Source organism: Prionailurus bengalensis, chromosome A3 (assembly GCF_016509475.1).
Source record: "Prionailurus bengalensis isolate Pbe53 chromosome A3, Fcat_Pben_1.1_paternal_pri, whole genome shotgun sequence".
Taxonomy (NCBI): domain Eukaryota; kingdom Metazoa; phylum Chordata; class Mammalia; order Carnivora; family Felidae; genus Prionailurus; species Prionailurus bengalensis.
Genome location: NC_057354.1, coordinates 8,779,523 through 8,850,980, shown reverse-complemented (window position 1 = coordinate 8,850,980; position 71,458 = coordinate 8,779,523). Strand labels below are relative to the sequence as shown.

The 71,458-nt window shown below is 47.2% G+C and overlaps 1 protein-coding gene across 3 annotated transcripts; it reads right to left on the bottom strand.

Annotated features, from left to right (window-relative positions):
* Nucleotides 1-26,160: 26,160 nt before the first annotated feature.
* On the bottom strand, nucleotides 26,161-54,607 carry ZNF217 (zinc finger protein 217). Of its 3 annotated transcripts, none has more exons than XM_043553646.1 (6): nucleotides 54,237-54,607; nucleotides 38,110-39,878; nucleotides 34,606-34,722; nucleotides 32,559-33,995; nucleotides 30,303-30,435; nucleotides 26,161-28,328 (listed from the first exon to the last, which is right to left on the bottom strand). In XM_043553646.1, exons 2-5 carry the CDS (start codon nucleotides 39,500-39,502, stop codon nucleotides 30,308-30,310), a joined length of 3,075 nt encoding a protein of 1,024 aa, XP_043409581.1. In that variant the 5' UTR covers nucleotides 39,503-39,878; nucleotides 54,237-54,607; the 3' UTR covers nucleotides 26,161-28,328; nucleotides 30,303-30,307. The 3 variants fall into 3 exon arrangements, with proteins under 3 accessions (XP_043409581.1, XP_043409579.1, XP_043409578.1); XM_043553644.1 differs by lacking the exon at nucleotides 54,237-54,607 and adding an exon at nucleotides 50,723-50,923; XM_043553643.1 differs by lacking the exon at nucleotides 54,237-54,607 and adding an exon at nucleotides 50,368-50,459.
* Nucleotides 54,608-71,458: the final 16,851 nt, after the last annotated feature.

Here is a 71,458-nt window from a genome sequence, read left to right as displayed (position 1 = left end):
GGCTCCCCACTGTCGGCACAGAGCCCAATGCGGGGCTCGAACCCTCGAACCGCGAGATCGTGACCCAAGCCGAAGTCGGACGCTTCACCGACAGAGCGCCCCAGGCGCCCCAAGATTTCGGGCTTTTCTAAAAAAAACTCCGGAGACTTGGCAACTTTGGGGTCGCATCCCCACCTGGCACCCGTTGGCTGTAGGTAAGTAGCCACTGTTCTCTTTAAATGTGTCGAGGGCCCCAGGCCCCCCTCCCGGGTTCACAGGTACACACATCCTCTCGCGCTCCTGAGCCACCCTGGGGCCCCCCGGCCCTGGCAACACTGGAGCTTGCCGTCCCCTCATCTCCCCAGACGCAGCTGATGCCAGATGGGTTGTGTGGCATTGCCGGGGCCACCCAGCTTGCCGCAGTGGAACTGGAGCCCCGGCCTCCTGGCTGCCAGCTTCCTTGTTGCCCCTGAGACATTTGTAAATGTGGGATGACCCCGCTCGACGCTGTCGGATGACAGAAATGGAAGAGAATGTGGCAGCCTTCTCTTCCGGTCTCACGTTCAGGCTGGCTGTTTCCAAATGATGGAAGTTGGTCCAAAGGAGGGGTTCTGGAATTGTTTGTGTGTGGCAGAGACCCCCCGGGGCAGTCTGGTGAATCCCGCAAAACCCTGCTCGGAAGAACGTCGAAAGCCACATAAAATAAAATCCATAGGATTACAAGCAAAGTCAATTGCTTTTAAAATGAAATCACTGAAACGTCTATAAAAAACAAATTTGAGATGCCGGAACACAGGTGCTTCTGGATGAACGCACTGAGTAACAAGAGTGAGAGCGGAGTTTAATACCTGCCGTAATCCCAACATCAATGACGAGTGAATAATATTTCCGGATATCCACAACTGCCGGGATGTGATAGCAAAGTATCTGTGGCTTCCACGGCTGGCAAAACTTTGGGTATTGCTACTACTATGCGGTAATCAAGAAATTGCTACATTAGAAGTAAATTTGGGGGTTGCCCGGGTGGCTCAGTCGGTGAAGCGTCCGACTTCGGCTCAGGTCATGATCTCACGGTTCGTCGGTTCGAGCCCCGCGTCGGGCTCTGTGCGGACAGCTCGGAGCCTGGAGCCCGCTTCGGATTCTGTGTCTCCCTCTCTCTCTGCCCCTCCCCGCTCGTGCTCTCTCTCTCTCCCTCTCAAAGCTAAATAATACACATTAAAAAATTTTTTTTAAAAGAAGTCAACTTGGTGAATGTAAATGTGTGAGACTTTTTCCTTTGCAAGTTCTCAGATCTGCTAAATTCTATCCCTGCAACGCCCAGGCTGAGAACCCCTCCCAGAGGATGGGCTGGGAGGTGATGGCACCTGTAACGGAGGGCTGAGGTCCGGCGAGCGAAGCACAGAGGGGCACCGCCCTGTGTTGATAGCATGTCTGCAGACTTGTGATGCTCCCTCATCAAGGGGCAGAAGCTGACCTCAGATGACAGGAGGAGAGAAGCAATGCACCTTCCCCCCCAAACCCCCAGACAGGACACACGGTGCATCTTGTACAATGCAGACGTCGGGGTGCCGACCCCCCGGGCGGTCGAAAATCCGAGTAAGCTAGAGAAGAGAAAATGTTATCAAGAAAATCATAAGGGAGGGACACCCGGGTGGCTCAGTTGGTTAAGCCTCTGCCTCTTGATTGCAGCTCAGGTCATGATGTCACGTACGGCGACACGGAGCCCCGCGTCGGGCTCCGTGCTGACGGCTCAGAGCCCGCTCGGCATTCTCTCTCTCCCTCTCTCTCTCTGCTCCTCCCCTGCTCACTCGCTCTCTCCCTCGCTCTCTCTCTCTCAAAATATATTTTTAAAAAATTGTTAGAAAACCAGAAGAACCTTCTGGAAAAGCAAGAGTCAATCTCTCATGTTTTTCCACCTCCACGAATAACCAAAACAAAATTACCTCAGAAGAGCCTGCCTTAACTGAGTGTTTACCATGTGCCAGGCCCCCTTCAACTGGAATTAATGCACTCATGAAATCCTTCCAACGGTGTGAAATTGGTACCATCGATACCCCATCTCTCCTGGGGGACCACGTCCTAGGTGAGCAAGTACAACTCATCAAGAAGATGGGCAACCGCCTGACTTACTTCCGCGGTCTGGCCGCCTCCAGGCGGGGCTGGGCCAGGATCTCTTTGAAAGGCTCACCCTTGAGCACAGCCAGGAGCCTCTGGAGCCCAGCAGCCTCCCCGGTGCCCCTCTGGCATCCCCCTGGTGCCCGAGTGTCTCCCGCAGCCAGTAGACAGCTTTCCAACCACCCCTTCGCCCTCTCCCGAGCCACGGAACAAACAGAAACAAGAAAGCTTTTTGCAGAAAACAAAAATCTCACAGATGAGGAGACCGTGGCTCAGACCATGTACTCAAAGCACAGGGTTGGAAGTTGAAAGCAGTGCCCACAGTCCCCACACCACAGTGAAACGCTGAGGACAGAGGTCAAGGTAGAGTGGCATAGACTTGGTTGAGCCCTCTTCTAAGACTCCTCTTCTTTGCTCTTTCAACGACCTAATATTTGGGTCTCAGGGCCTAAAGGAGTGAAACCCAATGCTATTCGGATGCCTACAATCCCATCCTGATCATTCCTCTCCTTAGCGTAACATTTCGATCTCTGCCAGCACATTTTGGGGATGCCGTGAATTATCATCGGTGGTTAATACCTCGGTGTAAATGAGTGTTTTGGTAAGGATGCTAACAGTCTTCCAGAGACTCATGTTCTCTCTTTGGAGTGCGGAGATATTGCGAAGTTGAACTGTCTTCTCTTTAAGGAAGGAGAACCGACCCTCTTTAGCACGGAGGGCCCGGCAAGCCCAAACTGATTCAGAGCTCCGCTGTTCGCCGAGCTAACTAGCAGTCCGGTGGCTTCCAGAAGTCCCCTTGCACGTGTTAATGGCGCAAGCCTTTGATTTGGATGAAGGAGGAGATTGCAGCATTTCATCAGTGGGGCTCTGTTTGTGTGTCCGCACGTGGGCGTGTGTTTGATGCATTTGCTTCGGTGGAACATCACCCCTGGGCGTGAGTTGGAGGGAAGAGGCAATCGAGGGTGGCATAGCGGTCATCTTTGGGACCAGCTTCAAGAGAGAAGCCACCAACCAGAGGACCTGATTCATGAGGAGCTTCTATGAGACTCTAAGCGTAAGCATCACTGCTTGGGCAGAGCTGAGGCTGGAAAGAAATGTTAGGCATCCATTTGAGGATGAAATGTAAAAGGTCACCTAAAACCTCAGTAATCAGGGGGAATGATATTCTAATGCATTTTTTTAAATTTTTTTTTAACATTTATTTATTTTTGAGACAGAGCATGAACGGGGGAGGGGCAGAGAGAGAGGGAGACACAGAATCGGAAGCAGGCTCCAGGCTCTGAGCCGTCAGCCCAGAGCCCGACGCAGGGCTTGAACTCACGGACCGCGAGATCGTGACCTGAGCTGAAGTCGGACACTTAACCAACTGAGCCACCCAGGCGTCCCTCTAAGGCATTTTTTAAAAGATCAAAATCAAGGGGGCGCCTGGGTGGCTCGGCCAGTTAAGCATCCAAGTTCAGCGCAGGTCATGGTCTCCCCGTTTGTGAGTCCGAATCCAGCATCAGGCTCTGTGCTGATGGCACAGAGCTTGCTTGGGATTCTCTCTCTCTCTCCCTCTCTCTTTGCACACCCCCCCCCTTGTTTGCATTTGCTTTCAAAAATAAAATAAGACATTTTTAAAAAATCAAAATTAGGGATGGCCTGGGTGACCCAGTCGGTTAAGCATCCTCCTCTTGATTTGGGCTCAGGTCATGATCTCAGGGTCAGGGGATCGAGCCCCATGATGGGCCCTGAACCAAGCATAGAACCTGTTTGAGATTCTCTCTCTCTTCTTCTGTTCCTCTCTTCCACCGGTGCTCCCTCTCTCTCTCTGTCTCTCTCTCTCTCTCTAAATTAAAAATAAAAATAAATAAATCAGACACTTCAGATTTTGAAGAAAAAAAATGTTAAGTAAAACAAAAAAAATTTTTTTTTAATTCATGTCCCGAAATAAAGCCATGGTGAAGATAATGCCAACATTTTGAATTAAGGACAGGATCAGAAGCTGAGACACAACATGGATAAATGAGCTGGGGAGAGAAACCTTCCAGAAGCTTCTTCAGGGAAGCTGCACCGCCCTGGCCCCTCAGGATGGGCAACCACTGGAACTTCGAGAGGCAGAACCTGCCACAGAGAGTGACATCTTCAAGGGCACCGTTGCAGCGGGCAGGCATCAGATGCTACAACCAGCAGGACGTGCCAGCTTTGCTCCTGAGCCCCACTAAGAACCACCCCAGGGGGCTGTGGGAAGCAGGGACATCCCACCCACCCTAATTACCGGCAAGAAGCCACTAGAAGAAACCACACATCACTGGAGCGTCGGCGAGAAAGGAAAGCCTAGAGGTGTTCCTTCATTCTATCAACGAAGATCGGTGCCCAGCGCGTCCGGGCTGCCGGCAGAGAGGCAGGGTGAGAGTGAACCCACATCAAGTGAATTGCCGATCGCGAGGTGTGTCTAGGGTGGAGGAACAGAGAAAGGGTTGAGGTCAAGAGCAGAGGCTTGAAGACAAGTAAGGTCTGGAGACCTAATGTCCACCATGATGGCTACCGTCAACAGTACTGTATTATGTGCCTGAAAGTTGCCAAGAGAGTAGATCTTCACTGTTCTCACCAAAAAGGAAATGGTTTCTAGGTGACACGGTGGAGGCATTAGCCGAGGCTAGGGTGGTAATCAGTTTGCAATACCTAAGTGTGTCAACTCAACACGGTTACACACCCGGAACTGCACACAGTGCTGTGTGTCAGTCATATCTCAATTAAGCCGGAAAAAAATGATAAAGGAGGTTGAAGAGGGGGAAAAGAGACCATGGGCTCAGTTGGCTCTGAGAGTTAAGCAAGCTTGTTAACACCAGGACCCTCCGCGCGTCCTCCCTTCCTGCTCTCTCCTGAACCCTCGCACCCACCCCTACCCCGAGCCAGTGTCTCCACTGCACTCTCAGCCTTGCTCAGCCCCACTGGGAGAACCCGTGACAAAAATGCTTCCGATGGCAACGGGTGGGAAACGAAGACAGAAGACCCAGCACTGTATATTCGGAATGATCTGGGTTGTATTAAAAGGATGCTCATCAAAAAAATACGAATAATGACCATCTGGAAGACAACGGCAGTGATCCATTATGGACTGCATGTGTGTGTATGGCCCCCTAAGACTCTTAGGTTGAAACCCTGCTCCCCAACAGGATTTTCGGAGGGAGGTAACTAGGTCGCGAGAGTGAAGCCTTCATAATGCAACCAGTTCCCTTGTGAGAAGAGACACGAGGGATGCCCGGGCGGCTCGGTCGGTTGAGCATGTGACTTCAGCCCAGGTCACGATCTCGAGGTTTCTGAGTTCAAGCCCCACGTTGGGCTCTCTGCTGTCAGCCCAGAGCCTGCTTCAGCTCCTCTGTCCCCCTCTCTCTGTCCCTCCCCCACTTGTGCTCTCTCAAAAATAAATAAATATTAAAAGACAGAGAGAGAGAGAGAGAGAGAGAGAGACGAGGACTTGTTTCCTCCCTCGGTTCTCTACCCTGCGAGGACACAGCAAGGAAATGGCCATACGCAAGCCAGAAAGCCCGTTCTCAGCAGATGCTCAACCGGCCAGCACCTTGATCTCGGACCTCCAGCCTCTGGAATTGTGAGAAATCCATCTGTGGTTTGAGTTCCTGTCCCCAGTATATTTCTTACAGCAGCCAGAGCTGACTAAATTAATCCCGGTCTTGGAATGGCAGGACCTCGAGGAATATGCCCCCTTCTCTCCACATTCAGATTTTCCCCAAAAGTAAAATGTAATTTTTTTCAAGAGGTCTTGATCAGCCCGGTCCCAGAAATGACCAAATAGAACGAGATACTTTTCTTTTCTTTTCCCATAAGAAAATCTATAGATATTTCCGTATGTATTAGATGAAGTCATATGGCCTTTTATTTTGACATCTTAAAATATATGTCCTGCCTCATTTCACAAAGGACTTAAAACAGAAATTTGAACATATTTTATGGAAAGGACTATTTTAACTGAGACTATGCTTGGTTACCGTAGTATTCCAGGAGTTTCTTCAAGAATTATATTTTCAGGGGAACACACAGACATTCTAAAGAGACGCTAGATTGCGGTGCCTGGGTGACTCAGTCGGTTAAGCATCCGACTCTTGATTTCGGCTCAGGTTAGGATCTCACGGTTTGTGGGTTCGGGCCCCGCGTCGGGCTCTGTGCCGACAGCTCGGAGCCTGGAGCCTGCTTCCGATTCTGTGTCTCTCTCTCTCTCTCTCTCTCTGCCCCTCCCCCGGTCATGCTCTGTCTCTCTCTTTTTCAAAAATAAATAGAGGCGCCTGGGTGGCTCAGTCGGTTAAGCGGCCGACTTCGGCTCAGGTCATGATCTCGAGGTCCGTGAGTTCGAGCCCGGCGTCGGGCCCTGTGCGGACAGCTCAGAGCCTGGAGCCTGTTTCAGATTCTGTGTCTCCCTCTCTCTGACCCTCCCCTGTTCATGCTCTGTCTCTCCCTGTCTCAAAAATAAATAAAACGTTAAAAAAAAATTAAAAAAAAAGAAAAAAGAAATAAACATGAAAAAATAATAATAAAATAAAACGATACTAGATCAGGGATCAGCAAACCTTTTCTGTGAAGGGCCAGACAGCAAATATTTTAGGCTCTGTGGGTTACACCATCCACATCACCAGCAGAAACGCTCTGCTGTTAATACGCAAAAGCAGCTGAGCTACCCCCTATAGAACTACAACTCTGGATTCCGGTGCGGGCTTGAGCCTGGGGTCCAGATACTTCCTTGCCGGCAGCTGGCCTGTGCAATGTGGGGTGCGTAACAGCCCGCCGGCCTCCATCCACTCGCCGGGGACAGCACACCTTCCCCTCACCTGCGACTACCCAAAGTCTCCAGACATTACCAGATGTCTCCTGAGGGGACAAAATTGCCCACATCTGAGAACTGGCGCTCTAGAGTCTAGCAGAATGTGAGCCGCATTTTTTGGCGGAAACAGTAAACGCGATCTTTTAACCGGATTTGAACAAATTTGGTGCTTTGGCCACGGCGTGATACATCTCACAAGTATTGCTGTTTCTGCTGGGCCACTGTGAAATCAAAATGTGCATCCGTTGTGCATATTTTCTGAGGGGTCATTAAATATTCTAGCCTTTGACCCATTAACCCCACCTCTGAAAAATCTAACCATAAAGAAATTTGAAATGTGAGAAACACTAAATGCACAAGGTTAAGATGCCCAACGTAGTATTTTCTAGAAACGACGAACTCTTGGAAACCTAAGGTAAGCGCTGTGGTCTGTGTGTGTGTGTGTGTGTCTGTGTGTGTGTGTGTCTGTGTGTGTTCCCCAAATTCCTGGGTTGAAACCTAATGGCCAGTGTGATGGCGTTAGGAGGTGGGGCCTCTGGGGGGTGATTAGGGGAGGAGGGGGGGACCTTTCTGCATAGGAACCGGCCTCATAAGCCCTCAGCACTCCCCTGCCCGGCCACCACGTGACGTCTGTTGCCCAGGAAAGGGAAGACCACCCTACCTTGCTAACACTGCCTGAGCTCCGCCCTCCAGCTTCCAGAACTGTGAGGAATAACTTTCTTTTGTTTATAAGCCACTGCGTCTGTGGCATTTGGTTACAGACTAAGAAAACGAAGCAGAGGATCACATTGTCAAACTACATGTTTCATTCATCAGTGGAAGATGTTACAACTTTCAAAAATCATGTCTACCGGGCGTCCACCCGGATGGCTCAGTCAGTTGAACATCTCACTTTGACTCAGGTCATGATCGCACCGTTCACGGGTTTGAGCCCCACATGGGGCTCTCTGCTGCTGGCACAGAGCCCGCTTCAGAGCCTCTGTCCCCCTCTCTCTCTGCCCTTCCCCCGCTCATGCACTTTCTCTCTCTTTCTCTCTCTCAGAAATGAAAAAAACCCTTTTTTTTAAGTGATGGCTATGGAGGATATTAGTAGCTGGGAAAATGCTTTATCGCATTCTATTAAGCCAGCTAAGGAAGACGCAAGTTTACTTACAGAGTTCAACCTCAAATCCTCCCCCATGTTGTTGTTCTTTTATAATTTTTTTAATGTTTATTTATTTTTGAGAGAGAGACAGAATGTGAGTGGGGAGGGGCAGAGAGAGGGAGACCCAGAATCCGAAGCAGGCTCCAGGCTCCGAGCTGTCCGCACAGAGCCCGACGCGGGGCTCAAACCCACGAACTGTGCGATCATGACCTGAGCTGAAGTCAGACGCTCAACTGACTGAGCCACCCAGGTGCCCTCCCCCCATTTTTGTTTTTAATAACAGTAAGAACATGCTCACACATTAGCTACCTTGGAACTGAAAGATGATGAGTGATTCTGTTTGTTGACGGCCAGCTGGGGGTGGCTGTGTTTTAATGATAAGAAAACCCACAGCTTTTGTTTCTAAAGCAACTTGAACAACCAAAGAGCAAAGCAGTGTAGCCCGATGGTTGGGGGTGGGGAGTGCCCAGAAGGGTGCGTTGCCAAGGTCTGGATTCAAATCTCAGGGCCAAAGCCTCCCTGGCTGCCTGCAGGTTACATCAACTCTTGCAGGACTGGTTTCCAAATGGGAAGTTTGCAAAGTTCCTATCTCAGAGGGGAGCTCTAAGAATCAAATGAGACAATGGGGGGAAGGAAGGGTGGGAATAGGGCCCATTGAATATGCCCCGGAGAGGTGAGCTCTTCTGTCTGGTGGGAGTGCCCAATGCCTTTAGGGAAATTGTCACGACTTCCTTGTCCTGTGTTTTCTTGAAATTTCTCTCCAACCAAAGGAATTCACACCTCTAGAATAATGCCTCCCAAGGTGGATCTGTGTTTCAGTCTTTTTTTTTTTTTTTAATGTTTATTTAGTTTTCAGAGAGAGAGAGAGAGAGAGAGAACACGCACTGAGGAGGGACAGGGAGAAGAGGGAGACCTAGAATCTGAAGCAGGCTCCGAACCATCAGCACAGAGCCTGATGCTGGGCTCCAACCCACAAACCGTGATATCATGACCCGAGCCGAAGTCAGATGCTTAACCGACTGAGCCACCTGGGCGCCCCATCTTTGTTCCAATCTTCATTTGTTTTTCAAGAGGATTTTTTTTTTTTTTTTGGTCAATTTAAAGGACTGTCCTCCTTTAGATGTTCGGTTCCATTTTTCCAACTGTCTTGCCCATAAAAATGATGGCAATAGGAAATGCCAACCGTATTTTTCTTAATACCCTTAACTGTCAAGATCGAGCCTTGATATCCATCCCTCTGATGACACCAGGGTTTTTTTCACTGTTATTGGTTAATGAATTCCGAAAATCTGAGAACCTCTGCCCCCCACCAAAATTAAAGGTCATCCTGGACACTTGCTTTCATCTGCTTTTGGAATAAGCGTGCCAGGCAATTGCCTGCCCTCTAAGGAAGACTGAGAACGTTCTTCCGCGGCTAAGTGATGCCCTTTCCTGGGGGGTCACCATCCGTCCGTGACAACATAAGCCCAGGGGGAGTCAACCCCGGGTCACCTCCTGAAGACTGTGCCAGGAGATCTTTCCCTCCCCTTAAATAGGTGCGAATCCTTGCCGTGATTTTCTGAGCTGGTGCCTGATCTGTTTTATATTTGTTTACCCAGAGTTCTACAGTTGCTGATTAATTTCCTAAAGTTGGCCTAGAAATGCGGCAGCCAGCTTCTCGGTTGGGGCGGCCGGCCTTTGTTCCCAAAGCACAGTAATTGCTATTCTTAGCTAAGACTGCCCCCGTGTGGGCAGAGGCTGCGTTACCATGGCCTGGGGGAAAACCTTTCCTTGGGCCCACGGTTTAAGGAGGTGACTACAAGGGGCGATTTGAATAAAACTACAGTTGGGTCTCTGCCTGACTCTGGGTTCTGAGGGCTCTAGAGTCTTCCAGAGGGAGAACGTAACCCAATTAAATAGAGACTGCTTTAGGATGGGAGTGTGAATCCAGGCTGTACTTCGGAGAGAACGCTCCCTCAGGCCTGTTTCTTAATCAATAAAATGGAACGGTGGGCCCCACACGTGATTTGTGAAATCAAGAGAGACAGGTTGAAAACAAAATACAGGCTGTGTTCCTTGGCATGAATAAGAGCTCAAAAAGCATTCATTACTATTCAATTTTTTTTTTAATTTTTTTTTTTAACGTTTATTTATCTTTGAGACAGAGAGAGACAGAGCATGAAAAGGGGAGGGTCAGAGAGAGAGAGACACAGAATCCGAAACAGGCTCCAGGCTTCCGAGCTGTCCGCACAGAGCCCGACGCGGGGCTCGAACTCAGACTGCGAGATCATGACCTGAGCGGAAGTCGGACGCTTAACCGACTGAGCCACCCAGGCACCCCTACTATTCAATTCTTATGCAGCCTCAGTTATATGCCCAGAATGTGTTATACCTAGAACAATTTTTCAAATGTGGTCATTAATAATGTACAAATTCATCAACTGACACAAAAGAAGTTTTGGTGGCTTTTGTCACTAAGGGCTACCAATACACTTATTTAGGGACCTGTGTGTCAGTCGGTGTTCCAAGCATTAGAGACTGAATAGTCACAAAGTGCAGTTAGGATCATTTAGATTAAAAATCGGGGAGGAGGGCCTGGGTGGTTCAGCTGATTACGCGTCCAACTCTTGGTTTCGGCTCAGATCATGATCTCAGTTTGTGAGATCAAGTTCCGCACGGGGCTCTGCGCTCACAGTGTGGAGCCTGCTTGGGATTCCCGCTCTTTCTCTCTCTGCTCCCTCCGCCCGCCCCCCAACCTCGCAAAATAAATAAATAAACTAGGAGGGTGGGTGATGGGCATTGAGGAGGGCACCTGTTGGGATGAGCCCTGGGTGTTGTATGGAAACCAATTTGACAATAAATTTTGTATTTAAAAATAAATAAATAGGGGCGCCTGGGTGGTGCAGTCGGTTAAGCGTCCGACTTCAGCCAGGTCACGATCTCGCGGTCAGTGAGTTCCAGCCCCGCATCAGACTCTGGGCTGATGGCTCGGAGCCTGGAGCCTGCTTCCGATTCTGTGTCTCCCTCTCTCTCTGCCCCTCCCCCGTTCATGCTCTGTCTCTCTCTGTCCCAAAACTAAATAAACGTTGAAAAAAAAAAATTTTTTTTAAATAAATAAATAAATAAATAAATGCAGTGTACGATGTAATAGCTTCTAGTGACTTCCTACCTCTATCAAGTTTCGAAACATTTTCATCACCGGAAAAAGGTGCCCATATCCTTTTGGCCCTCTCTCCCCCGTTCTCCCCTCCCTGAAGCCCCTGGCAGCCACAGGGCTGCTTTTTCTTTGTACAGATTGACCTCTTTGGGATGTTTCATAAAAACGGAATCCTCCAATATGTGGCCTCTTGCGTCTGGCTTCTTTTATTTACCATCACATTTTCAGGGTCCATCCATGTCCTGCCATGTATCAATATGGATAGATTTTTTTTTTAGGTTTATTTATTTTGAGAGAGAGAGAGAGACAGCATGAGTGGGGCGAGGGGCAGAAAGAGAGAGAGAGAGAGAGAGAGAGGGAATCTCAAGCAGGCTCCCAGCTGCCGATGCAGCGCCCAACATGGGGCTCAGACCCACGGACCTCAAGATCACGACCTGAGCCAAAACCAAGAGTCAACACTCAATTGACTGAGCCACCCAGGCACCCCGGATGGATATTTTAAAAGCACTTTCAGTGTGTGTGATACAGGGATGCAGAGAACTTGGGCCCTAGAGTCGAACACCCTACTCCCAATGCCAACTCAACAGTGTGCCCACTTTATAACCTTGAACACATTCCTTAGCCTCTCAGAGCCTCAGTTTCTTCATCTGACAAATAGAGGAATCTACGGTTTATCTGTCGTGAGTCAATAGTCAAGATTAAACAAGATAATGGTCGCATCACAACTGACACCGTGCCGGGCTCACAGCTAGGTCTTAAGTTTTAGCAAACACTTTTTTGTTCGTGTTTTGGCCATTGCGTTTTGTTATTAGTAATGTCATTTGGAGTCGTTGCTGCAAAAAAGAAAAACAAAACAAAACACAAAACACAAAACGGGGACTTTGGAGTTAGACCCACATTGAAATCTTGGGTCTGCCGCCCACAGGCTGGATCGCGTGGGCAAAGGTACATAGATTCTGGAATTCTCAGTCTCCCCATTCCCTGAAGACAGGGCCAGGCCTGGCCCTCCTCCTTAAACCCGCAATACTTCGCCTTGAAGCATTTTCTGGCATCCCAGCTTCCCTGGGTTTATTCCATGGCTCGTGACAATCACATGTGTAACAACATAAAAATACACATGTAACCTTGGTCACTTAAAAAGGGTGGTGCCTGCCTGTGAATGTCGTTATACACCCAATAATGATGTGATGGGGCGGCCCTTCACCTCTGTCGTGTGTGTCCCCAAAACCCATAGCCCTAGGCGAAGCAGGAGAAAACAGCACACAAGCCCAGATTGGGGGACATTCCACAATATATTGCCCTGTACTTTTTTTTAAGTTTATTTATTTATTTTGAGAGAGAGAGAGAGAGTGGGTGGGGGAGGACAGAGAAAGAGAGAGTCTCAAGAAGGCTTCATGCCATCAGGGCACAACTCGACGCAGGACTCGATCTCACAAACTGAGATCACGACCGGAGCTGACATCAAGAGTCAGACGTCCAACCGACTGAGCCACCCAGACGTCCCTTGACCACACTTCTTACCACTGTGAGAGTCACCAAAAAAAAATGACAATCAGGAACGGTCACCGACCAGAAGAGACTGGGGAGACGTGGCCAACTAAACGTAAAGTGGTGCCTGGACTGGATCTGGGAACAGAAGGAAGGACGTCAGTAAGAGAACGAGTATGTTCGGAGCAAAGAAATCGGCCGGTGTAACCTCCTAGTGTTGACAGACCAACATGGGTCCATAAGACGTCAGCATCAGGGGACCTGGGTGAAGGGTGTACAGGGGCTGTTTGTACTACCCTTATGACTTTTCTCTAAGCATAAAATGGTTCCCGAATCAAAAATTTATTTAAAAAAGAAAAACACAGTCTGCTCAGGCTGCTGTAACACAAATCCATGGACTGGGTGGTCCTGGAGGCTGGGAGGTCCCACGATCTGGGGGCTGACCATTCTGGTTCCTGGTGAGGATGCTCTTGCGGGCTCACCCATGGCCACCTTCTCGCTGTGTCCTCATGTGGCTGGGAGAGAGAGAGAGAGAGAGAGAGAGCTCATGCCTCTTCTTACAAGGGCACTCATCTATCGTAAGGGCTTGGTTCTTAAGACCTAATAACCTCCCAAAAGCCCCACCTCCTAACACCACCACTTTGGGGTCTAGGGGTTCAACATAGGGATCTGGGAGGCGGGGGGACAAAATTCAGTCCATAACAAACATACGTACGTGTGTGCAGATATGTCTCTGTACATATGCGTGTGTGTGAAAACCCCCTGTGAGCCGTGGGCGCTAGAAGAAGAGGCCTTCCTGATCCTGTCCATACTCCAAGTCCTAGTCTGTCGCCCACCCCTCCCGCTTTCCAAGAAACAAAGCCGAGTTCACTGAGAAAATCAAGTTACCAAATGATCATCTTGCCGAATTTACCAACTGTGTTCTGAACACCTTTAACAGCTCTTTAAAAACAGGAATCTCTCAACAGCTTTAACAGCAAAGTACCATTTTGTGACTGATTATGAAATGTAATTGTCTGAATATTAACTAACCGAAGCTTGAGATGCTCTCCGAGAAGCTGCGGGAAGAATCCTGAAAATGTAATAAAGTTGGTGAAATTGAAATCTACACAAATGACAAGATTTCCTTGGGAAGTATTCATCTTTTCGAACAAAATCCCAGCATTCTCCACATGATAGACCTGCTCGGGAGATCCACGGTCTTTCACGTTCTATTGAACAGTTAGTAGGACTTTTTTTCATGATGCAAAGTGTGGTTCTCGCTTATCGATTTCACCAATAGCCTATCAGCCTTATTTTTCTAAAAATGGACATTTAAAAAAAATGTTTATTTATTTTGAGAGAGAGAGCATGAGCCGGGGAGGGGCAGAGAGAGAGGGAGACACAGAATCGGAAGCAGACTCCAGGCTCCGAGCTGTCAGCACAGAGCCCGACGCGGGGCTCGAACCCACGAACCGCGAGATCGTGACCTGAGCCGAAGTCGGCCGCTTAACCGACTGAGCCACCCAGGCGTCCCCTGACTAACATTTTTTTATTAAAGTTTAATTTACAGATGGATCACAAACTCCATTCTTGCCCCCCTCCCCCAGGAGCTTATGGTTTGCTGGGGGCAGTGAAAGAAGCTGGTGATTTCAGCCCCGCAGGGTAAGAGCCAGGCAGGGAAGGGTGGGCACTCCAGGCAGTGGGTGCTGGAAACAAATGAAAGCGATACAGAAAGTAAGTGGGCCTCCTGGGGGACGTCTCTGAGGCGAAAGGGAACCCAGGCAGGGGGTCAGAGGTCACAGAGGGCCTGGAAAAGCCAAAGTGGCCTGCCCAGCAGCGCTGGCCGCTCAGCCCTCCTCACCCACGTTCTGGGGAGTCCGAATTTCCCCCTGAAGGACAGAGATTTGGTGGGAAGCGTGAGGCCTGGTGAGGCCAGGTTTCTGTGGAGGAAGAAAAGCCTCCCCCTGTAACTTCCTGTTCCATCCCGCTGGGGGCCCACCCCTCCCTTAGCCCCAGAAGGCGCCGTGCCTAGGTCTGTGAGCTCTGGGGGCCCATGACGATGTTTTCATTTTAATTTCTATTAAAATCAGAAAAGAAAGATGAGGGGCCCCTGGGTGGCTCCGTCGGTGGAGCGTCCAACTTCGGCTCAGGTCATGATCTCACGGTCCGTGAGTTCGAGCCCCACATCGGGCTCTGCCTGGAGCCTGCTTTGGATTCTGTGTCTCCCTCTCTCTGCCCTTCCCCTGCGCCTGCTCTCTCTTGTGCGCTCTCTCTCTCTCTCTCTCTCTCAAAATAATAAACATTAAAAAGATATTTTAAAAATAAAAATCAATGTTTTCTTTGGTTCCAAAGGTCTATCCAGTCTGGGACTACAGAGTAGCTGCGTGCGTCTCAAGGAGAGAAAACCCAAAGCCGTGACATGCTCTGACGCCCCAAAATTCCAGCCTAATCCCGACAACGGGTTGCCCAAATTTCTGTTTACCTGACGAGGAGACGCCACCATGTGGCAATGACGTCTCTGCCAACTTGGGCTCCCGCTGCGTGAAATAAGGTTCCTGGGGAAGAAATAATCTTCTGGGGGTCACGCACGTTCGGTACCCACGGCGGAACTCCATTCCCCACGTGTCTAATCCACAATTTTAGAAAATGCATAATTCAAACCTGCGTAAAACAGGACCTCGCCCAGCCAGCCGGGGTCCAGCCAGGCTGAGGCTACTTCTGAAAGTCCTTAAGCTCCTTACCTCCAGGTGTCATTTGTATTGTAGATGAAAGGGGGCCGTCGGGCTGGCTGTGATCTATGGTTATTTGTTTTATATTAAGGATCAACAAAAAGCAGTAAAGGAGTCATTAGAGGATTCCATTTTCCAATTCGCTACACTTGCCTGCTCACCTTCAAAACCGAGTCGATAATAATGAGGGAGAGTTAATACAAGTTCAACCAAAAGTTCAAGTACTGCCGTTGATGCTTTGACATCGCCTTTCCGCTTCTGGTCGATAAAACCATGGATCTTGTTCCGCAGTGTGGCAGCCCCGCGTGGTCCCTCCCATTGGCCACAAGATGACAGGCTCCCAGGGGGGAGGTTCAGAGGGACCAGCAGGTGCAAACAGCTCCTCGTGCGGGTCTCCGATTAGATGGCACTTCTGCCAGGAAGCCCTCCAGACCCTCCCCGTGGGGGTCAGGCTCACCAACAGATAGGGTCTTCCAGAAATGGAAATCAAGTTCGACGTGAGCAGCCTGTCACGTGTCTCTGCGGCACGGACGTCCAACCCCATTCGAAGGTGGGCTCATTGGATCAATGATTCAGTGACCGTGTCCCATCATGGGGAGACCCTGGGCTAGTTGCTGGGGATGCAGCTGCGACTAAGTCACACTAATGTGATTAATCATGTTAATCCTCTGCGCAAGCCCCCTAGTGGCTGGGAGTAAGAGCCAAAATTCTTCCATCCGGTCAGCAAGACTCCCTCTCCTCCCCTCCCCTCCCCTCCCCTATCCTCCCCTCCCCTATCCTCCCCTCCCTTCTCCTCCCCTCCCCTCCCCTCCCCTATCCTCCCCTCCCTTCTCCTCTCTTCCCCTCCCCTCCCCTCTCCTCTCCTCCCCTCCCCTCCCCTCACCTCTCCTCAGCCACTGGGTGAGCCAGCCACCTGCACCTTCTCACTGTCCTTGAGTAATGCAGGGCCTTTGCACCTGCCATTTCCTTTGCCTGCAGTGTTTCTCTCCACATAACCACGTGGCTCACACCCTCACCTCCTTCAGTCTTTGTCCAAATCTCATTTCCTGGGTGAGGACTTTTCTGCTATCCTATTTGAAATTAAATCCCCATCCCCAACCTGAGTTCTGACCCCTCTTTACCCATTAATTTTCTACTAGTTCTTATAAGCTCTGACATACTATATAATATACTTATTGATTACTCCATAACGCCAAAGAGTTTTGTCTTGTCACATGATAGGCCCTCAATAAATAAATGAGTGCATGGCTGAGCCTGACCTGCCCCCATGGACCTCATAGTCTTTTGGTTTTTAATTTTTTTTAATGTTTTATTTATTTTTGAGAGAGAGAGAGTCCAAGCAGGGAGGGGGCAGAGAAAGAGGGAGACACAGAATCGGGAGCAGGCTCCAGGCTCTGAGCTGTCAGCACAGAGCCCGACATGGGGCTCGAACCCACAAGCTATGAGATCATGACCTGGGCCGAAGTCAGGTGCTTAACCGACTGAGCCACCCAGGCACCCCTCCAGATTTCCTTTTCTTTTAGGACTTCACCCCTCGTCAGGCACCTATTCGCCTTACATCCTCCCTGCAAGCCAAAAGCCACAGACGCCTCCTTCCTGCCTGGGCTCTCTCTGAGAAGCCGGCATCTGAGGACACAGTGAGGACGACAATGACAACCAGAGTTTCTTTCTTTAAAAAAATAAAATAAAATAATTAAACTGAATTTTGGACATTACTGGAAATCGAATACCCAAACGGGAATGTTGTTCTGCTTCAGGGTTACAATCACTATGTGTGAGGAATAAACTGGTTAATGAAGGTAAAGGCTAGCTCATGGAATGTTGAACTATAAAAATTATAAATATTTCAATAAAACCACGATAGAGTCTCATATTTCCTGCATTTAATTTTAATTTTTTTTTTTTTTTACTTCAGAGAGAGAGAGAGAGAGAAAGCGAGGAGGGGAGAGAGGCAGAAGGAGAGAGAAAGACAATCCCAAGCAGGCTCCACACTCAGCAGGGTCTGATGTGGGGCTCGATCCCACAACCCTGGGAACATGACCTGAGCTGAAATCGAGAGTTGTCTTAGCTGACTGAGCCACCCAGGTTCCATCCGCCCCCCCACCCTGCAACATTTAAAATAACACAGATAAAATAAAATAAAATAAGATGAAATAAAATAAAATAAGATAAAATAAAATAAAATAAAATAATAAAATATCACAGATATTCTGTCTTTGAAAAATTGTCCCAAATAGTTGAATGTCAAAGCCGGTGGGACCGGGAGAGGAAGTTTGTTTACAACAGCGCCACCTGGTGGTGCAGTTTATTGAACACGTTCCAGCGTGAGCTAAAATGCCTGGGGTCCTCCCTTTAGTTAGTTCTACGGAAAAAATAGTCTTGAATTATTCAAACTTTTCCAGTATCGATCGTCTTTAAGAACGCACTTCTCACCTACAATTTGGCAGGAGGATATTGTGCTCATCACCTTCATCATAATTGGAGACCAGGTTCCAAATGTACCTGGTTCCAAATGTAACCAAATGTAATCCAAATGTAATCAAATCCCAGTGATGGCTTCAGCTAAATTCACAGAAATATCCACCTTTTACAAAACTCATGTGGGGCGCCTGGGTGGCTCAGTCGGCTGAGCATCTGACTCTTAACTTCGGCTCAGGTCATGATCTCCCGGTTTGTGAGTTCAAGCCCCACATTGGACTCTGCTTATGGCACGAAGCCTGCTTGGGATTCTCTCTCCCTCCTCTCTACCCCTCCCCCGCTTTCTCTCTCTCTCTCTCTCTCTCTCTCTCAAAAATAAATAAATACATAAATACATACATACATAAAATAAATAAAATAAAATAAAAATTATTTCAAAACTCATGTATAAACTGTAGCCAGCGACTTATCCATATGTTAAAAGCACAAACATAGCTCAACCCCTTTACCAGCCACAGGCAACTTACTCAACTTCTTTGGGCCTCAGTTTCCTTATCTGTCAAATGGTGAGGATAAACTGGCCACCTAAGATAATTCTCGTGAAGTCCCTTAGTGCTGTCTTTGGCACATAGTAAATGCTCAGTATTTATATATTAAGTTGAGGGGGGAAAGGAACAATATTCAGAAGGCTACAGGGAGGGATCTGGGGGGCTCAGTCGGTTAAGTGTCTGACTCTTGATTTTGGCCTGGATCACGATCTCAGTTTGTGGGATCAAGCCCAGCACCGGGCTCTGTGCTGACAGCACAGAGCCCGCTTGGAATTCTCTCTCTCTCCCTCTCTCTCTCTCTCTCTCTCTATCCCTCTGCCCCTCCCCTCCTCATGCTCTCTCTCTCTCAAAATAAATAAGTGAACTTTAAAAAAAACAAAAAGAAAGCTATAGAATAACCCCATTTCTGATAACAGTAATAAGTAACAGTATGGGCATAGAGGAAAATCAGAAGACACAGATTCTGAATTATTAAAGGTGTTTCCCTTTAGAGGATGGAGTTTCACTCTCTTTACTCTAGATTTACACAAGGCTTGCCTTTTCGTAAAGACGTATTGTGCTTGTAATTTTAAAATCAGGAGGTTTTTTTATATTGTGGTAAGATACGCGTAACATAAAATTTCCCATTTTAACCATTTTTAAGTGTGCAGCTCAGTGGCGTTAAATACATTCACTTTGCTATGCAGCCCCACTATGCACCTCCAGAATGTTTTTATCTTCCCAAACTGAAACTCTGTCCCCATCAAACTCTCCATCCTCCTCCCTACCCCCACCCCCACTCCAGGCAACAGCCATTCCAATTTCTGTCTCTGTAGATTGGACTATTCTGGGAACCTCACATAAGTGCAATCACATGCTACCTGTGCTTTTGTGCAAAATGTGGGAGATTTTTTAATGCGTTTATTTTATAATGTTTACTTTTGAGAGAGACCGAGAGACAGAGCGTGAGCAGGGGAGGGGCAGAGAGAGAGGGGACACAGAATCCGAAGCGGGCTCCATCCAGGCTCTGAGCTGTCAGCACAGAGCCCGACGCGGGGCTCGAACTCACGGACCGTGAGATCATGACCTGAGCCAAAGTCGGATGTTTAACCGACTGAGCCACCTGGGCACCCCCAAAATCTGTTTGTTTGGGTTTTTTTAATGTTTATTTATTTTTGAGAGAGAGCTCACATAAGCAGGGGAGGGGCAGAGAGAGAGGGGAACAGAGGATCTGAAGCAGCGGACTCCGTGCTGACAGCAGGCAGCCCAACGTGGGGCTTGAACTCTTGAACCGGGAGATTATGACCTGAGCCAAAAGTCAGATGCTTAACCGACTGAGCCACCCAGGCACCCAAAATGTGGGTTCTTAATGGAGAAAATAGAGGCGTTAAAGCACTATCTCTGTCCCGTGCAAAGCCCTTGATCACGGTCCTATTCCAGAAGCACCGGGTCCCAAGCCCCTCAGGGGGTCCACAGGGTCAGAAAGACGCATTACGAAGTTACTTGCTTTCCATGGGCCACGTGAAGTGGGACGTCAAGAAAGACAGGATGCGTGGCAAAGATGACCATCCCACTCTTTTACTAAGGCGCTCAAGAGTTAACAAAGAAGCGAAACATTGCCACTCTCTTGGAAAATTTCTTTCGCTTTGGGAATTTTATTTACCATGAGAAAAATATGTTATTCATATTAACATGTAGGGGGTTAATTATTTTTCCTCTTGAATTAATAGATGTCTTAATTGTTTTAAACTCTACTATGGCAAATATCAATAGGCATGATCCATGTAAACAAAAACTTTTGAGGACCCTGAATAATTTGTATCCTTTTACAAATGATTCTGAAGCCAGAAGTTCTAAGAATGGCCACATTGGGGCACCTGGGTGGCTCAGTTAAGCATCTGACTCTTGATTTCAGCTCAGGTCATGATCTCACGGTTCGTGGGATGGAGCCTCGTGTCAGACTCTGCATTGACTGTGCAAGATTCTCTCTCTGCCCCTCTCCTACTCATGCTTGCTCAAGCTCTCTCTCTCAAAATAAACAAACATTTTAAAAACTAAAAAGAGGGGCGCCTGGGTGGCTTAGGAGGTTCAGGGTCCAACTTCGGCTCAGGTCACGATCTCAGGGTCTGTGAGTTCAAACCCTGCACCAGGGCTCTGGGCTGACAGCTCGGAGCCTGGAGCCTGCTTCCGATTCTGTGTCTCCCTCTCTCTCTGCCCCTCCCCCGCTCACACTCTGTCTCTGTCTCTCTCTCAAAAATAAATAAACATTAAAAAAAAAAAAAAGAATGGTCACATGATGTTAACCTTTCTTATGATGAACGGTGCTTGCACTGGCGTGGACCACGGGAAGGTTTTCTCTGTTTAGATTACCTGTCAAAGTCTAAACGTCTCAGATGTGAGGAACACTTGTCTCCGGGCAGTGTCTCCAATGTCCCCTGATGCGATTATCAAATTCTGCCCACCAGCCGTCTTCACCGCTCGCTCTACCCACCCACGCCCTCGAAAAAAGCCTTTCAAATACTCCAGACCAAAACTCTCCTGATCCTAATTACCTTTTAGTCTTCTTAAGTACCTCCCCACCCATGCATAGCCTGTGAAATTCCTTCCACTTGGTACAATGATGTACAAGGGATAAGAAACTAACAAGCCTTGAGTGTGCTTTACGTTTTTGCCCCAGGTAGATGGAAATGCTTACCTGCAGTGACTCAGCGGATAATCTCACAGGTAGGAGGTTATTCGGAGATAATTCTAGGAGACCACCTCTGCCATTAAAGGATTGCTGGGCTGGAATAAATCGTATTCATCCATTCATCATCCATCCATCCCTCCATCCTCCCCGCACATATTGAAGGAGAGAGGAGATTTGTGCTATGCCCAGGGGAAACATCAATACATTCCTTCCCCTGGGGAGCCCACCTTCAAGTGCACACCCTAACGGCAGGTGGTAGTGAGTGCTATGAGGAAAAATAACCAGATACAGACGTAAGGAGGCTCGAAAGGCTTCGGAGCACAATCGGGGGAAGTCAGGGAGCAGGGCAGGCTACCCGAGATAAAAGTGTTGCCAGGCCTCGAAATAGCAAGGATACCACTGCTGAAAGAGGAAGGTGCCCAGAAGTTTCCAGAAGGAGAACCAAGGCCTCTGTGGCTGCCGTAAAAAATGAGGGAAGAAGGCTAAGCGAGGCCAGGGGTCAGGCCAGGGATTTGGGGTTTTATCCTACGACTGAAAAGTCCGTGGAGGGTTTGAACAGGGACCTGGGTAAAATTATCTACATGCTAAAAAAGAGTTCCAACGCCCACGTAGAGATCCGGCCGGGGGAGAGGAGGTTGAACAGGGAGGAAGGGGGACGGGAGGCGATGGCTGCCCTCCGGGGGAAGAGTGGCTTGGCGGAGGGGATAGCAACGGAGGAGACAGGAGGCAATCTGTGTGTGTGTGCCCAGAGGTTTTGCAGGAAAAGAGGCAGCAGGCTTGCTCTCCGCTTGGATGAGGAAATGAGTTCTCCCAGGCGGCTGAAGGGTCTGGAGCCTTCGGTGGAGCCGGGGGAAAGCTGTGGCTGGTGCTTTAATCGTCCGCATGTCGAGTTCAGATGCCAGTGAGGCCCGGGTGGCTGCGTGGACACAGCTGGCCTCAGGGGCAGGGCTGGAGGCGGTCCCGATGCAGACAGATGCACTCAGACCTCTGAACCCCAGGGTCCTGTGTTGTCAGAGGTGAGGACTGGAAAGGATTCATCTGTTCCTAAAATCCCAACCCAGGGCTGCTGGGGGTTAAAGGGAAAATCCCCCGGGGTTGAGGGTGGCAATCAGGCCCTAGACAAACAAAGATGATGCCTGTCAGGCACTTAGCTCGAGGACATTTTGATTATCATTCTAATGAGATTACAGATGCCTGAAAATCTAGGAAGTTTAGGTAACTTCTCACTCTAGAGTAAAGAAGAATCCCTGGTCCGTCAGGACCCGGGGGAGGTCAGGGCTTGGGAATGGGATTCTGAGGGGGAGGCCAGAACAGCCACAGGAATTCGGGAGTCTGATGTGTGGGCCAAAGTGATGATGAAATCTCCCTGGGCGACTAAGGGTAAAAAGGGCAGGAAAAAAGTTTTGACTTTTTTTTTTCTTCTTTGGTAAGACTTTGTACAAACGCAAAGAGTGGACATCTTGTCATCCTGCCTCTCTGGTTTTTTCCAGAGTTATCCTAAAACGTAAATCTGATGCCACCATCTGCCCGGGTACCTTCCAAGGCCTTCCCTGCACGTCCATCATGGCCCCAAATCCTCGAGACTCAATACCTCGGGCTCTTGCCCGAACTCCAAATTCGTCCCAGGAGCTGCGGTGCTCCACTGGGACCACTTGGCACCCCAGGGACATTCTGGATTGCCTGAAGACACTTTGGGTGGTTACAAAACCACAACGGGGAGGGGTGCTACTGGCCCCCCGGTGGGCGGGGGCCAGAGCGATGGCCAAGCACCCTCCGTGGGTGGCACAGAAGAGTCGCAACAAAGAATAAAAGGCCAGCAGCCTTTATCCTTTAGTTATCTGTTCAGGAGCTGGCCTCACCCCTCAGCTCTGTGCTCCACATTCTTCTGTCTCCCGCTGGTTTCCTTCCATTACTGCAACTGGTCCCAGTTGGGTTTACCGGTTTTCAGCCCGTCTTCGGCACCCGCCTGGAGGACGTTAGTTAGCTCTAGGAAGGTAGAAGACCAACTTTGGTTCATGGGACACAGACTCCCCCCGCGCCCAGCACCAGCGCGAAGCACTTGGCAAACAAACACACGCGGAATGAATAGAAACAGGCAGAGGGGCGCCTGGGTGGCTCAGTCGGTGAAGCGTCCGACTTCGGCTCAGGTCATGATCTTGTAGTTCGTGGGTTCAAGCCCCGCGTGGGGCTCTGTGCTGACGGCTCGGAGCCTGGAGCGGCTTCGGATTCTGGGTCTCCCCCTCTCTCTGCCCCTCCCCCACTTGTGCTCTCTCAAAAACAAACATTTAAAAAAATTAAAAACAGGCAGAGAGGCCACCAACGTCCTTCACCTCTCCAGATGTGATTTTCTTTTCCCCTTGGAGCCATTAGGTTTTCAGGAGCAAAGCGTGCTTTCTTAAGAAAAAATTAAAACCACTGAAGTCAGCCTGCACTGCCGTGTATTACATGCTCCTTTTCATCTGAGGGCATCTGAACAGAAATGCACCTCGATCTTTGCAGAAAGAAACAATGGAAGGATAAATCAAAAACTAATTTTATGAAATGGTTGCTTTATAGAAGGTTGGGAGCAGGCTGGAACGGATGAAAAGCTAGTGAGCTTCTCTGGCTATATACCTGGTCTCATGGTTTTAAGAAACTGTGTTACATAACGAAACGGTATTTAAAAGGAAAAAAAGACAAAGTAGGATCTCAAGATGGAAAACACTGAACCCAAGAGCGTATGTTGGCAAGCCCACATAAAGAAGGTTGGGCTCCCTCAACCATGCTTGCGTTTCTCGAGTGGAATTTACGCAGTAGACAGCAGGGACCACGGAAGACTTGACGGCTGGACCCCACCCCCAAAGTTGCTGATTCAGCGGGTGTGTGAGCCTGATGGTTGGCATTTCTGGCAACTTCCCAGCGATGATGATTTTGCTAATCTGGGACCACCAGTTGAGAGAACCCACTTACAAACAAGTGAAATTGAACAAGTTTGAAATCTTCCCTTAGAATGTTGGCAATAATATTGGCATCATGACTTCCTTGCTATATGTAGTAGGGTAAAGCAAGCCACGTGGGTATCGGGAACCCAACTTTTCAGAGAATCCAATATAAAAATCAAAGAAACAAAAGCACTATTTTAATTCTGAGACAGAAACAGCCATATAGAGGCACCTAGTTGGCTATGTTGGTAGAGCATGTGACTCTTCATCTCAAGGTTGTAGTTTGAGTCCCCTCTTTGGCTTAGAAATTGCTTAAAAATAAAATAAAAAAGAAAAGAGAAAGAAAGGGAAAGAGGGAAGGAAAGAAAGAGGGAAGAGGGGAGGGGAGGGGAGGGCAGGGCAGGGCAGAAAACAGCAATATAATTCATTCAAGTGTTGTTTTGTTTTTACTCTTTAAGAGCATATATATCCTTTCTCTGTTATTAAGGCCCTGGGGTTGAAGCAGCCTACCCCCAAATCACCATTTCTAATTACCATTTCCCAGAAAAGGAACCCAGGGTCCTCAGGTAAGTAACTCTCCAGGTCCGGGTCAGGAAATGGTCAAGGAGAGCTCAGAACGCCTGCCTTAAAACTAAGAAGCCTCCAGAGTGTTGTCCAAAACAGAGCCAACTTGAAGGAGAGACCCTGTCGGCCAGAGACCCCGAAGATTCTGAGCGTCAAAACGATGCCTGCAATTTGCTTACAACTTGTCAAATGTACAATGAGTTCTTAACAAAAAATTCGAAAGTTCATTCACCAGTCTTGTCTGGGACCAGACATTATTCTCAAGGCTGGTTAATGAAGGGGGAGAATCAAGTTTTATTTATCCTTTCTTGTTTAAGCTGTATTTCAAGGTCATCAAATAATCACGTGAGGTCTTCTGTCCAATAATAAATGCAGAGGAAATGACAGAACTTAAAAAAAAAAAAAAAATCACCTTTTGCAACATCCCTAATGTTCGTCAGTGGCTGCTAAAACCCAAAGGAGAAAGGTTGATGGGGAACTTTATTACGGCTGGTTAGTCTGACACCTGAACCCACTGATCAAACTTCACTACAGGTTGGAAAACCAAATATTGTACACGTCCAGAGGTGATGCAATTGGGAGCACACAGACCCCTGCTCCCCAAAACTGAGCTCAAATCTACTTTAAACCCCTAGATTTAATTCACCAGTTTATAGGAGATAGACTGGAAAACCAGGTCAGATGAAACCACAAATATGCAATAAACCCTAAGAAGGTGCCAGCTTCTACAGGACGAATGACCCAGCCTCTTCACTAAGTAAAATGTCCTCTAAGGCGTGTGTGGAGGGAGATGTGAATTAAAACAGGCTTTTTTTTTTTTCAACGTTTATTTTTTAATTTTTGGGACAGAGAGAGACAGAGCATGAACGGGGGAGGGGCAGAGAGGGAGACACAGAATGGGAAACAGGCTCCAGTCTCTGAGCCATCAGCCCAGAGCCTGACGCGGGGCTCGAACTCCCGGACCGCGAGATCGTGACCTGGCTGAAGTCGGACGCTTAACCGACTGCGCCACCCAGGCGCCCCAAAACAGGCTTTAAAAAAAAAAAAAAAAAAAAAAACGATCTTCTAGGGGCTCCTGGGTGGCGCAGTCAGTTAAGGGTCCGACTTTAGCTCAGGTCATGATCTCGAGGTCCGTGAGTTCGAGCCCCGCATCAGGCTCTGTGCTGACGGCTCAGAGCCTGGAGCTTGTTTCCGATTCTGTGTCTCCCTCTCTGACCCTCCCCCGTTCACGCTCTCTCTGTCTCAAAAATAAATAAACGTTAAAAAAATTTTTTTTAATAAAATAAAATAAATAAAAATAAATAAATAAATAAAAAACGATCTTCTAAACTAAGTGGATCTTGTTTGGGTCTTGATCACAACTCAACTGACCAAATCTAAGACGACACTTTTGCAAGGCTGCGTGGACATCGTGGTTGGTTACGTGTGACCATGAAAGCCCTTATCCGTTAGGGACTCACAGTGAAGGGTCGTAGGGATGAAACTAAATCGTGTCTGAGACTCGCTTTAAAATACTCGGGGGAGAAAAAAATGCTGCTGGCGAGGGTGAGGATTCATTACACGAACCCCTCCACTAAACTGCAGGCTTAAAGTTGTATTTCTAAAAAGTTAAAAGCAGAAACGAGGGACGCAATAAAGACCCAAACCAAGACTGCAAAACACCAAATCTATATTTACATCCACATATAATAACATAACTTTAAGCTGAAATATATCATAAATAAAACAAGTAATGTCTACTGTTTGACAAGTATCAACAATTAAAATAAATCAAACTGGAATGAAATAAATACATAAACAAAAATCCAACGGATTGTACCTCTATTATATGTACTGTTGTCTCAAAGGAAAAAAAAAACATACAAAACCAGTAGTATCCCAATAGTTAATACTGATGGACAAAAAAAAAAAAAAAAAAATTGGAGGACAAGGGCTGTGGAAAAAAGGACATTTTTATGTATTCAGAAATTGAGAAATGTGGTTAGAAAAGAGAAATCTGAAAGCCCCCCAAATTTCAGCATGACATGAATTGACTTGTTTTCAAATAGATTTGGTGATTTTTTTTTTTTAAATACAGGTTTAAATTTCAGCCCTCTATTATCTCGTATCCCCTTTTAAAGATTTACATTTATAGTCACAGCGAGCTTTCTGTAACACTCATTGGATTAGGCAAAGATCAAGTCAATCATCTTGCAAATGTGTTAAATCTTCAAAAATAGGCTATAAAAGTGCAAAACTATGAAAACAAAAATCTAGATTATGTACATATGGCTCAGCTTGTGAACAGGAAAAATGGTGGATAGTGTACTAGTCTCTCCTGATACAAAGCACTTCACTACAAGGCCAACAGACCAATCAGGTCTCCCTTTCCCACGGGAGTTAAGACTTCTCGGTCAAGTACGCTTCGTGTTGCATAATGAAAACAAAACAAAAAAAAAATCAGGATTCTTGTAGGACTTTACTCTCGCTCTAACGCAGAAGGGCAGGGCAAGAAAACTTAACAGTGCAAATTTATTTTTGAAACAGTTTTCTTAATAAAATATCTTCTGGTTGCTAAACCCACGTACTGCTGAATAAACTCAGCCACGGACAGCATGTGGAAGGGAACAAAAGTCTAAAACACTCTAGTAGTAAGCCAGCTGGTGGCCATCCTCACTTTAAAACCCAAACTACATCTGGTTGCTCAACACAACCAAAAATGGGAAGACAACTGAGGTCAAGAACCAGATCGCACCCTCCCCATTACCAGAAGGCTCGGCAGGCAGTTCCTTATTCAGAATCAACGTGTCTACAATTAACTCGTGTACGTCCACGGTTAACCCAAAGGCCAGGCACACCAGGACTTCCAGATACAAACCTAAAATTTACCCAAACGCTTTCACGTCCTTTAAAACCGCTCCCAATATATGAAATTCACGTGTGTAATTCAGCATTTCAGGTTTTTTACATGCCAATTTATGCGAAGGCCAAAAAAACCCTGAATTTTCCAACAAAAGTGACGAACTTGATAGAAAGTAAGTAACTCCACATAGAATTTGGTATGTTTACTGGATATGGGGCTGTCCTGAAGAGGACAGACGCACTTCTCTGTAGACACGCCCGCTTAAAAACCCTACGGGGCACAGGCTGCTCTCAGAAAAGGGTCGCAGATCAGGACTCTTCCTCAGTTGACAGACTGACACTTGCAATGAAAGGGCACCGAATTCAGAATGGCTGACCTCAGTATATGCAGCACATAGTCACAGAGGGTCGATACTTCCGTTCACAATTTTGTTAAGACGACGCACTGAGGAGGATTAAACATAATACAAATCATCGGGAATTTTTTTTTTTTTAAACATACATTTTCCATGAAAGAACACAAACAGCAGGAGCTGCTCATGGGGATGAGCTACAGGAGAGAGAAAGGGGACGCACAGTATCTGAACGAGCAGGTTTCGAACTTACGTATGTACAGAGTTACCTGAGGTGCAAGCGTTCGTTATAGACTCTCCCCCCCCCGCCCCCCCACCCGGATGGTTTGTGTTCAGCAGCGCTCAAGTATGCAAAAGACTCCTTATTTGGTCAACTCTAAAAAAAATATTATTCAGGGACAAAATAGAGATTTGCAGTCTCCATTTGTGTACAACCCAACTGTTCCAACTATGGTTTTTATTGCTATTTGGTACAAAAGTTAACAGAACAACTTTACAAAACCGTAGTGTTCCTGGTATGTTACATGCACGGCACGGTCACAGCTTATTTCACGAGCTTCCGCCATCTGCCTTCTCAAAGGATGGACTCACTCAATTTCATGGACAGAACACACATCCATCGGGTCCTACGGGGGGGAAAAGGTTCAAGAGAGCGGATCAAGATAAAACTGAAAACAGCTTGGGAAAATCTTTTTTCTTTTAATAAAGAAGTGTAATAAACAGAACCAAAGGGATCTAGAAATGCACGGAGTTCCCCTTAAGCTCAAATGTTGCAACGAAGGGGCGCCTGGCTGGCTCAGTGGGTGGAGCATGTGACTCGATCTCCCGGTTGTGAGTTCGAGCCTCACAATGGGGGTGGAGGTTAACAAATTAAACCTTAAAAAAAAATCGTTGCAATAAAAGTACCAGGACTCTACACAACGCTGCGCCACCCCAGAGGATACTACTACATTCTGAACAGTGATTTAACGAAGAGGATTTCCCCAAGAATCAGCATTTGCATCAGTTACACGAAGCCTGGCGAAGGGCACCACAAGAAACCGAAAGGTGATAACATTATCTGTTCAGCCAACATCTAACGGGTTTGATCAGTGATGGTCCCGGCAGCGGGCGAGGCAGTGAACAAAGCAATCTCCTCTCAAGAGGAGCTAGCAGTGAACCGGGGCACACAGGTAAGAGGGGCAGACGTGGGGGTGAACTGCACAAGCAAGGGGCAGCGGCCAGGGAAGTCCCTGGTTCCCGGCAGACGTCCTGAGGAAATGATGTTCACTGGTCCCGCGTATCAGAGAGAGGTCATCTGGCACCCAGAATGCAGAAGGATGTTCCAGGCAGAGGAAACGCAAGCAGAGATGCTCAGAGGTTACAGAAAGAGGCCGGGGCGGGACCAACAGGACAGTGGCATCCTCTGTGACTGACAGACTGTGCCCCGACAGTGCAAGGAACCTGTTACAAATCAGCTGTGCCTTATAATCCATCAACGATTGATTTGTTTTGATTGACTGTTTTGTTTTCATGGAGAGGGCGCTGAATCCCGCTCCTGCGACAACACTTCCTCTCCTCCTACTTTGACTAAGTGAGGGGAGAAAGGAGCATAGACCTGTATCAGCCCGATGGGCCCCACATGCAAACAAGAGGGAGACGTCCTGCCACGGGACCGGGAGGACATGGTGGGCGTTAGACAAGAAAAGCGTTTCTGGGAGAGAACGCCAACCTGTCCATAAACCCAGCTGTTGTCATTCAATTTATTGGTATGTGAGGTCTAGAGTAACTTGTGCGGACATCAGGCCCTGTGGCCAAACTCGGAATTAACTCAACGGAATTAACACAACTCTGAGGGTCCTGCTGGAGTCTTCTGCGTATCTGCAGTTGGTTACATTCGCCACGTGAACCACATTGTCAAAATGCACCTTCGCCACCTGAACCACATTGTCAAAATGCACCTCTGCGCTCCTGTCCCGCTCCCCTCCCTCAACAGATAAGGATGCACCGAGGTTTTGAACAAGCTCTTAAGCATGAGGGTTGGGGCCCAGGCTTTGGGTCATGCTAGGACAGAACTAAGAAGAGTGGGATGCGACCCAAGTCTCGGTACCCTCATCCGTAAAGGGTGCACGGGACCTCCCAACCCAGCAACCATTTTCTGTAAAGAGCCAGAATGTAAATGTAAATATTCTCAGCTTTGCAGGCCATGCGCTCTCTGTCACAACTACCATTCTGCTGATGTGGCTCAGAAGCCATCAGCTATATGGAAAGGCATGGACACGACTGTGTGCCAGTAAAACTTTGCAGATAAAAGCAGGTGGAGGTTTGCTAATCCCTGGCCTAATGCCCACCCTCCCCCCCCCCCCCCCCCGCATGTGGGAAGGATTAAATGAGGTCATGATTATAAAAACACTTCCAGGCTGAGCATGAAATAAATGCTTAGTAAATTCCAGTCGGTACTATTGTTATTAGTTACCATCATCATGGATATCCGGAGACCCTGCACACTGGAAGTCTTAAGAACACTTTAAAAATCAAAAATAATTTTACTTTATATTCTACTGAATGAACTAGATGGTTTATTTTCAATTAACTAAAATCAATAGATCATATATGCTTACCTTTCCTACCCAAAACAGGAAATCAAGTTTTTTTTATCATTTGGTCGATAATGTGCATTCCCAATAAAATTCTCATAGTTTCTCTTCTGTAGCATGCTGCTAGATAAGTGTTGATATGACACAGGCCTTTTTCCTGATTGGAGAAAAAAAAACACAAAAAACGCATAAAAGCACGTTACAACTGAAATGGTTTTAAGTGCCTCGAGGACATTTGCTAGCACAAAATTTTAAATCACTGAAGCTAAAATTATCTGAGTGCCATGTGGTCATTAGTAAGAATGACATTAGTAACTGTAAGTAAGCTACAATCTCGCGTTTCGGCACCAGAGTGGGGGGGGGGGGGGATTAAAGCCCAAAACAATGGTGGTAGACGTTATCTTAAACCTACATGCATCATGAACCATAACTGTGGGGAAGAGGAGAAAAAATACTGATGTTTGAAAAGAGGCTTTCACTTGCAACACAGAGCCCTACTCTTCAAGTAAAGGCAAAGTTTTGACTCACGTCCGTTTTAACAACCGATAGGGAGAAAAATAGACACTTCTAATCAAAAGGCTGTAAAAATTAGTACTTCATCACAGGATTTAGAAAATTCACTGGAGTGTGTAAAAGCAATTGTTTTACAATTTGCTATCCCTACCATATCAACTGGCATCAAGCTATCCTTGATAAGAGTATTGTCGCCACACAGAACCCTTAATTTGAAATTAATACAAACTGAGAGGTTTGAAAATGGATTTCTCTTTGGGGCTGCACAGACCAGCGGGGCTTATACCGGACAAAGGAAGTGGTTTAATTAAGTCGGCCTCGTGGGACAGCTCCCCGGTACGCTCTGATCGACCTCTTCACCTGCACAGGTAAAGCGCCACAGGCCTCTAAGGGAAAGAGGCCGGAAGGAAGCAGGGGTTTTGAAAACACTTCCATGGGGAGAACTCCAAAGTCCTCTTCGACTTGTAACAATTTACCCACAGGGGAAAAACGGGTTTTGTCCCTTCCTTCTTCCTTATGGATGTCTGATGGAAATATATGATGGGTATGAAACAAATTAACTCTATTGATTCTACCAACACTGTAACTGCTGAAATGGCATTCTAACGTTTGCTTTCTGTGGGGTCAGGCCATATGATGCATAGAGCCTCTTTTATGTGAAACGTTATCTACTGCTTAAACGTTGATGCTGTGTTGATAATATTACATTGACGCATGACCCTGTACATTGTGTGCCTAGTATGTGAAGGGATTACAAGATGTATATAATGGACTTGCTAACCTTGCGGCATTCAGAGTTTCCAAAAGATGAAGAAAGACCAAATCTAAATAAAACACTTCATCATTTAAGAAAAAAATTGTCCATATGGGAAAAGGGTGAGGCTTTTAAAATGCGCTGAATATTTAACAAAAAACGGTCTGATTCTAGAGTCCTAGCATCAAAAGAATGTCCACTGAGGTTCTCATACTTTCTGCTCCTGGTGGAAGACGCATGCTCCTAGGGGGCTCACAGCGCATCTGTCACCGGCTAGTGGGGACACTGCCCACCCACAGACCACTCATACAGGCAAAGGGACAGACTGGGCTGGGCTCCAAAGGGCTTCAGCATGAAGGGTGGGGAGGCAGCACTGCCCAGGGCGCCCCGGACCTCACTAGCACTGTGAGCTGGCTGCGGGCGGGGAGTGTGGCCTTCAGCCTGGAGGGCGTGGGCCCCCGGTCTGTCCATCCCCCCACCCCTGACCCTCAGCAGCCCCCAGGCCCAGGGCCCACCCCCTCCTCCACTCCCACGCCTAGGATCCGTACCCCCCTCCACCTTCCCCAGCGAGCCCAGGGCCTATTATCCACCCCTCCCCTGGCCTCCCCTTGGGGGGGGGGAGGGGGAGGGCAGGGCCTCTTCCCCCGCCCCCCCAGCCTCCCCTTCGGCGGCGGGCCCAGGGCCTGTCCGCAGCCCCCAACCCCAACCGCAGCCGCAGCCGCAGCCTCACCTTCCCGGGGGTGACCCAGAGCATCCACGCACCCCTCCCCCAGCCTCCCCTTCGGCGGCGGGCCCAGGGCCTGTCCGCAGCCCCCAACCCCAACCGCAGCCGCAGCCGCAGCCTCACCTTCCCGGGGGTGACCCAGAGCATCCACGCACCCCTCCCCCAGCCTCCCCTTCGGCGGCGGGCCCAGGGCCTGTCCGCAGCCCCCAACCCCAACCGCAGCCGCAGCCGCAGCCTCACCTTCCCGGGGGTGACCCAGAGCATCCACGCACCCCTCCCCCAGCCTCACCTTCGGCGGCGGGCCCGCAGGCGAAGAGCGGCGCGGGTGCGGCGCGCGGCTTGGGCGGCAGCGCGGCGGGCGGCGGGCACACGCACTCGGCAGGCAGCAGCGACTGCAGGCCGCGCACCACGTGGTACTTGGGCAGCTCGAAGGCCCGGCGGAAGGTGGGCGCGGGCGGCTCGGCGTCGGGCCGCGGCCGCTTGGGCAGCGGCTCTCCGGGCTCGGCGGGGCGGCCGCTCGGGGGGTCGCGGCCCCGCGGCGCCCAGGGACGCTCCGCACAGCCGTTGGCCGCGGCGGCGGCAGGACCGGGCGGGGCGGGGCCGGCGGGTGCCCTGGCCTTGGCCTCGGGCCTCCGGCCCCTCTCTGGGTTGGCGGCGTCGGCCGGCGGCCGGGCGACCCCCTGCGCCCCGCCGGGCTGCGGCTGCGGCTGGTGCGGAGGCCGCGGCGCCTTCAGGTTGCTGGGCGCTAAAGTGCTGGGGTCGAGCCCCGGGGGCGGCGGGGGCCTGGCGGGCGCGGCGGGGCCCGGCTTCCCCCGGTCGCGGTCGCGGTCGCGGTCGCGGTCCCGGTCGGCCGGCGCGGCCTTGGCGGGCGGCGCGGGCGCGGGCCTGGCCTTGGGCTTGGGGAAGTGCGCCAGCGGGGCCACGTCCTTCCCCAGCAGCGCGGGCGGGCAGCCGGTGCGCCGGCTTCGCAGCAGAGACTTGCTCCTGCAGTTTTTGTGGATGTCGGGGTTGTACTTATGCTCCAGTCGCTGGTGCATCATCAAAACCTCGGGATAAAAGGTCTTGAAGGTACAAAATGGGCAGGTGATCCCTGGGATTAAACTTTTGCTCAGAGAAATGGCCGGGCAGCCGTGAAGCGCCCCGAGGGACAGGTTCAGAGGCTTCTCCTGGCAGTCCGCGCTGGCCTTGTGCTTGCCCTCGGCTGCCGTCGCCGTCCCCGCGTGCTTCTCCCGGTGACCGACCTCGGCCGCATGGGCCGCACCTCCGGGGACCCCCACCTCTGTTCTACACGTGGGTTCCTGCGCCTGAGGGTCACCCGCCGCTCTCTTGGGTAACGCATCCAAATAGGCGGGGGCAGGAGTTTTGCAGACTCTATCAGTACTGTCATCGGTTGCATTTTTATTGAAATCCTGAGTATCTTTGTGAACTGGTGAGAGGACAGTGCTGCCCAGAACATTCGGAAAGGCAGAGGCCATCCCCTTAAGTTGCTTTGCAGGTGGGCTGCCTTTAACATCTTTGGCACCATCAAAAAATCTTTTCAAATTTTTGGTTTGCGCACTGTCGGGGGTAAGTAGTGCATCTTCGGGCTCCTGGTTTTTCCCGTCGTTCTTAACTTCCGCGGCCATATCGATCTGTTTGTCCTTGTGATGTCTCTCCAGGTGATACCGCAGAGAGGTCTTCTGGGCTGCAGCATAGTCACAGAATTCACATTTGTATGGTTTTTCACCTAAAACAACAAATGTCACTGTATGACACGAGTTTATGAAAAGCGTCAAACCAGATCTTTGGAAACTAGAATCATCTAAGAGAGAACGTAGGGTCTTTCCTTTTCCTTTCTCCCTGCTGACCTTCATATCCGGGGTTTTTCCCCAGCTGCTTGCTTCATCACCCTCACTCCACTGAGTATTTGAAAATGTGAATAGCGTCTTAAATAGTGCGCCTTAAACTTACTTAACCTTAAGCCTCGTAAACCATTATGGTACAGCTGCTTCTACAATCTCAAGGAAATTCTAAACATATTCTCGTTTCATCCCAAATCATAAAAACCAATACCAAAAAAAGCTGTGGCATTAAAACATCCTAAAGATAAAGAGCAAGTTGTAATAAGATGAGAGGCTACAATAGTCAGAAAGTAAATAAACTACGTTCAAAATCAGGAACAGCTCGAGTTACAAAATGACACTAACAGACTGCCATTAGCACACTACACACTGAGTCAAACTATTCTCCAAGGATCTAACAGAATAGTTGAACGACAATATTAAAAAAAGAAACACAAAGAACCGCATCATAATCGTTTAAGCCAGTAAGAATTAAAGATCTAGGAAGCTCCTTACCTGTGTGCGTTCTGAGATGAATATTGAGGTAATAATTTGAACGGAAAAACTTCCCACAGTAACTACATTCTCTTGAGGACGTAAGATGCTTTATTTTTCCTCCATCATCATTTTTATCTTGAAGCAGAAACAAAAATATTTATGTAAGAAGACAGCTCGAGTACATGAGTAAGGCAAGTGGGCTTTCAGTATTTTTGATGGAAGCATTTTTGGAAAAGCATAAAATAGCTTGTATATATTAGTGCTGGGGTAAACCAGAAAGGGTAGGAACATACCAAACACTGTTTGGAGGTCATCTGAAGTCTTGCAAGCTTTTTAACATGCGTGCCTTGTGTTTTGTTTTCTTTTGTTTTGTTTTTGTTTCCCGAGTACAGCCAACTTAGTGGATCGTTAGAAGAGTCCATTCCTCATTTGCCTCAATCACAGGAAAGATCACTTAACAGACTGACATGCACGGGCAACTTTCTGTTCTCCCAACACGTCTGCGACATGCCTGCTGGACCTACACTCGCTGGCTGCAATAACCAGCTTCTTCAGAGTAACTGATTTAGAAAACTGAGCCAATATCAATTGCCAGTTTTCCCAACCAGACAGAAGGCGATCCTAAGATCAGGCCAGCTACCACTAGAGGGTAGCAAGCACAACCTAATCGGCACAGAAAATAAAAGGTTTGGCATTGGGTCAAACACCTTGTTTGTCAAAATTTAGCATGTTTTGGAAAGCAAACCGTATCATTCGCCAGCACTCGTGTGGACAAGATACACCTGAGACCAATCAGAATCTGTCCCCGAGTGACAGTGGGTTAAACTTGAAACTTCAAACTCTGCACTGACCAGGAGAATGTATCTCTGCTACAAGAGAGGAAAGGTCTGCCGGGACGCTCATTTAAAGGGTTATTGTATTTAAACTCCAGCCCTCCGAAAGACCCTTCCACTTGCTACAGTTAAGATACCCACTCCCACAAAACTGAGTGCCAGAGTTCTAGATCAACCTCCTCTTACTACACACACTACACAATGAGGACAAGAGCAGTGAAGCCATCTCTTAAAATTGAGCGTCACTAAACTGGCCGTTTTGCCTTGAAAACCAAACTCCAACCTTTGAAAGGCCTCCTTTCCCTGCTCCTTCCTCACTCTGCATTTTGGACTGTATACATTTGGTTTACAGATTCAAAAAGCAGTTTAGGAGCAAACCTTGGGCAGCCTCCAGTACGACAGAGACCAGATTGCATGATTCCCCCTCAACTCCCCGAGGAAAATGTATCCAGCTCTACACATTCTCAAACAGCAGGAACAAGCACTGATGGGAAAAGATGTCATGAAGACTTAAAAAAGAAGAATTACACGAATAACCACCGTTAAACCTATTTTCAAGTAGAACAAATATAAAAACAAAATGTTTACTTTGTCTTTTGATCTTCTTTAAAGTAAATCTAAAAGAAAGCCAGGTTGATGGTAAAAAAACAGTAAGCCAAATGGAAACCACCCCCGTCATGATACAAATTGAGGAGGATCAATTCTCTCGACACAGAATGCCTAGCTTTGTCTTCCAATCACACCCACCTAGCCACGTCTGAACTTTACTGCAGTTTCCTACTCCCAAGTATGCATCAGAATTTGTTATGTTGCAGCATACCCAAAAAGTTATGAAATGCCTCTCTTTTAACAGAAAGGACACGAAACGCCCACATATACCTGGTTCCTGCTCCTTGGGCATCACCTCTGAGTTTTAAAGAACTGCAAACTTTTTTTTTACCAATAGGCTGTTGAAATGATCCTTGGGAGGTGGAAGACAAGGGTTGCCGAACCAAATTTTGCAAACAGAAATCAGGGCAAAGAAATGTTAAGCAACCTGTAATCCGCCACAAAACAATGCAGTGGGAGAACCCGCCTCCAGGCAAGTCGCGGCGCTCCCAGAGATTATCATGGGGCATTCTATCTGCCCAACCACCAAGGTTTCCACCGATTCTCCGGCCCCCACCACCCACACCACCTGCTGGCAGAATGTGACTGGCCATTTGATTTCTTTCAGGGCAGCTGGCGGACCTAATTATCTCCCCATTTACTACTACATGCCCCTGAGAATGGGACCCACGCTAACAGGGACCACTATAAAGATAGAGGTCTGTGTTCAAGGCCTTCTTTATGATGTCATTAAGACACCATAATGTGCTTTCGAGATTCCTGAAGGCTGTAGTATGCTAAGTGCTAGGTTTCCTTGTGTCCCATCGAAGTCCAACCATTCTAAATACTCCAGAGGAACTAACAGCTTGTTCTCACATCCATCATGTAATCAGAAAAAGAACCAGGGCACTGGTTTGGGGAGGATCATCTGGTCAAACTTATCTTGGGTCTCACACTCGAGTTCTGACTAGCCAGCCATCAAGTTACAGTGAAAGAAGGCAGCGGCTGAAACCAAAGACCACTTTTGTGAATGATCATGTTTCTCTAAGACTAATTCACGTTCCCATCACTCGGCTGCTGAAGACGCAGGGGTTCTGTTAACTGTCTTCCAGCAGGAGAGTCCTTTATTCAAACCAAATCTTACTAAATGGATATGCCAAGTCTCTGGTTTAAGCGCAGATGGGCAAGGCTTGAAGCACACGGGTGGGATCTCTCTGCCTTAGATATAATGTCCACGGGGCCTCAAGACACAATGTGTCAGTGACAGCTTCTGTCTCCTATAAAAGCCATTAGGACATTGAAAACCTGAGCAGCGAGATTCCTTTAAAACATCTTTGGTGCTTTCGCATTCCCTCTATTTCGAGCACAAATGGACTTAGTTCCTGAGCTGACCGTTAACGAACACTAGTCCCCCCAGACATGGGAGGAGAGGGTACCAGGTAGCCCCAAACTCTCAGTACTCACCAAACTCTCTCAGTACCCTTGCTCTGGCTGATCATCATTCCCAGTGCCTTTCGTGACCCTAGAAAACCATCTGGAATAAATGCATGAGGCCTGGGTCCTGAAGGAAGGGGAAGTCTGTTGTATCGAAGGATACCTTGTTTTTGTAGATGAGATCAGGTTGGCCGGAAGAATGGAGCGAAGCCCAGGGTCTCTCAACCCTGAGCTCACGGGACACGAGGACCACACAATGACTTGCTGGGGGGGGGGGGGGGGGGGGGGGGCGCGTGCTGGGCACGGGAGGACACTCGGCGGCATCCCTGGCCTCTACCCACCGGGACGCCAGCAGCACAACACGAACGCAGTTGTGACACCCAAAAAGACCTCTAGACACTACCAGGTTCCGCTGGGGGCAAAACTGCCCCAGTTAAGATAATGTGCGTCGCTTGTTAGCCAGATATTTAAAAAAAAAAATCACACAGTTTTCAGAACAGGAAGAAAGCTTGAGAAAAATCAAAGCCCTGAGAGGTTAGGTGAACTTACAACGAGGAGGGTACCAGAGGAGCCTGGACCCAAACCCGGCTCTCCGACCCCGACCTGCCAGCGCTGTCTGGGGCTCGAGGCGGAGGAAGGACAGCACGCAACGGAGCGCCTCACTTACCCAAATGGAGCCCTTCCGGAAGTCCGTCCTCAGACCCATCTTCAGAACCGCCTTCTCGATCGACGGCTCCATTCTCGTCCAGGGCGGTGGTTAGGTCCGGAGAACACGTCCTAGGCTGCCTTCCGTCCACGGACATGGTTGGCGATTCGGCGTCGGCCCTCCGATCCTTCTTGTGGACCCTCGAGTGCAAGACCAGCTGGTGGTAGGTCCGGAAGGCTTTGCCACACTCCGAGCAGTGCGTCGGCTTCTCTTTGTTCCCGGACAGCTTTGGGTCAGCTTCCACGGAAGGCACTTCACCGCCGGAGGGTCTGGGCTTCTCCTTGTCCTGGGAGAGGCCCGCGCAGCCGCTTTTGCTGGGCTTGGGCTTTCCAGAACCTTCGGAATGGCTTTTTCCGGCGTTCCAAATTTCTCCGAGCTCTTCTTTTTCGGAACACGAATCATCGTTGTCGGTGCTGCCCTCCTGCCCTGGCTGCTCCTTCACTTCTCGGCAGACGGCGACTTTTCCTTTGGTGGCCAGCTGCCAGGCCTGATAGGTGGTGAACGGATCGAGCTGAGGTATCCATTTGGTGGGCTTCTTCCCGGTCTCGGGGTGCGATTTGGGCCTCAAGTTCAAGAACTGCAGGAACTCTTCCCCCGGAGCTGGCATCCCCCCCTGCGGAGAGTCTGTCTGTGTGCCTCCGCTGCCGGAAGCAGTGTCTTTGGTGTGCATCTTCCTGTGATCGATCAGACTTTCCTTATTTGGAAACAGGAAGCCACAAACCATGCAGATTTTGTAAGGAGAGGAGATGCTCTCGGCCACGTGCTCCTGAACCACCTCGTTGATGGTGGCGGGGCTCTCGGCGCCCGGCTGCAGTTTGCTCTTGGCCCCCGCTTTGCCGGTGTGTGTCCGCATGTGGTTCTTAAGGAACCAGGGCTCCTTGAACCTCCGTCCGCACACATGACAGCCGTAAGTGAAGGAGTCCTTATGCTTCTTCATGTGGATCTCGACGTCGAAAGCGACTCTGAACGTCTGCCCGCACACTTCACAGCTGAACTCTTCGTTTTCTTTGCAGTTCTTGTCCTTTGGAGGCTCCGTTCTCACCTGAGTCTTGTCCAGAGGACTCAGGTACTCCGCTTCCACACGCAAAACGGCCGGCTCGCAAAGGATAGGCCGATGTTGCATCAGGACATGTTTATTAAGGTCTTCTGAATGCGTGAAGGTCTGATTGCAGAACATGCAGTCCAAGGGCATATATCCTTCGATCTGGATTATATTTTTCTCTTGCGTAGCTCGGAAAGGAACGGCGGTGGTCCCTTTTATGGACACGGCATCATCTATCTCCATCTGGGTACCAAGAGAATTGCCAATAACTTCTGGTCCATCCATATACACCAGCAGGGACTGAGTGGGCATGTTTCCTGGCACTTTAGGATTGTATACAAAATAAGAATCCAGTGGAGGGATTTCTGGAACTGGAATAAGGCCACTTGTAAGACTTGTCACTCACGCCCCCAGCAGCCCTGGACTTAAAACGAGAACGAGTATTGGTTACAAAAGTTCAAAAGCAAAGTATATATTCCCGTAGCTTCTTATCTTCAGAAGTCTTAGGAAGCTCGGTGGCAGAGCCAACCACTGGTTCTTTGCACAAACAAGGCAGACAGACTCCCCAGCGCTTTGATTCAAATATGAGTCAGCACGGAGCGTTCATTCTCTTTGTCTCCATTGAGTGAGTGATTCAATTGAGCAAGAAGTCAATCCCAGCAACCTGGAGACCAGGGATTTCCAAAACCTAGAGGGGGAAAAACAAAAACCAAAAACCACAGAAATGGTTAGCTGGCTGCGGCCAGAGGGAAGAGAAGCCCGGTGTGGACGACGCACAGCTGGTCCGCTCGTGGCAGAAGAGGTGCCTCGCTCGTCCACTCGGCTTTCGACTAACATCGCGCATCCTGTTAAAGGTGCCCGTTAATTAAATCGTTAGCATTTTACCCAATCAGGACACTTACCAAATCGCTGGATTTTCATCCAAGGAAGAAACTGAAAACGTGGTGCTCTAATGATTGAAGTCTAAACTTTAAGATTCAGGACAGAAATGGTTAAATTCAGCTGAATGCAGTTTAAATGCCACTGCAATGCAATGTGTGTCCTTACAAAGAGCCCCTGCAAATCTAGAGAGGATACCAACTGTGAAGAATGCCAAGTAAGGCCCTCTCTAAATGAAACGTTTAAAGCCCGAACTTCAAACTGTCTTCTATACAGTCCAGAGACACAAATGCCGAACAGCACCCTCGAAGATCACACACGCACAGGCCAACAACACACACGAGAACAGGAACCTTTCCTAAAATCCACATTCAAAAACTACAGAACACCTCAGAATGAGGCTCATCGTGGCCAAGGGGAACCTGAATCATTTTGGTTCACAGGATATTCTAGCCCTCAACCCACCGCCCAAATCCCAGCTGCTTTTTCAGAAGGCAGAAACTGCCTTCAACAAAGTCAGGGTAGGGCTCCCTTGTGCACACAACAAATAAGGAAACACACGCACCAGGCTACTTGGTGAGGGTACACTTGAAAATCCTCCACACGGCAGGGTCAACATGGCTCAGTCTTTCATCAGAAAACGGGTCCTCCCACTTTTAACCCACCCTTCCCATTATGCACTGGCCAGGTGAAAAATGGATGATTACTTTATGTGGCTCTGCAGGCTCAGATTTAGAAGGCAATTTTCATTCTTGGAGAAGAATTAACCTCCAAACCCAACACCCTCCCCTCCACCTTTCTGGCAAGCACAGAATTGTTTCTAAATAGACTCAGCTACTTAACCTGAAGTCTGTTAATTCCACCCAACAGAACAAAAAGACTTGCAAACTACTCCCACCACCTTGACTTGACTTTCCTTCTCTCCACTTCCTCAAAGAGCAAGGGCCTCTAGGCTCAGAGAAGACAAGGAAACATTTCTTCCCCTTCTTTATACTCATAATAGAAGAAAATTCTCATGCTCTTTGCTATCTTTAGTTTTGAATACACTAGATCTTTAACATGAAGCTTTTCTAAATAAGGCTGCAGATCAAAGATTAGGGAAAAGAAAGAAGGTACTGAAGTGTTTTATCTTAATTTCTGAGTCCTTTGTTGTGATCACAATGGAGGATAAAACTCTTGGGCTGGCTACCAGCTTGGTGGGCTTTAACAGAACACTCCAAAGGCCCGAGTTCTAGTTCTGGCTAAGTCACAACCTTAAAGTTGTCACCACCACCTACCTACCTCACCTTCATCTACCTACTGCAGGCGGTTAAATTACAGGATCACCCTTAAGAGTTCCCAATGTCTAGGGTTCCAGGGGCAGAGCTACATGTATGGATAGACAGACACCAAAGAATATTTGATGCTTTCCCAATCAAGATATTAAGTGATATTTGAAAAACGTAACTGATAATTTAGGGTTCTATGTAGTCTGTATTTACTGAATGCCGGTGTACCAGGTAATATTTTAACTGAAGAAATAACAGTACATACTCTAGACAAGCAGTTATCAAACTGACAACACTGTCTTCACTGGCAACATCTAGATGAAAAACAGAGAAACAACTCAGTGAGTCCTACACAAACGACACAGATTAATTTCAATTTGAATAGAGGCTGTCCTCTATTTGAGGTCCTTTCTATTTGGGGGTTGCAAACTAGCTTTTTTAAAATGAAAGAGTGGCAATGGCAATCAGTACTTTTTTTAATGTCCTAATTTGCCAAAATCAAAGTTAGTCCTCTATGTTGGACCTGTGTGTGTGTGTGTGTGTGTGTGTGTGTGTGTGTGTGTGTGTGTACGTATGTCAGAAATTGTACTACTCTCTGATATTTTAAGTTTGGGGGAACTCCAGTTTCCTACAAATAATCTTTCCCCAAAAGACACCACTCCTAAACTCAACCTCTGAATTAGAAACATGGTGTGGGTACATAACATCCCTATTATTTCCAATCCAGGGTAATGGCGTGACCAGAAGGAAATGCCTCAGTTTAGTTTCAATTTTTATCTCTGAAATGTTCAAATATCTGGGTTAAAGAAGTCATCATCAGCTTCTAACACAAGACCCAGAGGATCAGTAAAGGAGGCACAGTGCAAAAAGGAAAAAAAAAAAAGTAGGAGCGGAACAGAGGCCTGGAGATGAGGGGAAGGACGTCCTAGGCCCCCCAGCTCCAGGAGTCTCCTACGAGGGTCAGATGGGGAAGGAGAACCTCCCAGGCAAAACCTGCAGCACTTCCTCCTCAAGGGAAGCTTCTGGCACAGATTGTGATGGCCATCGACTGTGCCCAACTGTCCTAAGCACTAGACTCCCGGTGAGTCATGGCAATCCTTACTACTCAGCCAACATCTGCAAACCCTGGGCCACCTGTTTGAAGATCCCAGGAGCAGAGACCCTGTCGACCCTGTTCACCATGATGTCCCCATGCCTAGAAGGGGTCCCTGGCATGGGGTCGGGCCCTCAATAAACCCCTGGTGAATAAATTAACAAACACTAACATCATCAGTACAGGTACACAATCAGTAATGCACATCTCTGGCCACAGTCACCAGTCTGAACTGATCTGATATTAAAATTAACCCGAATGTTCATGAGAACTTCTTTCAACACGGCTCTCCGTGGCTGCCATCTAATTTACCATCCTCTGCAGCTTCAAGGGTGTAATAATAAAAAAACAAGAATCCTAATTAATCCTACCATGAAGTTGACCAGCATAGGCAAAACCTTATCACTTAGATTTTAAACTACGCTCCTTACTGACCCACCAAAACAGACGTGCAGGACAAGCTAGGAAAATCTGACAACAAATGCCTCGGACTCTTGACTTAAGAAACCGTTTGCAGACTAAACACTTCCTTAAACTATAAACCAATTACCTGTATCACTTAAAACCAATCTGCTAAACAAAACCCCCAATCTTTAACAGTGACTGCAATAATACTTGAATAATAACAAAACTTACCAAAAAATACACATTCTAATCTAATTACTGTTAATAACAACCATTCCAGTCGAGTGAAGTGCACACCCACACACAGCCTTCCTAGAGCCTCGTTCTCCAGGTGGAGCAACACAGAAGCCACGGCAGGCACACCAAGGCACTGCCACTGCCGGCCCAGGAAGTTGTCTGTCTTCACAAAGAACTGGAGGAGGAAGGAGGGGGAGGATCTTAATCCGACCCCTAGAATCTAAATGCTTTTAGTTTGCAGAGAAGCTGAGCGTTCAGAACATACTAGGCTTCCTGAAAGGCAGTCTGCAAAACTGTTTGTCAGTGTTTAAAAAAACGTTCTTAAACCTTTACTCAGGGAGACGATACACTTAACCTTCAGCTATACACCCCCAAGGCACCCGAGGCAAGAGGTTATCCGGCATAACCTCGTATTCCGCAAGAGTCCTGGTGATTACTTTATACTGTGATTAGATACTTTAAAAAAAATTTACAACAACATAATCTTTGAACAACAGTAGGAACCATATTGCTTAGAAGTGCCTAAAATAGCAGTCTAATGCTCTTTAGGCCATTTCTGGTTTTTGTTTGTTTGTTTTGTTTTAAAGCAGATGCTCCATGGGGAGTAAAGCTCGGGAGATTCTGCCACTATCTATAGATTTTGAAATTAGCAAATATTACACATTATACAATGCTTAATGAAAAAAATACAATAATCTGTGCTTAAGCACAACAAATTAGAAGGAAATGCCACCTTGCTGACAATTGCTGTGACTTGGGAAGAGTCCTTCATGTACAAACGTACTCACACTGTTAACCTTTACAGACAGCATGCCTCCACTTTAGCTAAACAGGTTATCTTACATTTTTTGATATGGAATATTTATTACCCTATGATGGAGCAAGAGGAATTCAAAGTCCTCAAAAACTGTCAAAGACACACAATTCTGTTTATAACGAAGTAATATGCAGTATTCCTGCAATTCTGCTTTTTCCCTCCGAGTCACTGAAGTGTCCAAATATATGATCATTAAAATATTTCACCCAAACAAACTGCTAGTCTCTGGCCTGTTTCATTTGTATCCTGTAAAGGGCGGAATTATCTCCAAGATCTGGTCAGGAAACTTAACAGTTTTTCTGTAAATGTTCCTTCTGTACGTTACACATAGAAGAGTTTTTTCCTTAATCCGACAAGTGAGCAGAACTGTACATAGTTACGCCACAGCGACAATCCAAACCTGTAACTTTAAATCCTTCAACACTATTTCAAGGAAATCACCAAGGTCACACCCATGAGCTGAATGGTCAACCCAACTTTCCTAATATAGCTGTGAAAAGATGTTTAAAAGTTCAGTGAAAAGATTAAAATATTCAAAAGGTTATATTCAGCATCACAATCTAAAACTAGTCAAAAGCAAATGGCTTAAAAATAAAAAAGCCATTGGCCGGTTCCAAGGCAAAGCCTGGGAAGATCCTACGGCCATCTCATTTTCCTGAAACTGTAAAAAGGGCCCAGTTCTAAATACAATTAGAGACCAGAATACTATAAAAATATACGATCATATTCGTCCATTTGAGTGTCAGGATTAAAAACTCTGCCTGATTCATTCCAAATCAATTAAAGTCAGTTAAAGGATCTCAACGTGAACTTGAAGCCACATAACTAGTTTTAGTTTCGGTATTATCAATATTAACAGATCCTGCGGTCTGTAAACTGGCTTTGACAAATCCCATCCTGATGGGAAAAAGAGAACTACAAGGGAAATGGATAAAACAAGAATTTTAATGCAGCCATCAGCTGAAGCCTTGCGATCTGTGAGATTCCATTCCTGCCACTTCACCAGTAGTACACCTTAACTACTTTTGGAAAGATGTTAGACAGAACTGCACCAAAAAGAGAGATTTCAATAAAAAAAAAAAAAAAAGCCAACCTATCTTTACCTATATTCTCTCGCTCCCCACAAAGGAAACGCTTGTGTATCTGCACACACAGATAACTGCATATATAGGTATGGAAGGAACTAGAACCCTAACCCTACAACGCTACCCCACACACCTACACCACTTTTTCCACAAGGCCAAATGGTGAGTGCTCTTGATTATACCCAATTTAACGAACCAGATTAAATATAAACACGGGCACGGCCTTTTAAGGCAGGCGCTCTTTCTTTAGCCAACATTTAAAGATCCCCCTCCCTATCTCTGTTGAGTAAATACTAAGGTTGTAGGTCTGGCTCTTTTAAGTCACCTGTTTGCTTTCAAAATTCAGGGAAAAGCTCTCCTTTCAATTAATACGTATATAATCACTGTTCCTTAGATTTGTATGCTGGACTGAAAAAAAAAAAAATTAGCCACCGATTTTAAAAAAACCCAAAACACACGGCTTCTGGTGTAAATGAACTGTGTTGAAGTCACCCCGATGGACACAGGTAGGAGAAAAACAAACAAACAAACAAACAAGCAGTTCTCCTAATGGGATTCGAGAACAAAACAGATGTGGACTCTAGCTCCGGTCCACAGAACCATAGTTTAAATTCAAAACGTTTCCTGACACGCTGGCAACTAATGAACAACGATACACAAGACACAAACGAATCCATTAAAAAACTGGCATCTGACTCCGGGTAACAGAAGCTCTTCAGCCCGAATCGAAGGAATGCGGAGGTCAAAAACAACTTAGGTAAAGCTTCGGAACAAAAGCCCAGGAATTCAAACTAATTCTCTCATTTAACTTCCCCGGCTGTCTTTTCAGGTTTAGTAATTTTATTTCTCAACGTGATCATAAAATTACCAAACTGGCCCCTGATTTCCAGTAACTCAGTTATGTAGTTAGCCTGGGCAGGAAGTAATGGGATGTTAAGAACAGTCAGTCAACAAATGTTCAAATGTGAAGTCGTTTAATGAACATTCCAATGTTAAGCATAAAGGGGCGGTCTGTGGCGGCAGCTGGCTGCTGGGGGGGGGGGGGGGGGAGCCCCAGCATTTATTTGGAAGCCAGCTCTAAACAAGAGTTGAGCTTCCTCGTCCTGAACGGCAGATTTTAGAGAAGGATGGTGGTCACACTTCCTCAAAGTCAGACTTCCAGCTGCCCTCGTGGTCTCCATTCAAAATCCTCTGCCCCACACACCACTACCAATGTGCCTAACTGTGTAATCGGTCGGAGAGGAATCGCCCAGATCGCCTCCCTTCCTAACAGCCAACACTTCAAGAACTTTCTGCTGCCCCCAAAAGGAGGCCATTTGGTTAGGACGATCAAGCTTTCCCTCTCCCGAATTTCCAGAAATTTCCTGCTGTCTTTGTGTAATTCATTCTTTCTTCCACGTGCATTTTAATCTGGTTAACACCCCTCCCCCCCCCCCCAAATCTGGAGGTGAGATGTACAAATCGAGACTCTTCCAGCCTCCTTTAGTTTACAGGCTGTAACTAAACCTTTCCCTACTTGGAGCATTTAATATGATTAGGATTTCTTTCATTTCAGCTCAGTAGCTATTCTGTAAACACCTTCCAGGTTTTTACTTGTAACACCTCGGTAACTCTTTGAAAACTATTAGGTGTGTTCCAGATGTAGTCGTTTAAATTAAAATCTCCTTGCACTTACTTTATTCTAGCGGAATACTCATCAGCTTATACAACGGTCTCAGGTTTCTCGTTCCTACTGTACAATTCTAAACCTTGAAAATATATAGCCATTGTTCGGGACCTTGGCTTCAACTTCCCAATTCATTTACTAAACAAACTGCCAGGGGGTTACACTGAAATAGGAAATTAGCAATGAGCCATTTAAAGTAAGTCATCCCCAGCAACCTCAAAAAAACTCACACACAGGCCATCCTGGCATGTGTGGGATGGGACAACGTGAACACTGAAAGACAATGAAATGGTCTTTGAGCAAATGGAAACACAGCTTCACGTGAAACATAAAAAAGGGTCCAGATCATGCACAGTCCTAAAAGAGTCAGATCAAAGTATCTTTTTCTTTTTTAAATCAAGTAGTAGATAGTAGGCAGTCAAGAGTCATTAAAACTACTCAAAAGTTCTTATCAACCAATATCATTTTTGTGACAACAGGGAGAAAAGAATGTAATTTTATAAAGTGGGAAAACACATCTTTGGGGACCCCTGAGGCTCTAATCAAGCGTCTCGGAATTAAGAGTGCTCCAGGGTTGGGAAAAGGCAACCCTGCTGTGGCAAAAACATGCCATTTCATCATAAATGTTGTTAAAAGAGAGTAAAGTGATTATCTGAAATGAGGAGAGAGGGCCTCTGTCGTTGCCAGGCCATTATATTCCTTAATGATTTCATCAGTTTGTAAGCGACTGGATGATGAAGTCTTATTTTCTGATTTCCTCTTTAAAGGTCCACTGGAAGGGAGACGGGCGGCTACTCCTCCCAGAAGTTCCACTGCCAAAAAATGGAGGCTTACAAAGAGAATGCAAATCAGCCTCCACCTTAAAGAGTAAAGGCAAACCCTAGCACTCCTCCGTCCTCTTCCCCTCTACTACCTGGGGGGGGGGGGGGGGGGGGGGATATCAAGCTGTTATCTAAATAGATTCTTCAGGGTGAAGGGGGAAAGTATTTTCTACAAATTTTATCAACGTGGTGTATTAGTTCCTTTTTTTGATTAGGAAGTGAAAGGGAAGGATATGAACCCCAGACCACTGCTAAACTTCGATCTTAACAAGTTATTAAAAAACAGCAAAGGTCACACTGCCAAGCGTTGGAAGGTGCTGTGAAGATAAAAGGTTGGAACCAAGTTGGACACTAAGGAAAAGTGTGTCCTTCGCCTGGAGAAGTCATAATCCTCCCCCACTTCCTCCCCCAGCACGCAAACCAACGTGGAGCCGACAAGGAGGAGGCTTCCTCTTCTTCACGCTAAATAATTAACATTCCAAGCAATCAGATTATTAACCCTATTCGAACAAACAAGCCAAATAAATAGTGTGCCTTGTGGCTACTGACAAGAGGATTTTTAAGTAAGTCACACTGCCTCTTGAATTTAAGACCTTCTATAACTGATTAAAAATGGAAGCAATTTGGGGCGGTGGGAGGGGTTTTTCACTAGAACACCAGGATCAAACGCACACACACTAATACGAGTCTTTGGGATACTGAACAAAACAGTATCTAAAATAAACAGGACTTCTCAGAAAAAGTCATCTACCATTAAAGGACACACCTTAAAAGTTCCTAGACACATTAACTAAGCAAGCACAAACCAGTGGTTTGACTGCTATATTTTTCAGACAAAAAGCAATTAGGTTATTACTCCGAACTTGCCCCTCCAGACACGACAGGCCTTTTTAGAAACGCTAGATTATTCAAAGTGTTCTAAAATTTAGTATTTTAAGTCTTAGCTGATATCAACCAGGGCATCCATCCGGGGGGGGGGGGGGGGGGGGCGTACAGTAACAGAACATTTCTAAATGTACTTCTTAACATATACAAAAGAGAAGGTGCAAGGCCTCCCAAGACCCCTACCTAGTCGCCAGGCCTGGCCGGCAGCTGTTGCTACCCTGCCTTTTCTTTTGTTGGGCTTAATCTCATGTCAACTCATTCAACCAACTCAAAAGCGATGAAGACATAATTGAATCAACCTGAACTAAATCAGACCTAGGCTTCTTAAAACATACAGCTTAATGGTTCCAAATGATCTAGAAAGCGAGGAAACCAGCTAGTATGTAGCATGTAGTAGTCAATACCACAGGACCCCAAACTGGCCCAAGGACCACTGCAACAGCCCTGCATTTAATACACGTTTAGGAATGCTCAAGCCAGCGCTTCAAGCCCTATAGGCTGATTCAGAAAGATAAACTGAGGCTCAAGGAATTTCAAAGAGGAACACAGCAAAGCCTTAAACTCCAAAGCGACTATTCTTTTCTTGGGGAAACAAAAAAAGAGAAAAAATAAAGTTTCTGCTACTCCCTGTGTAAGCAGGCCACTGGGGTCCCAGAAGTGGCCACTGGTGGCTCTTTCCTGTTCCTGTAACTAAACCTTTAGGAAAAGTCCCCGCCTGCCCACCCCACCCCACCTCCATCCCACCCGCCCAAGAATGCTACTTCCCGTCCTCGGTGGCCCTTCCCTGAATCCCAAAATGCGGGTTCCAACCCGGGACCTGGACGTCTGTCCCGATCCCCGGGGCGCAGGTACCGGCCTCCAGGTCTGGCCCCCATCCGGGCAGGACCGCTCAGGCCGCCCCAAATCCGGCCTCCAGGGGCCCCCAGCAGCGCCCTTGTCTCCCCTCCCCATCCCGTGCAGCTCGCATTTGGGGCCAAAGCTAGAGAGAAGAGGGCTCTACATCTGAAACTGCGCGGTTTCGCCACTCAGCGCCTCCTGGCAGAAACTTCCCTTTTAAAAAAAAAAAGAAAGAAAGAAAGAAACACTTATAGGCGAACATTTCAATCCTTCCTGCCCTTTAGAGTTACTAGTTCTGCTTCCAGCTGGCTTTGGGACTCCAAGTAGAATTAAGTTATAAAGAGATTCTTTAAGCGTTTAAGGGCTATTTAAAAAGTTTCAAAAAATCTTTAAAATTAAAGAGAAAAAAAAAAAACAACACCTTATCACACACATCCAGGAATCGCAGCCCGTGCACCGCCTACTCAGGGATGGGCAGGAGACCGGGAATCCCGGGGCCGGATTTGGGGGCGCCCGGGGGCTCGTTGGGGTGTGCGTCGGGGTCTGCGGCGACGCCAAGCCCCTCCCTCGGCCCCTGTAGACGCGCCCTCCGCCCGGCCCGTGTGGACGGTCCCGGCCATTGTTTGCGGGGGACGCCTGTTAGGACGCATTGTTTTGGCTGTTCCCAAGTTGCCCCGGCCCCCCCTCGGGGCCATCGCGGGGGGCTCTGCGCCGGCCCCCTCACCTCCGCCCGCCCCCCACCGCCAAGCCGGCAAACCCGGAGAGCCGCCCGGCGGAGCCACCCAACTTTTCCGGAACAGCCCCCCACCCACCCACGCACGCACGCAGCCCCCGGCTCTCTCCGGCCGGCCCCCCGGCCCGGGCCGGAGAAGGGGGGACTCCCCCGCCCCCAAGCCCTCCCGTCAGTCCCCGAGAGTGAGTGTGATGGTAAAACACTGTACACACCGGGGGCTCGCCCGGCACCTCCTCACTGCCGGGATCGCTCCGTAGCCGGGTGGGGAGGGGGCGCCCTAGAGGAGCGGAACAGAGAGCAGGAGCGGGAGCCGGGCCGGGCGGGGCGGGGGTCATCCGGGGAGGGGGGCGAGCTAACGAGCACGGGAGACTCGAGGGCGGCTCGGGGGGACTCCGGAGGGGGCGCGCGGCGCCCCTGGGCCCGGCGCGGGCGGGGGGCGCACCCCCTTTACCTGCGGCTCCGGCTCCTCGGCCATTTCCTCGCTCGGCGGCGGCCGGGACTGAACTGACACCACACGAGCGAGCCGAGGTTTGAATGAGGAGGGAGCAGGCGAGGAGGGGAGGGGGCGGGGAAGGCAGGAGGGAGGGGAGGCGACGGGGAGTTTCTCTCGGCCTTTTGTGCGGACACCTCCCGGCTTCCGCGCCCGCACCGGCCCCCCAAAAGAGACGGGGGGCCACTGGACGCGGGGCGAAACCATCTCCCCGGGCGCCTCGAGAAGCCGCGCCTGGAAGACCCACCCCCCCAACAAGGGAGAGCCCCCCCGCCCCCACCCCTCCCCCGCCGGGGGATTTGGGGGCCGGGCTCACCTCGGGCGCGGGGCTAAGGTGAGCGGGGCGGGGGTGCGCACGGGGGGCAAAGGCGCGGGCGCCCCCTACTCGTCCGCGCGGGGACAGTGCAGGCGCGGGGGGTCCCTAGAGCCGCCGGGGCGCGGCGCGTCCGGCGCTGGGGGACTGTTGGGTCAGAAAGTGCTCTGGGAGCAGCTGTTGCGCCCTCCCTCGGCCCGGCCGCTCGGAGATGCCCCGCCTCCTGCCTTCACCGGCCGCGGCGGCCCCGCCCCTTAGCCCCGCCCCCGAGCCACGTGGTCCGCGCAGGCGCGCCCCTGCCCCGCCCACCGCCGCGGACTCCGCCTCCGGGACGCGAGCGAGCCGACGAGCGCGCGCACTCCCGTTCTCGCCTGAGATTCCCGCGCACGCGCGCGCCTTTCACCACCCCCACACACAGTTCCCCCCCCCACCCCCCGCCCCTCCACACACACCGCCTCCCGCCATCCGGCTAAACGTGGCCCGCGCGCGCTCCGGCGGTTCCAGTGACAGGTACGCGGGGAGGGCCCCCCTCCCCGGGGGCAGCGCGCAGGCGCAGATCTAGGCCTCAGCCTCGCCGCCTCCCCCTCCCTCGCAAGGTGTGCCCAGGCGAGGGAGGGGCGGGTAGTAGCACTCCGGGTCATCCCGAATTACCAGCAGAAACCTCTGCGCCCATTTGAGCAGGCCAGAAAGTGAAGTGCACAAGCATATCTTCAGATTTTCGCCAAGTGTGAGCAAGGTCGCGGAGGTGACATGATTAAAATGGTTTAATGGGTATCTTCATAAAGCTATCCTGTAATTGTTGTTTTTCCAAAAGGGCTCGACTTGCGCCGCTATTATAACTTGAGATTTCTAAACTTGGCCTGGGTTCCAAGAATCCACTTGGCTTTGATAGAAACCCACGTGGAGGAAACCGAGTTTAAACTGCGGGGGGGGGGGGGGGGGGACAAAACTAGCCTTGCCCCCTCCTTCCCAGAAAACAACGTATTTAGAGCGTTTCCTACCCTTCCCTGCTCACAAAAGGAGAAAAAAGGTTACGATTCCGAAGGCCTGTGTTCCCTCATTTTAGGTTCGCCCCAGGAGGAACCACAGAAGCAACAATCACAACCACTAAGTTTTCTGCCCCAAAATGCAAACGAATTCAAATGTAAACAGAGCTAGGCAACTCACCGAAAACAAAACAGCAAAGTATTTTTTTTTTAATGGGATATGGGTGTATCCAAAATGGAAAAACTTAAAACCTATCAAGAAAGGCACTTAAAGGATATATTTAATAAATGGGGGGCTATATAAATGCTATGCTGGTGAGCAATGGAGTTCTTAATAGAAAATGGAATTTTGAGAGACAGCTTCTTAGCAGAGGGGAAGAATTTGCCAAGTGTGATGTTTTGCTGTCATTTTATATATAACTACTAACCCCACATATGGTCTGGTTAGTCTTTTTTAAAAAGGAAGTGAACCAATTACTTACAATTAGCAGTGCCAGAAGTAAATTCTTCGGCCAGAACTCCTTTTTTTTTTTTCCACCCAAGTACACTGATGTTGATAATTTCTAGTACTAAGGTTCCTTTTCTCAGAGAAGACAAATACCTTCTTTTCAAATAGTTTTTAAACCCTTATAAGTAGTCACATCCTAAAACGCAATCCAAGGGCACTCTTCATAAACAAGAAACTTCATTTAACTTCTCCAAACAGCGGGCTTGGAGCATTGCTACAAAAACAAACTATGAGCAAGTGGAACCAGGTTGAGTCTCCACATTAAGTGTAGCCTTACTCTACATGTTAATGGATAACCTTTGAACTCTGAAACCTTGAATGCTGTAAACACAATAGCACTGATAGTTAAAATTCTAGTGTCAAAACTGAGCAAAAAGAAAAGTCCAAACTTTTCAGAAGGGATAGGGCAACAATCAAATGTTTTGACAAATAATGGTTCCACTAAGAACAATGAGGCTTCTGGCTCTCAGACCTTGTTGCTCCTAAATCATTTTCTGAGCAAAAAAAAAAAAAAAAAAAACAAAACAAAAAACAAAAAAAAAAAAAAAACGGTTGTGCTTTTTCTCTGTGCCCTTACAAAGCTACCACTTTGTTAGCATAATAGCATCCTATGGTTTGTTAGTTACTGTTTCTCTCCTCCTCCCCCCACCCCACCCCCAAAAACCTTGTATATGTTGTAGCTTTTAAAATTAAAAGAGAATTGTCTTCACTGATCTATCGGCTCAGAGTTTTGTATGCCATCCTTATGTTTGAGCAAAGAATTACAAAGAACCCTGTTCCTGGAGATGTGCCAATAAAACTGGGAAATCATTGCAAAAATTCTGCCAGTGACTGAGTGCTGGGTTGCAAACACGTACTGTGTTTTTAAATGGACATGGAACGATCTGCATTTGCTGTAAGGGCATCTGTGAGACACAGTCTCCCCCTTTAAAACAGGAAGACTCACGCTTAAGATTTACTTGGAAAGCATGCATAGTCAAAACAATTAAAAGTGGAAACTCCAAAAGTAAAGAACACTGGGAGCATTTGGTTTTGTAGTAAAAGCGGAAGAACTCATTATTATTCTATGAAATGAAAATGGAAAACCAAGCGTTGGTCTGCATAAACTTAGCTCCACCCACGAGTAATCCTGTTTTGCCATCACTCCTAGCTAGACTATCTCTCAAGGAGTCAGGTGCTGCGGAGAGGCAAGCAACACAAACAAAGAATAGGACCAGAAACGTCCCTTCCCATAGAAGCTGATGCTCTGCACATGTTACTTGGAGAAAGGTCGAAAAAGCCCCACTTCACCTCTGCTTAACGCGACAAACATCAGCTACACCTCGTTTTTCACAATTATCCAAACAGACCGGCCCTCCTCAAGATATATTTCCCAGTGTACGCTTAGAAAATTGCACCATTATCTCTGATTTAATCCTCGTGATAGGAGACCTCTTCATTTCCCTAACTTCTGGTTTTCTCTCCAGATGCTGCCTGCGACACAGCCTTCTCAGATCTAATAACAAAAACAAAAACCCTTCTAATTTGCTACATTTAACATTTATTGGAATCATCCTGGGAGACTTCGCCTTCATTAAAAGAACAATGCAATACGATCTTCCCATTTCACAAGTGTTTATTTTCCTGTGGAACTATTACAGAAAAACAGTTTTGGAAACTGTACGTAAATCCTTGGAGCTGAAATGGAGCCAACATAGACACTCGACTTAAAAGAATGCAGTGTTCAGAGCAGGAAAACCTGAAAAACTGCAGTGAGGAGTCAGCAGGAAAAGAAAATGAAAAAGTTAAGGCGAACCTTGCCAGCTCCTGCTAACTACAAAGGACATTTGAGAAGGAAACCAGGGCAGCCCTTTTAACACGACTGAATGCACTAAATTAAGGACGGATCACCCAACAACTCCAGGGAAAGCCACACAACTCTCCTTCCAGTAAGTTTCTTGATCCCACTCAAGTCCTCTCGAAATTTTAAGCCCTCTATAAAACATCGCAATAATAGATGATAAAAATAAATCGCAGAAATCACCTTTCAGAAGTGGAGGCAGCGTCTGGAGCCTGGAGACTTCTCTCGGAGTTTGCCAGCCCACCTGGCTCAGAACAATACTGCAAGAGATGAGATTACTGGTTTTTCCAAGCAAACCGAAAAGGGAGGGGCCAAGTATAAGGCTCAATTCAAATTGAGGTTTTGATGCAATCATGACTTGATTAAATTAATCGACCTTGATGATGTGCAAAGAGCACAGTTGATTTTTAACTGTATCTGTCCCATTCCCCCTCCGCTCTTCGGGCTCGACTTTTGTCTTCCGCCAATATCCCGGATGCTTTTCAAGGCTCACTTCACTCACAATGAAAATGTATAAACTTTCTTTAAAAAATGACATGGGTCGGGGCACCTGGGTGGCTCAGTAGGTTAAGTGCCCAACTTGAGCTCAGGTCACGATCTCATGGGTTCGCGAGTTCGAGCCCCACATCGGGCTCTGGGCAGCGAGCCCGCTATGGATCCTCTGACCCCCTCTCTTTCTGCCCCTCCCCCACTTGTGCTTTCTCTCCCTCTCTCTCAAAAGTAAACCTAAAAATAAATAAACATAAAATATACACATATGGATTAATTACATGTGTCACATGACTTTCAGAGCACCCCTTGAAACCTTTCTGCACTCACCTGATATTCTAGATGGGAGCTCTGGCACAAGGGGAGGGGTTGGAGGAGGAAGGTGACTAACAAAGTTTATTGAAATTTGATGCCCATTCTCATCTCCATACATGGATCCGCCCACTTACTCAAGCCAAAACCCAGAAGTCCAACTCTATTCCATCTCCATCACCCTGCATGCACCTTTAGTCCACTAATTTCTATGTTAATATAGCTCAACGTTGTCCACTTCCCTCCGCCTCTAACACAGCACCATCACCTCTCACCCTCTCCTCCAAATACATGGAGCGCGTAAGGCGTCTGCCAGCCTCTTCCTTTCTAAGTTTGCCTTAATACAAGCTCCACCCTAAGTCCAGGAGATCTTTCACAGGGTAAATCAGATCCCGTCACCGCCCTGCTTAATGGCTTCCTATGGCCTGGGGAGGGGAAAGGGGGGGTGAAAGAACAAACTCCAAGAGCTGGCCTCCCGGACTCGGTACATCTGGCCCCTGCCTAACCTGCAGCTTCAAGTTTTGGAAGCCCTTCCGTGGGATTCTAAGCTTCAGCCCTGAGGCCTTCCCTCTGACCCAGAGCCTTCAGACCTGTGGCTCCCTTTGCCTGGCACCCCCTACCCTTTCTTTCAAGATGGTGGCTTCCGTGCCTGGGAGTGGGGAGGGGGTGGCTTCCCTCTGACAAGGTTTCGGGACCCCTTCTCCCCACGGGTCCTGTCTCGACTATTCCATTACACCTTCTGAGAGCTGCATTAGCCTTAGAATATGATTTAGTCTCTCTGGGCTGCAGTTTTCTTCTCCACCAAATGTGGTGATGATGAAGAGGTGGAAGAGCAGGAGGAAGGCCTTAAAAGTTCTCATCACAAGGAAAAGAACTGTAACTATACGGAGTGATGGATGTTAACTAATCATCTTGCAACATATGCCTACATCAAATCATTATGTTGTACGCCTTAGGCTTATACGAGGTTATATGCCAATCATATCTCAATAAAACTGGAAAGGGAGTATATATACTTATTAATTATGTAAATACCTATTTTTCTATAAGACTCTGGAGAATCAAATGAGACACACTACAGAGCTGTGAACCCAGAGTTTTGCAGGGGCGAGTGGGGAGGCCCGGCATTGTTCTAGGCACAGGAGACAGAGCTTGAGGGAAGCAAAACAAAGCGTTTGTCCCTTTTTATTTATTTTTTTTAATGTTTATGTATTTTTTAGAGAGAGAAAGAGACCGAGCACAAGCGGGGGGAGGGGCAGAGAGAGAGGGAGGCACAGAATCCGAAGCAGGCTCCAGGCTCCGAGCTGTCAGCACAGAGCCTGACTCGGGGCTGGAACTCACGAACCAGGAGGTCGTGACCGGAGTGAGCCAAAGTCAGAGGCTTAACTGACTGAGCCACCCAGGCGCCCCAGCGTTTGCCCCTTTTTAGAGGGAGACAGACAAACACATAGACAACAGATAGTATGTCTGCCTCATATATTGATAGAGCTGACCCCTTCCTCACCCTTGAAACACTTTTTCCCTTGCTTTGGAACCCCACGTTCTATCGATTTCCACCACCGCCCCCTCTGGTCCTCACTGGAGGCTCCCTCAGAACCCTTTGCTGGTTCCTTCGCCTCTCCCTGACCTCCAGCCTTGGAAGCACCCAAGGCCCATTGCTGGTGCCCTGTGGTCTCTTTTCCTGTTCATTCCCTAGACGATTCCATCCACAGCCCAATGGCCCAAAAGGCCATCTAGATGTTGAGGGCTCCCAAACATATATTTGTTATTTATTTTGAGAGAATGAGATGGGGAGGGGCAGAGAGAGAGGAAGGGAGAACCCCAAGCAGGCTCTGCACGGTCAGCTCTCTCGGAGCTTGGACCCGTGAACCGCCAGCTCGGGACGGAGCCCAAACCAAGAGTCAGACGCTTAACCAACTCAGCCCCCCAGGTGCCCTTCCCCTCAACTCTGAAAACGTATTTCCAACTACCACTCCATCTCTGCGTAGATGTCTGCCCACAGCAACGATCAGTAGATGCGCTCACAACAAACGCATACCAAAAGGAATAGTAAAACACGCAGCTTAGCTGCAGAGAGGTCCCGTGGGGAGGGAATTGAGATTTGGGTCTTGAGGCCAGTCCCTGGGATCTTGGCTCTCTTTCTTCATCTGCAAATGGGGATTCTAACCCCTTCCCTGCCTGCCTCATTGGATGGCTGGCTTGTCGGGGTCAAACCACAGGGGAGCTGGATGTCCAACAACACAGGGCAGCTCATCAACACTGAGTATCCCTCCACAAAGGGCTCTACTTTTTCGTGGGACTGTTTTTTTAAATGTTTATTTCTGAGACAGAGCATGAGCAGGAGAGGGGCAGAGAGAGAGGGAGGGAGACCCAGAATCTGAAACAGGCTCCAGGCTCCGAGCTGTCAGCACAGAGCCCGACGCGGGGCTCGAACCCACAAACCGTGATATCATGGCCTGAGCCGAAGTCGGTTGCTCAACCGACTGAGCCACCCAGGCGCCCCACGCGGGACTGTCTTTGAGTATACCTGGGACTCTGGCCTCAGCGTCCCCGGCAGCACTTACAGGAGTCCTGAAACCCAAGCTTCCGCCCTTTGCTGAGAAGAGCATACGGGCTCCTTGTCCTGTTTTCTCCTCTTCCTTCCATCTCTCCCTCCTGGGTGAGTTAAGGGTCTAGTGGGCTATCTGTGTAGCTGGTTAGAGATTTCATTTTCTTTTGTTTTGTTTTTGTGAGTTTTGTTTTGTTTTGTTTTGTTTTGTTTTTTTGGTCTGAATCAGACTGTTAACGCCACTAAGGGCAGGGACCTGTCCAGACTCCCACCCAGCAATGCCTCCTGCATTTATTTCTCTGCCTTAGGATGGATGGATGGTGCGGACCAGAGCACCAAAGTTTCAAAGAGATCCTCTGCCAACAGCAGAGCCAGCAGGCCGGGAGGCTAGCTGATAAGCGCTAACATTTATTGAATTCTTAATGTGTGCTTTTTCACTTAGTAACTCATTTAACCCCTCTAATGACCCTGTGAGGTAGGGTTTATATTTTTCCATTTATTAGACAAAGAACCCAGGCAGAGAGGGATTAAGCAGCTCTCCCAAGGCCCAGAGGCAATAAAACGGCAGCCTCCTTTCCTGTGTAGACACTGGCCAAGTCTTACCCCCACACCCTGCTGGTGCTTCCCCAGGACCTTGAACCAAGCCCAGCACATAGCAGATGCTCATTAAATACTGGACGGAAAAATAAGTCAATAAATAACTGCGTGCCAGGCACTTTACATCTATTATCATCACATCCTCCTAGTAACACAACGGCTACTTTTAGCCTTGCTTTAAATGCAGAGAGGTCAAATATGCATTCAACCCACAGAATGGGGCCAGCATTGTTTGCCACGGGCCTGGGACGCAACTACAAGGGAAGGGAGCTCTACGTGGACCGAGCTACCATTCCAGCAGAAGCGCAGACAATCACCTCTCTGTCACATCGATCTTTTCAGAAGTCACATTGATCTTTTCAGAAGTCAAATCTGATTACATCAGGGTCCTGCCTAAAACTCTCCATGTCTCTTAGAATAAAAACAAAATCCCTGATAATGTGGCAGGCGGGACTGGTGGGGGGACTTTATCCCACCAACACTGGGATGTGACTGGAAAGAAACGCAAGAAAAACTGACCCACTGAACTTCAAGTTAAGTGTTTCTTCCTTGAGAGAGTCTCTCCTGAAAGGTGGCACCTGGTGCAACAAAGAAGACGTAGCAAACTGGAGGACACCACTTACTTTCTCTCCCGTGTGGAGGGCGCGCTCAGAGAATCAGAGCTGTCACCGATAAGCCTACCTGGCCACTGGACTAGCCAAATCTTCACCCCTTGAAGTTATCACTGCCTTTGCTTTAACAAGAGGAAACTGAGACTCAAGAAGAGTAAGTAGCCCGCCTGAGGCCACCCAGCTGACAGTTGGTTCCCCAACCTGCCAGATGACACTGAGGCCAGCGGGCCATTTGAACCCTATGTCAAACCCCAGCTCTGTCACCAGCCGAAATCTCCTCTCTTCTAAAAATCTACACTGATGCACATTTCTCGACATCCTATTTCCTGAATGTTCACCAGTCAGCCATGAGTGAGTGTCTCTGGGGCAGGGTTGAAACATCCTCACCCAGCATTCCTCCCCACCCCCAATCCTGGAACAACAATATTTCACTTGGTTGCCCCGGGGCTAGCCCCTCCCACCTCAGTCCCTCCCTGGCATTCTTGATGTACCTGCTTACTCTTCCTCCAAGTCCTCCAAAGTCCCCAGTAGACTCCAGATCTCCTTTGAAGGTAGGGAAGAAAGGTCATGCAAATTCACGTCCCAAAGGCAATTAGCAGAGTGCTCTTCTGCACACAGCTGGGAGGTAATAAAGGTCTGTGAAATGAAAAATGTCCTAGGGACGCCTGGATGGCTCAGTAGGTTGAGGTTGAGTGTCTGACTCTTGATTTTGGCTCAGGTCGTGATCCCTGGGTTGTGGGATCAAGCCCCACATCAGGCTCTAAGCTCAGCAAGGAGCCTGGTTAAGATTCTGTCTCTCTCCCTCTGCCCCTCTTCCCCACTTGAACTGTGTCTCTCTCTCTAAAGGAAGGAAGGAAGGAAGGAAGGAAGGAAGGAAGGAAAAGAAAAAATGTCCCAGAAAGAAAGAAAGAAAGAAAGAAAAGAAAGAAAAGAGAAAATGTCCTAGAAAGAAAGAAAGAAAGAAAGAAAGAAAGAAAGAAAAGAAAAGAAAAGAAAGAAAAGAAAAGAAAAGAAAAAAAAGAGAAAATGTCCTAGAATGGATCTCAACTTTCCATGCCTTCCTTTACATGGCCCCTCACAGCTAATCAGTTACTCGGTTTTACAGATCCTATCATCCAAGTAGCTCTCAAGTGCACCCTCTCCTTTCATATTCCTACCATCCTGTCTTTTCCTTCTGATCTGCATAATAATTTCATAACCGGGTCTCGAGTACCTGTCTTCTTCTCAGCCTAGTAAATTTTTCCTCAATACCACAAATAACCATCCTTCTGCTGCCCTGTACAAAATTCTCCAATTTACCCAAATAAGTCCTAGTTCCCTCTCTTAGGATGCAAAACTACACCATGGCCCCAGCCAACCTTCCAGCCAGATTCATTCCATAAATATTTATTGACCACTCCTTTGTCCCAGGCACTGGCTAGGTAGTAATTAAAGAGTGAGGTACAAAACAAATTGGATTGCTGTCCTCATGGAGTTTATATTTTCATAGGAGAAACAGACAATAAACAAATTAAAACAAACAAAAAATATATATATTAGCATATAATTATAGTAACTACCCTGAAGAGATCATCACTCAGGGGCTCAAAGAAGCATACATAAGGATATTCATTGCAGCCTTGTTTATAATCGTGACAAATAAGAAACAACCTACAAGTTCATCAAGAGAAAAATGACCACATAGACTATGATATATCCAAATTTAAGAATATAGACAGCAGTTAGAAAGAATGAAATAGTGCTACATACGCCCATGTGCTAAATCACCAAGACATGATGGAGTAAATAAATAAATGAAGCCACAAAAGGTATGCCATTCTTTGGTTTAAACACACACAATAGTATATTCTCTAAAGGAAATGCATATATATATATATATATAACATATGTATGTGTACGTTTGTGTATTATATATAATATATACACGTGTTTATACTACACAAGGATCAGAAATATATAGGCTGATCATTTCACATTACGTACAAATATCGAATCATTATATTGTACAACTGAAGCTAAGAGGTTATATGCCAATCATGTCTCAATATAAGAAACAAATGTACATGCAAATGCATGAATAAAAGCTGGTTAATTCTCAAATACGGGCAACGATCCAGGACCCTTTACTGGCAGCTAAATATTTTAATCTTTTAACATGTAAAACACACTCATATTTGACCCAGATAAGTAAAACTTAGCTGCCTATTAGCATACAATTCCAAACTACATTAAATACTCTGAGAAATTAAAAATGGAGAATAAAATACTTAGTATTTTCATACACTGCTTTTTTTTCCCACGTACTGCTTTTTAATGAACTATTCTCTACTTACCCTTCTCCTTGCTCTGTGCCCATTACCTGTCCCACCTTCATTTTGAATCTCCCCAAACGCACATGCCACATACGTCCAAAAATCAGTCTGTAGTCATCCTACCCATCCCCCATGGTCCTCTCCACATGCCACCATGCTCTTTGTTCGGTCACTCTCTTTGTTCAGTGCCTCCTTTATGACATTTGCTGGGTTATGCCCAGCCCCGGATGTTGTCTGAATGGACTACAGGCTCCTCAACGGGAAGGCCGGTTTCCTCCAAATCACAGCACCCAGGAGAGTATCCCAATATTCAGCTGTTCAATTGAAGTAAATATGCTCCCTGGTTCTTCCATTCACTCATTCATTTACTGTCTCACTCAACAAATAGTAAGACCAGCTGGGTACCAGGCACTGTTTTAGGTGCTGGGAATACAGCAGGAAAGCAAACCCGCCAAAATGCCGATCCTCACGGAGTTAACACTTAATGTCGTAGTGAATTAAATGATCAGCGCTATGGGGCAGCTGGCTGGCTCAGTCAGTGGAGCACGGGACTCTTGATTTTGGGGTTGTGCTTTCAAGCCCCACACTGGGTATAGAGATTACTTAAAAATAAAATCTCAGGGCTCCTGGGTGGCTCAGTCGGTTAAGCATCTGACTCTTGATTTCAGCTCAGGTCATGATCTCATGATCTGTGGGATCGAGCCCCACATCGGGCTTTGCACCAACGGTAGTACAGAGCCTGCTTGGGGTTCTCTCTCTCTCTCTCTCTCTCTCTCTCTACTTCTCTCTGCACCCGCCTCCCTCAAAATAAATAAATAAACTTTAAAAATTTTTTAGTAAAATCTTTAGAAAAGAATTAAAGAATTAAAGGATTCGTGTTATGGAGACAGGGGGCGGGGAAAGGGGCCAGAGAGTCGAGGGAGCCGGTGAGGGTAATGTTCAACAGGCTAGTCCTGGAAGACTTCTCAGGTGGAGACATTTGAGTAAAGATCAGAAGGGGTGACAGTGGGAGCCACGTAGAGGCTCTCTCTGGGGAGAGAGCACTCCCAGCCGAGGGATCAGCATGCAAAGACCTTGAAGCGTTATGCTCCGTGGTTCAAGGAACAGCAAGGAAGCCGGCATGATGTTGTGGCTGGCATGGAGCACTAAGAGGACACAAGTCATAAAATGAGGGTGGACGAGATCCACACCATTTGGGGCATTGTGAGGACAGGACGTTACTCTGGATGAACCTGAGCGCCGGTGAATAGTATGAACAGAGGAATAATGATCTGGCGGAGGTATTAAGAGTGTTATTAAACAGGGGCGCCTGGGTGGCGCAGTCGGTTAAGCGTCCGACTTCAGCCAGGTCACGATCTCACGGTCCGTGAGTTCGAGCCCCACGTCGGGCTCTGGGCTGATGGCTCAGAGCCTGGAGCCTGTTTCCGATTCTGTGTCTCCTTCTCTCTCTGACCCTCCCCCGTTCATGCTCTGTCTCTCTCTGTCCCAAAAATAAATAAACGTTGAAAAAAAAAATTTTTTTTAAAAAAGAGTGTTATTAAACAAACTGATAAACCAAGAGTCCTCCTTTGCTGCAATCACTCAGATATTTACGCGTGTCCATATTTTCAGTACAACAGCACAACAACAATGATAATGGTAACATTAAGAAGAGGTAAGACAAAGTGTAACAAAAAGGGAAAAATAAAACAATTTATTGAGCCCCTGCTATGTGCCAGAGTCTTAACTCCACACCTGATCTACCCGATCCATAGTGTGTTCTCATTCTCCTGATAACCTGTAGACTTAAATTCATCTGGCAGATGAGGAGACCGTAGCCATTCGAGGTTAACTCACTTTCTGCCTTACTAACTTCTTTAACTTGCTTGAGATTCTACAACAAGAATGAAGTAGAATTCTAGCCCGAACAAATTCCAAAGCCCATGCTGACTCATGCCATTCTGTTCTGTACTAAGCGGTTGACTTTGGCCTCAAGAGACTAGAGAATAATAATAGTGACCATTGATTAAGTACTTCTTATGGGCCAAGTACATTATTTGCACCATTTCTGGATACCCAGGCAGAATCGGTACCCTCGTCACCCAGATTAGAAGCCACACCTCCGAGTGGTGAGACAGGTAGTGAGTTCTAGGGCTGAGCTCTTGAAACGGGTTTCCAGGTTCAAACCAAGACCCTGGGCTACCCAACTACTGCCTTTGCCGTCTCACTGGAGCTCCCTCCCCACCTCCACCCCTGGCCTTTTACAGACGGAGGTAAGAGTAATCACTGACAGGTGTATTTGGAGGAATAAATAAGGCCTCACTACTAAAATGCTTTGGGGGGAATTTGGCACATAGCGAGCGTTCAATTAGGACAGGCTAGTGTCACAAAGACCACTGCCCACGGCCACACAGGAACTCGCCCGCACTCAGAACCAGGTCTGTTCTCAACCACTGCACGGCCCTGCCAGGGTACTCGTTCTGGGCGGGAGAAGAGAAGCAAGAGTGTTTCTATGACGTGAGACAGTCAGAGCTGGCCCCGAGTCTGTCCACTCCAGAACCTGAGCAGCTCTTGACCACCAGAACGACTCCTCAGTGTAGACAAAGCAAGTGGAAGTCTTTGAAGAAAGATACCTCAATCCGAGTGATCCTTGAGGAAGCCGGGAGATACCTACCTGCCTTTCAGGGTTCTTTGGACACCTTCTCCAAACTGGAGGTCAAGCGAGACCGGAGAGGCACCTAAAGAAGAGGGTCAGAGGTGAGTGGCTCCAGGGAAGCGTGCCAGGTGGCTGAGCCCCTGTCTCCCCACCACAGCTCTCCAGCCACACCCTCAAACAGGATGCTGGGGTTTGGGGAAAATACTGGAGAGGAGATTAAGGTTAGAGCCACACCCCTGGTAGGTATAGAGTGACCAAGAAATCAGGAGTCTACACTGAAGATTAGCCATCTGCCTTGGTCCTCCGTAGTGCGGTGGACCCACAGCCAGCTACCCCACTATTTCACTCGCAGCCAATGGGCTTCTTCGGCCCAGCGGCTCCCAAAAACGAACATGCAGATTTTCTCAGAAACCGGAACTGAATCAAACACGGTCCTCAGAGCCAGCGTAGACCCAAACCCTGGCTCCCAGCTCAGCTGCTGGGAAACCTCAGCCTCCTGACTCGGCTTGCCTGCCTCACCTGTACAATGGGAAGAACATCGCCACCCGCTGCACGGGGCCTGCTCTGGAAGGTTACAGGAGCTAATCACAACCAAACCTTAAAACGGTGCCTGGCACACGGCCATCAGCTCAGTAAACATCAGCCAAAATGACCTTAGTCATTATTGTCTCCGAACGTCTCCGTTCTAAAACAGCCCGTCCGCTTAACGAATCCCTTTGGCTTCTTTGACAACTTAAAAAAAAAAAAAAAAATTGTGGTTAGCACATTTTGTTGACGTATTTTTACAAATACCAAGCCTGCCCGTCCTCTTAAAAATATTTTAAGAGATTATATTTTGTCCGCACTCGCTTTGAGGAACTGCTTCGGAGCCACTGAGTGGGCCAAAAACAGCAAGAAAGCAAAGGAGGATAATAAAACCTCTTTCCTGAACTTTTTCCAGAAAAACAAACAACAAAAAAAAAGAATTTCAAGATTCAGATTCTGGGCCTTCAAGGACCATCTTGCTAAGTATTTTCTTATCAAGTTCCTTCTTGTTTTCTCCCCTCCCCCCCCCCATAAACACGACAGTAATGAGATAGTTTCTTCTTTCTCCCTGCCTCCAAAAAAAAAAAAAAAAAATCTGTCCCATAAATTTCTCCCAAACCCACGCAACCGAATTTTCTACAAGGATTTGTAAGAAACTGAGAATGCTCTGAACAGAAACGAACCGCTCCTGAAGCAGTTCTCATTGGAAGTCAACAAATAAGCACAACGTGTCCCCAAGGAAACAAAGTAGAATTTGGACGATAAAATGGCTCTGCCCCTAATCCCCGGTTCCCCCGTGCTGCAAGGCTGCACTGGCAGGAAACACATATGCCATCAGAAGTCTCTGCTAGTTTCCACCAGTATTTCTGCATCAGCCCGCTCAGCCGTACGGACCCAAGTGAGACACCCAGCTTTAAAAAAAAAAAAAAAAGAAAAGAAAAAAGAAAAAGAAAAAATTGGTAAAGGAAAAGAAGAGCACGCTGACCTGATCATTTCTACCTTCCTCGGGGTGGGTAGACAGAGACCAGAAGAAATGCGGGCGCCCCTCCCCCGCCAGAACCGGGCTTCCCGTCTGGGTGGAAACTATCTCATTACCACATTTTCAACAAGTAGACCCGGTTTCCTCGTGTAATCAGAGTTAGTCTGTGGTTGTTTGGCAGGCTGTGCATGCCATGTTTTTAGAGCTATAGAAAATGTGTATTTATTTATTTTGTGATGGCTGCGACCATATGACAAACAGAAGCCAGCCGTAGCCAGTGATTTATAAGAGCTCGGGGAAGCAGTGCCTTTAAGCATTTTAATAGAGGCGCTCTCATCCTTTGTAAGTGGAAGTGTAAATTGGTACAGTCCTTTTGTAAACAACTCCGCGAGGCAAGTCAAGGGCCTGACAAATGTTCATACATTTGGGTGCAGCAAGAACACTCCTGGAATCAGTCCTAAGGAAATAGTCCTAATAGAGGACAAGGGGGCTGCGAACAAAGATGTTCATGGCAACGAGATTTACTAGAAGGGGAAGGAAAATACACACATACTCCCTCCCCGTATATGGGGAAACACGCGAATAAAGAAAGGGTTCGTCTTCCAAGTTATCCCCGCTCTTGCCCACGGCCATTTCAAAATTTAAAAGCTGCGAAAATATGCCACCGGGAAATAGTTATAATAGCAAGTGGAAAAATCAGGACGCGAGAATCACATTTTTAATAAAATAGAAGTCTTCTTATTAGTAAGCAAAAAAGGGAGAGACAGGTATATGTAAAATTGTTTCAATTGGTTTTCTTATCAGGGACGTTTTAGTATGGACTGGGTATTATGTGATACCAGAAACTTACAGTTAATTCACTAACTGTGATAAAGACATAGTAGGTTATTTGGAAAAAATGCACATATTTTTTAGAGATATACACCAAAACATACAGGAGGAGAATGACGTGTTAGAATTTATAATCCTTAAGCAAATTTTTAAAACAGGAGAGTCGAAGCAATGTGCTTAAAATTGCAAAACGGGTGAGGGCTATGGGGGGGGGGTTCATTTTACTATCCTCTCTACCTTTACGTGCAAAATTTTTATTAACAATTTTTAAGGAGGGGAACTCAGTCTGTTGAACATCTGACTTCAGCTCAGGTCATGATCTCACGGTTCGTGGGTTCGAGCCCTTCCTCGGGCTCTGTGCTGACAGCTCAGAGCCTGGAGTCTGCTCCGGATTCTGTGTGTCTCTCTCTGTCTCTCCTCCCCTCACTCTCTGTCTCTCTCTCTCTCTCTCTCTCTCTCTCAAAATAAATATGTCAGCATTAAAAAAAATGTCTTTAAAAAAAATGTAAGGGGTTGTTTTTTGATAACAGAATATGTAGGACCTTTTCTTCTTACCTCCAATTTTTCTGATGATTTTTCTATAAAAACAGGAAGAGTTGGCAGTCCCACAGAGACGTTTTTATTGCTGTGTAATAGTGGTGAATCCCCAGAATGCTGTGGTATGCCTGTGTACCTTCACTGAACTCATAAATGGCCCAAGTCCTCTGTCTGGGGTAGCACCCTGCCATCTAAGACCATGCTGTAAATGTGATCGGCTGATAAAAAGCCCATCTGCCACGGACCATTTTAAAGGTTAGGGACCATCTAAACACACACACACACACACACACACACACACACACACACAAACACACACACACACACACACCACTTCTTGCCTCTTCAGTGCTAAGTGGGAACAGACTGGTTTTACTTCCAAAGTTTCATGCAATAATCATGTAAGCATCAAACAGCACGGAGTTCAACATGCCACCAAGCTGACTCAGAAGGAAGGTTCCACATTCCTTAATTAGCAGCATCAGAAAAGTAGCACTTCCTGCACTGGAGTTTCCCATTTCATCCAGCTACTCATGGGCTCAACCCACCCCACAGGTTCTCACAGAGGAGTGCCATGAAGTCTGGAAACAGAGACAGTGTTCTTTAATTTATCTTAATAATTCCCTTTGTTCCTCTTTATTCTGCTTTGTTTTACTCATCACACTCTTCATCCTCTTGTATGCTGATTTTTGCAGATTGAAAGTGGCCGTGATAGCATCATGTATGTCCTTTGTCTCCAGACTTCACGGACACGTTGGAGATACTGAGATCACAGTTGGGAACAGAATACATGGACACTTCACCGACTTGAAGATACAGTCCTCTTGGTTATTAATAGCCAAAAAGATTCAAAGTACTGGACCAGAAGCTTCTTTTTTAGTACCAATTACTTAAGTTTCTGATTTGTATTAAAGTTCTCTGGCACAACTCAGGCAGGACGCAAGTGCATGAGGAAGATTTCCAAACAAGATTACACGGTTTTCCAATGTGATATATTTGATCATCTTTGAAAAGGCAGGGGCAACACAATTGCAACCTTAATTGAAATGTCAAATTCTCATTGGATTTAACCACTGTAACAATTATTTACTGTGAACTTCAGAGGTTTTGGAGAAATGTACAATAGCCCTAAGCAGGTGACTGACAGATTTGACAGATGCTTAAAAAAAAATACTCTTTGGGAAAAAAAAAAATACTGTTTGGAAAAAAAAAAAAACTCTTTGGAAAACATTATTTTTGCCCTTTGAGGGACCCTAAAAATCCATTCTATGATGCATTATTCCATTTTCCCCTTGCAGTCTTCCCTTCCTCAATCTATGTCTTTTCAAAGAATTCTTCTCCTCTTTGACCACCAGGTTGATAGATTTATATTTGCTTTTTAATTAAGTACCTTAACTGTAAGAGAGTAGATAAGAAAAGCTCATAGTCTAACACCCCGGGAGAGAGCAAATGTTTGCCTCAGTGGCAAACCCACGTTCTCAGGGGTCTAAGAGCAAAGAAGTTCCACTTGGGGATTTTATTTCTTCTGAAAACATCTTCTGGTATTTGAGAACGTCTGATGCTATTTAGTGGGGCAGACCAACCCCTGATTAGATCTTTAAAGAACAAAAGCCTTTCCTTCTGACCCCAGAGAGTAATGAATTCCTTGTAACACTACATGGTAATTATGATGAAAAGTGTATTTTAAAATCAATGTACTTTAAATAACAATTACGTCAAGTTGAATCCAGAACCAAATTAAATCGACTTTGGCCTTTTGGTGTTCTTGGGTCATGTAAGAGCTGGGTTTGACTTTATCCCTGACTCAGTTTCCCTACTCCCTCCTTATATCACAAGACACTTTGTAAAGGGCATAAAAAGTGCCCCATGACTATGATATTGTCTTCTTGGAGACCTAAAGATGTCATATATTTTTTTTCTTGAAAATAAAGTTTATAGGGGCGTTTGGCTGGCTCAGTTGGAAAAACACATGACTCTTGATCTCAGGGTTGTGAGTCTGAGATACACCCGTATTGGGTGTAGAAATTACTTAAAAACAAAATCTTAAAAAAAAAGAGAGAGAGAGAAAATAAAGTTTATACAAGCAATACATTGTAAGACCTGACCCTGAACCCAAGAAGCTGAGTCTTTTTTCAAAGAAGTTGAGATTGAAACACAATTGTTTTTATTAATATTTGGGGGATAGTCTTCACATGTAAGTGAGAATTTTGCTCATAAAAAATGATATCCGAATTCACTCTAAAAAGTGTTGTCTCCTTCCATTTCTGTACATTAGCCAATAATTTCTGCCCTCTTCTTCACTTTTCCAAATTATGAAAGATTTTTATGGCTTTCTTCATTTTCCAAGTATGCTGCAAAACACTGTAAATATCAGAGAAACACTGGAATCTTAACACTGGAATCATTCAAAGTTTCTGCTTGGAATCCGGGGCACCCGCCATTGACAGCATAGTCTATTGTATTCTGTTTACATAGAATCCAGATGAATGGTACCCACCTGGAGCTGTTCAATGGACTGAAAATAATCTTAGCAAACGTGTAATGGTTTGGGTACAGCCACTGCTACGTCATCATCTAGCTGGGGCCACTGCTGCTGCCACTGTCTGTTAGATAGGACCTTCAAACCCTGCTGGCCTTCTTGATATTTCTTTGCCTATCAGTGGATCATTAGTTGGAGCATTTCCTTAGTCATAGAGCCTGGCCGTTCGTTGGGATGTTCTCAGTAGGAACTACAGTTGAAGATAACAGAATGGTTATTTAGGCGTGAATGGGGGGGGGGGACACCTCTTTCTTCTCAGGGGCTCAAGATCGTTTCGTTATTTTCTGATTCTTGAACTTTTAGTTCTTCTTAAGAACAGAGATCTGATTTTTTTTTTAAAGCTTTCCGATGACATTTGAATGTTTAAGTCTTTTGAAAATATTTACATTTTCCAAGCAGCTAGCAACACTCTCTGTCTTCTATAGTTCTTAAGATTAGGGAAAATAAGAGAAAGCTAGAGAGTTGGCAAGCGAGTGTATCATAACCTGGCAAAGAAATTCCTGAGCAAAACTATATGGGTTTGAGCTTATTGGAACATTCGAAAGCAATTAAAATGCTTCCCCCCCCCCACCCCAGACTTATTTTTGTCCTTTTTTTACTTTAAGCACACAGAGGCGTACAGCTGAAAAATAATATGACAAGCATGAATGAGTCATCAGGCAGATCAAGCCAAGAAGCTACTGTCAGGGGTCTTTATGGAATATATTGGATGGAATGTCTATCATCCACGCTTCGGCTTATTGGAGGGGTCAAGACCAGCCCTTTAAGAAAAACTGATCAGCTTCCCAATATTCAAATTCCTACTTATTGACCTGACACAGAATATCCTGCCTCAAAAATACCATCTTCCAAACCGTGGGGTTAGACACTAAAAAGAGGCCTATGATTCCACTATATATAAAGTGTGTGTTGAACACATGTAAACAGAAGATAGTAGAAACCACAGGAGATGAATCAGAATTATTCAAGATAACTCCACAACGAGCTCAAAGAATATCATTAGGCCTACGGACCTGCCTTATTTTAAATACAAGCGCTCTCAAACTTGACAATACCTCTTAGGAAAAATTACAGGGTGTATACTCCAGTATGCAGTCGACAAGTCCGTAAAAATGCCACTTTATTTTTATGATTGGAAGCCTTACTGTTCACGGTAGAAAATTTGAAAACCGCAGAAAATACCCCGAAAGCTAACACCAAACACTCAGAAACAGCCACGGTTCCTACGTTGCTGGGTTTCCCTGCACCTTTACTCATTTGTTTGTTTGTTTATTTATTTTCCCTGCACCTTTTAAAAAAGACACAGTATTTGGTGTCTTTGTCCAAATTTGGCTGCTTTGTCCTCATCTGATGGTTCACAGTGACGGTTTTTCTCAGGTGTTAAATAATGTCAGATTCTCCAATCACGTCTTGTTTTCTTTCTCTTTTAAAATCTACAAAATATGAATGCTGTACAGACCCCCAACCGGCTCACCCATCCGCCTTCCACATACAACACCTTCTGGTCAGGGAGGGTGGTGCAGAATATCTCTGAAAAGTGAAACAGAAAAAAAAAAAAAAAAAAAAAGTTCCACTCACAGTTGAATTCAAACCCTAACAGGTAAAGACTTTCATACCAGGAAACTCGTCCCCCCCCCTCCTTTATCTTAAAATATTTCAGAGCAAATTATCTGGGAATAAAGACCACAAAAGGGGTATTCACGTTGTAAAGGTAAACCAAATTGAGAGGGTAATTGTCTCCTTAAAAAAAAAAAAAATCTTAGCTCTGGTCTTGGTGACTTGGAGGGAGGGCCCTGGGTGGCTGGAGAACCACAGTGGGAGGGGTACCGAGTTTCTCTGTGTACCCTTTGTGCTTCCTGAATTTGATATCAGAGGAGGGCATTCACTTCTTTTAAAAATACAGACGTAGATTTTTTAAGTACATATGTCTGACTTAAGGGATCAAGCTCATTAAAGAAAAAACAACCACCTCTGTCTCCCGAGGTTCCTCACCTCCTCCTCCCACCTTCCACTTTAGAATCAAAAGGCACTAAAAACAGGACACCTGCTCCATTTTGACCATGAGTACGTTGTCAGAGAGGCCTTGAAGGTGCCTTCCCAAGTGGATTACCTGACCACATAAAAGAGAGACAGGTAATTTATGAAAGGAATCTTCGTGACATTTGTACTTTGTCTATTTCCAGCCTGTTTCAGCTTTCTCACGACCCACCCGACCTCGAGGATGGTGAGTGGGCTCCTGGGAGTGAAACCGATGTCCGATTTGTCGATTTGTCGCAGTCCAGAGCGAGATGCTACGGTGAGCTCCACGTGAGGGCTTCCTCCACGCCTTCCCACTCTGTCGTGTGGGATTAATTCAGACATTTTCTGAAGTATTTACTTAGACGCACTCTCCTTCTGAGTCAGTATGGACTTCGTTCATCCCATTTCCTTGAAATATGTCCACCTTCATGGGTGAACACAGGAGCGAGCTTTCTTCCAGAGCACACGTGG

What these genes read in the sequence shown, in the direction of transcription:
- ZNF217 (XM_043553646.1), bottom strand. Translation starts at nt 39,502, where the DNA reads ATGCCCACTCAGTCCCTGCTGGTGTATATGGATGGACCAGAAGTTATT. An exon ending in TCATCTCAGAACGCACACAG is followed by an intron (nt 33,996 to 34,605) that starts GTAAGGAGCTTC and finishes TTGTTGTTTTAG; the next exon opens with GTGAAAAACCATACAAATGT. An exon ending in CTGCGGGCCCGCCGCCGAAG is followed by an intron (nt 30,436 to 32,558) that starts GTGAGGCTGGGG and finishes TTCTCCAATCAG; the next exon opens with GAAAAAGGCCTGTGTCATAT.